This window comes from Bos mutus, chromosome 15 (assembly GCF_027580195.1).
Source record: "Bos mutus isolate GX-2022 chromosome 15, NWIPB_WYAK_1.1, whole genome shotgun sequence".
Classification (NCBI taxonomy): domain Eukaryota; kingdom Metazoa; phylum Chordata; class Mammalia; order Artiodactyla; family Bovidae; genus Bos; species Bos mutus.
Genome location: NC_091631.1, coordinates 3,878,800 through 3,950,888, shown reverse-complemented (window position 1 = coordinate 3,950,888; position 72,089 = coordinate 3,878,800). Strand labels below are relative to the sequence as shown.

The following is a 72,089-nucleotide window of genomic DNA, read 5'->3' as shown; positions in this document are numbered from 1 at the left end:
CTTTTGGTCCCTATTTGCATAGAAAGTCTTTTTCCAGCCCTTCACTTTCAGTCTGTATGTGTCCCCTGTTTTGATTTGGGTCTCTTGTAGACAGCATATGTAGGGGTCTTATTTTTGTATCCATTCAGCCAGTCTTTGTCTTTTGGTTGGGGCATTCAACCCATTTACGTTTAAGGTAATTATTGATAAGTATGATCCCGTTGCCATTTACTTTAGTGTTTTGGGTTCAAATTTATACACTGTTTTTGTGTTTCTTGTCTAGAGAATATCCTTTAGTATTTGTTGGAGAGCTGGTTTGGTGGTGCTGAATTCTCTCAGCTTTTGCTTGTCTGAGAAGCTTTTGATTTCTCCTTCATATTTGAATGAGATCCTTGCTGGGTACAATAATCTGGGCTGTAGGTTATTTTCTTTCATCACTTTAAGTATGTCTTGCCATTCCCTCCTGGCTTGAAGAGTTTCTATTGAAAGATCAGTGGTTATCCTTATGGGAATTCCCTTGTGTTTTATTTGTTCTTTTCCCCTTGCTGCTTTTCATATTTGTTCTTTGTGTTTGATCTTTGTTAATTTGATTAATATGTGTCTTGGGGTGTTTCTCCTTGGGTTTATCCTGTTTGGGACTCTCTGGGTTTCTTGGACTTGGGTGATTATTTCCTTCCCCATTTTAGGCAAGTTTTCAACTATTATCTCTTCAAGTATTTTCTCATGGTCTTTCTTTTTGTCTTCTTCTGGGACCCCTATGATTCGAATGTTGTAATGTCTAATATTGTCCTGGAGGTCTCTGAGATTGTCCTCATTTCTTTTAATTCGTTTTTCTTTTATCCTCTCTGATTCATTTATTTCTACCATTCTATTTTCTAATTTACTAATCCTATCTTCTGCCTCTGTTATTCTACTATTTGTTGCCTCCAGGGTGTTTTTAATTTCATTTATTACATTATTCATTATATATTGACTCTCTTTTATTTCTTCTAGGTCCTTGTTAAACCTTTCTTGCATCTTCTCAATCTTTGTCTCCAGGCTATTTATCTGTGATTCCATTTTAGTTTCAAGATTTTGGATCGATTTCACTATCATTATTCGGAATTCTTTATCAGGTAGATTCCCTATCTCTTCCTCTTTTGTTTGGTTTGGTGGGCATTTATCCTGTTCCTTTATCTGCTGGCTATTCCTCTGTCTCTTCATCTTTTTTAAATTGCTGAGTTTGGGGTGTCCTTTCTGTATTCTGGCAGTTTGTGGAGTTGTCTTTATTGTGGCATTTCCTCACTGTATCTGGGTTTGTACAGGTGGCTTGTCAAGGTTTCTTGGTTAGGGAAGCTTGTGTCGGTGTTCTGGTGGGTGGAGCTGCATTTCTTCTCTCTGGAGTGCACTGAAGTGTCCAGTAATGAGTTATGAGATGTCTATGGTTTTGGGGTGACTTTGGGCAGCCTGTGTCTTGGAGCTCAGGGCTGTGTTCCCGTGTTGCTGGAGAATTTGCTTGGTATGTCTTGCCCTGGAACTTGTTGGCTCTTGTGTGGTGCTTGGTTTCAGTGTAGGTATGGAGGCGTTTGATGAGCTCCTGTCAATTAATGATCCCTGGAGTCAGGTGTTCCCTGGTGTCAGGGTTTGGACTTAAGCCTCCTGCTTCCAGTTATCGGTCTTATTTTTACAGTAGTTTCAAAACTTCTCTTTGTGTACAGCACCATTGATAAAACATCTAGGTTAAAGATGAAAAGTTTTTCCACTGTGAGGGTCACCCACGGAGGTTCACAGCGTTACATGGAGAAGAGAAGAGGAGGAGGGAGTTAGAGGTGACCCGAATGAGATGAGGTGGAATCAATAGAGGAGAGAGTGGGCTAGCCAGTAATCACTTCCTTATGTGCACTCCACAACTGGACTGCTCAGAGTTGTTCATGGAGTTATACAGAGAAGAGAAGAAGGAGGAAGGAGACAGAGGTGGCCAGGAGTATAAATGGGGGGAATGAAAAGGAGGGAGACAGATCCAGCCAGTAATCAGTTCCCTAAGTGTTCTCTACCGTCTGGAACACAAAGAAATTCACAGAGTTGGGTAGAGTAGAGAGGGGTTAGGGAGGAGACACAGGCGACCTGGTGGAGAAAAAGGAGAGTCCAAAGGGAGACAGAGCTGTCAAGCCAGTAATCTCGCTCCCTAGTGAAAAATGGGTACTGAAGATTGGGTTCTTAAAGGTACAAAATTGGTAACAAATACATAAAAGCAAAAATTAAAAATCTAGAGTAGAGTTTCAAATTTCAAAAATACAATGTTAAAGAAAAGAAGAAGGAAAAGAAAGAGAGAAAAACAAGCAAACAAAAACAAACAAAGTCGCAAAAATTATAAAGAAAATATAGGTACAAAATTGTTAACAAATACCAAAAAGCAGAAGTTAAAAATCTAGAGTAGAGTTTGGAATTTCAGAAATACAATGTTAAAAAAAAAGAAGAAAAAGAAAGAGAGAAAAAAACCCCAAAATCTAACAAAGTTGCAAAAGTTATAAAAGAAAATATAGGTACAAAATTGATAACAAATACCAAAAAGCATAAATTAAAAATCTAGAATAGAGTTTGGAATTTCAGATATACAATGTTATATAAAAAAAGAAGAGAAAGAAAAAGAGGGGAAAAAAAAGTCACAAAAATTATAAACGAAAATATAGGTACAAAATTGATAACAAATACCAAAAAGCTAAAATTAAAAATCTAGAGTAGAGATTGGAATTTCAAAAATACAATGTTAAAGAAAAGAAGGAAAAAAAGGTCACAAAAATTATAAAAATTATATATATGAAGTTTGCTTTAAAAAAATAGGATCTTTTTTTTTTTTTTTTGGCAAAGTAAATGTAGATTATAAGAGTGAAAATTAAAGGAATAATAGAGGACCTAAATTTCTTTTAAAAATTAAAAAAAAAAAAGAAAGAAAGAATGATCGTAAAGATAGTAAAAATATATCTAGAACTTTCTCTGGTTTTGTTGAGAGTATTGTGGGATCAGTTCATTTTCGGCTAGTTCCTTGGTCCGACTTATATTTTTCAAGATCTATAGGCCCCTTCCTATGTAGTCGGTACTAACCACAGGGTTTAATCTATTGCCTGTAGCTTCCAAGGCGGTTCCTTCTGTTATAGTTTCTTCTGTTTGCTGGTCTCTTCAGTGTCTGGTTTCTGCCCTGACACAAAGGGGACGGTGGTGGACACTTTTTTTTTTTTTAGGCTCACTTGTTCAGTTGCGCTGTGGGGAGAGAGGGATGCTGCAAACAAATAACACTGGCGTGTGCTCGCAGTGCCTCAGCCACACTGGGTCTGCCCCCGCTCACGGCGCGAGTAGCCTCCCTGCCCACACTGCTCAGGCTCTAGGTTGCTCCAGCGGCATCTGTGGCCAGCCCTGGGCTGCTTGCACCTCCCAGGTCCTAGCTGCTCAGGTTCAGGCACTCGGGTAGTCCTCAGAGGTGCAGACTCGGTTGGGCCTGCGTTTTGTGCCCTTCCCAGGTCCGAGCAGCTCAGGTGATGAGGTGTCTGGCGAGCGCGATTGCTGCGACTTATCGCCTTCCCGCCGCTTGGTTATCTAGGTGTACAACTGGCACACCTTCTCAGGCAGATGTTGACCGTCCAGACCCCCAAGAAATCTTAGTTAGCAAAATACCCTGCTTACAGTTTTATAGATAATGTCTCCCTGGGCCTGCGATTGCCCTCTTCTGGCTCTGGCTGCCTGTCACTGGAGGGGGATGGTCTGCAGCCGGCTATCTGTGTTTAGTCCTTTGTTCCGTGTGTGGGCCTGGTGGTGTCTTAGGTTAGGGCTGGCTTTTTGCCTAGTAGATATCCCACAGTCTGGTTTGCTAGCCCAAATTATTTCACTCACATAGCGCTTGGGGTATTTAGGCCAGATCTTTACTCTAAGCGATGCAGCCCGCGCCGCACCTCCCTGCCCAGCCCCCGCTTGCTAGTGGCGTGTGCAGGCATCTGCCCTGCTTCTCCGCTGGGGGAGTTACCGTAGGGTTCGCAATCTGCAGGTTTTAATTGTTTATTTATTTTTTCTCCCTGTTATGTTGCCCTCTGTGCTTCCAAGGCTTGGCACAGATTCGCAGTGAGAAGGTTTCCTGGTGTTTGGAAACTTCTCTCTTTTTAAGACTCCCTTCCTGGGATGGAACTCCGTCCCTCCCTCTTGTCTCTTTTTTTGTCTTTTATATTTTTTCCTACCTCATTTCGAAGACTTGGGTTGCTTTTCTGGGTGCCTGATGTCCTCTGCTGGCATTCAGAAGTTGTTTTGTGGAATTTACTCAGCGTTTAAATGTTCTTTTGCTGAATTTGTGTGGGAGAAAGTGTTCTCCCCATCCTACTCCTCCACCATCTTAGCTCCTGCTCCTGATTAAAGTTATTTTTATACTTTGCTACCCTATTTATATAATTTAGCTCAGCATCATTCAATACATTTAACTTGAGTCATATTTATTTTTTGGTAGATATTTTATATGTATGTCTTTATTGCACTCAATTTTTGATTTTTATGAGATTATATATTAAAGAAATGATCTTTTACATTGTATATATAATTAATGTTTTCTGGTTATATGTTCTTAAATTTTATCCTATGTAGAGTGCTTTTTGCATGTAATATTTTTATACTTTATATTCAGGTTTTTTGTATATTGCTTATGAAGAATTTTTTCATTTCACTTGTGACAATTTTTTAATTCTTTTTTAGTATTTATTTTATTATTATTATTATTTTTACTTTACAATATTGTATTGGTTTTGTCATACATCAACATGCATCTGCCACTGAACCCCCTCCCACCTCCCTCCCCATACCATCCCTCTGGGTCATCCCAGTGCACCAGCCCCAAGCTTCCTGTATCCTGCATTGAACCTGGACTGGTGATTCATTTCTTATATGATATTATACATGTTTTAATGCCATTCTCCCAAATCATCCCACCCTCTCCCTCTCCCACAGAGTCCAAAAGACTGTTCTATACATCTGTGTCTCTTTTGCTGTCTCGCATACATGGTTGTCATTACCATGTTTCTAAATTCCATATATATGCATTAGTATACTGTATTGGTGTTTTTCTTTCTGGGTTACTTCACTCTGTATAATAGGCTCCAGTTTCATTCACCTCATTAGAACCGATTCAAATGTATTCTTTTTAATGGCTGAGTAATACTCCATTGTGTATATGTACCACAGCTTTCTTATCCATTCATCTGCTGATGGACATCTAGGTTGCTTCCATGTCCTGGCTATTATAAACAGTGGTGAGATGAACATTGGGGTAGACATGTCTCTTTCAATTCTGGTTTCCTCGGTGTGTATGCCCAGCATTGGGATTGCTGGGTCGTATGGCAGTTCTATTTCCAGTTTTTTAAGGAATCTCCACACTGTTCTCCATAGTGGCTGTAATAGTTTGCATTTCCACCAACAGTGTAAGAGGGTCCCCTTTTCTCCACACCCTCTCCTGCATTTATTGCCCATAGACTTTTGGATCGCAGCCATTCTGACTGGTGTGAAATGGTACCTCATTGTGGTTTGATTTGCATTTCTCTGATAATGAGTGATGTTGAGCATCTTTTCATGTGTTTGTTAGCCATATGTATGTCTTCTTTGGAGAAATGTCTATTTAGTGCTTTGGCCCATTTTTTGATTGGGTCGTTTATTTTTCTGGAATTGAGCTGCAGGGGTTGCTTGTATATTTTTGAGATTAGTTGTTTGTCAGTTGCTTCATTTGCTATTATTTTCTCCCATTCTGAATGCTGTCTTTTCACCTTGCTTATAGTTTCTTTTGTTGTGCAGAAGCTTTTAATTTTAATTAGACCCCATTTGTTTATTTTTGCTTTTATTTCCAGTATTCTGGGAGGTGGATCATAGAGGATTCTGCTATGATGTATTTCGGAGAGTGTTTTGCGTATGTTAATTTTTAAAACATTTTTGATGTCATATGGAAACTTTTGATTTGTATTGAATTAATTTTGCTATTGGAGGTAAATATGGATTGAATTTTTAGTTGTTTCTCTAAATTTTAGGTTTCTTTTAAATGGTCAAGTAAATATATTTTTGCCATTGATTTAAAATCCTGACTATTGTATCCTGAAGTCCAATGTATTTGGATCTAATTCAAGACTCTATTCTTTTTCATTGATCTCTTTATTCATGTGCAGATTGGCACATAATACGATTGCTATGATATATAACACATTTTGATGAGTAAAGAGACTAGCAGTCCCTCATTACTATTCTTTTTCAGAGGTATGCCTAGGCTTGTATATCTCTGTTCCAATTTATTACATACAAAATAATAAATTGAATATAAATAAGATAAATAATGTAGTTTAAAATGCTGCTGCTGCTAAGTCACTTCAGTCATGTCCGACTCTGTGCGACCCCATAGATGTCAGCCCACCAAGCTCCCCCGTCCCTGGGATTCTCCAGGCAAGAACACTGGAGTGGGGTGCCATTTCCTTCTCCAATGCATGAAAGTGAAAAGTGAAAGTGAAGTTGCTCAGTCGTGCCTGACTCTTCCCGACCCCATGGACTGCAGCCTACCAGGCTCCTTAGTCCATGGAATTTTCAAGCAAGAGTACTGGAGTGGGTTTCCATTGCCTCCTCTGAGTTTAAAATGAAGTTAAAATAAATTTAAAATGGTTTCTTCACAAAATAATATTCCATTGTTATTGTCAATAAAATTCTTTTTGCTGCTGCTGCTGCTAAGTCGCTTCAGTCGTGTCTGACTCTGTGCGACCCCGTAGACAGTAGGCCATCAGGGTCTATCCGTCCCTGGGGTTCTCCAGGCAAGAACACTGGAGTGGGTTGCCATTTCCTTCTCCGTTGCGTGAAAGTGAAAAGTGAAAGTGAAGTCGCTCAGTCGTGTCCGACTCTTCGCGACCCCATGGACTGCAGCCTACCAGGCTCCTCCGTCCATGCGATTTTGTAGGCAAGAGTACTGGAGTGGCTTGTCATTGCCTTCTCACAAGATTCTTTTTAAGAAGGGTAATTTTAGAGGAGTTGAGTCTTTAGAATATAAAACTGTGACCCAGGTATGAAAAGATGTTTTCAGTTAAAAGTCACCTTTTGTAAATTTGGGTAAAGCAGGAATTACAGTTCCTGCTTGTGTTTCTGTCCTTGTGGACATGTCCTGTTCTTCATCTATGATACCTGAAATACCAACTGACACCTGCTGTAAGAAAGGAATCATCTCCTTCAGTAAGTCCAGGACTCACGTCTTTGCTGAACACCTTTTGCTGCTGAGATCTTCCTGCCCATAGTGGTTGCCAATGAGCACTATGTGGCCATCTGCAAAGCCCCAGACTGTGAAACCATCATGAGTGACAGGATTGTGGCTTCCTCTTTCAAGTAATAGGAGCTGGAGGGTTGTACTTGCAAATACACAGATCTTCATAGTATGGCTGCCTGTCTGTGGTTCAATGTCAAAGACCATTCTTGTGTGTCTTAACCCTTTGTTGAAACTTGTCTGCATGGAATTCATATCCTTGGCCTCTGTTGCTGCCAATCATTGCTTCATTTATCCATTAAAATATTTTCCCTTGTTGGTCTCCTATGTGGTCATTGTCCTCCCTAGAGAGATAGCTTGGAGGGGAGATGCAAAATTCTTTCCACCTGTGTCTCTCACATCACTGTGGTCATCTTAGTTTTTGTGCCCTGCTTATTTGTGCATTTGTATCCAAGGCTTGGGTACATTTTATATCATGATAAGGCCCTTGTTAAACTTCTTAAACTTCAAGCTCAGAAATTTAAACTTGAAAATGCTATGAGGAAGTTCTGGGATGATAAAGTGTCTTTGGGAAATAATCATAACAATAAAAAGTGAGTTTGTTTTTAAAATGGAAAAGAGAAAATACAATTTTTATTTTATTTTTAATATATTTATTTATTTTAATTGATAGCTAACTACTTTACAATATAGTAAATTACTATATAATATAGAAGTGGTTTTTGCCATACTTTGACATGAATCAGCCAAGGGTGTACATGTGTTCCCCATCCTGAACCCCGCTGCCATTTCCCTTCCCATCCCATCCCTCAGGGTTCTCCCAGTGCACCAGCCCTGAGCACCCTGTCTCATGCATCGACACTGGACTGGCGATCTATTTCATATATGGTAATGTACATGTTTCAATGCTATTCTCTCAAATCATCCCACCCTCACCTTGTCTCACAGAGTCCAAAAGTCTGTTCTTTACATCTGTGCCTCTTTTGCAGTCTTGCATATAGGGTCATTGTTACCATCTTTCTAAATTCCATATATATATATCAATATCTTTTATTAGTGTTTTTCTTTCTGGCTTACTTCACTCTGTATAATAGCCTCCAGTTTCATCCACCCTCATTAGAACTGATTCAAATGCATTCTTTTTAATAGCTGAGTAATATTCCATTGTGTATATGTACCACAGCTTTCTTATCCATTTGTCTGCCAATGGACATCTAGGTTGCTTCTATGTCCTAGCTATTGTAAACAATGCTGTGATGAATACTGGTGTATATGCGTCTCTTTCAATTCTGATTTCCTCGGTGTGTATGCCCGGCAGTGGGGTTGCTGGGTCATATGGCAGTTCTATTTCCAGTTTTGTAAGGAATTTCCACACTGTTCTCCATAGTGGCTGTACTAGTTTGCATTCCCACCAACAGTGTAAGAGGGTTCCCTTTTCTCCACACTCTCTCCAGCATTTATTGTTTGTAGACATTTTGATAGCAGCCATTCTGACTGGTGTGAAATGGTACCTCACTGTGATTTAGGTTTGCATTTCTCTGACAGTAGTGATGCTGAACATCTTTTCACGTGTTTGTTAGCCCTCTGTATGTCTTCTTTGGAGAAATGTCTGCTTAGTTCTTTGGCCCATTTTTTGATAGGGCCATTTATTCTTCTGGTATGGAGCTGCATGAATTGCTTGTATGTTTTTGAGATTAGTTGTTTGTCAGTTGCTTCATTTGCTATTATTTTTTTCCCATTCTGAAGGCTGTCTTTTTAACTTGCTTATAGTTTCCTTCATTGTGCAAAAGCTTTTAAGTTTAATTAGGTCCCATTTGTTAATTTTTACCTTTATTTCCATTACTCTGGGAGGTGGGTCACAGAGGATCCTGCTGTGATTTATGTCAGAGAGTGTTTTGCCTATGTTTTCCTCTAGGAGTCTTAAAGTTTCTGGTCTTACATTTAGATCTTTAATCCATTTCGAGTTTATTTTTTTTGCATGGTGTTAGAAAGTGTTCTAGTTTCATTCTTTTACAAAAGGTTGACCAGTTTTCCCAGCATCACTTGTTAAAGAGATTGTCTTTTGTCCATTGCATAGTCTTGCCTCCTTTGTCAAAGATAATGTGTCCATAGGTCTGTGGATTTATCTCTGAGCTTTCTATTTTATTCCATTGATCTATATGAGAAAATAAAATTTTATGATTGAAGACAACTGTACACTACTTAACAAAAGCATGTTGTTTTTGACATATAGCCACACAGAGGCAAGTTCCAGGTAGAGAGTGATTTACCATTATAACATTATGTTTAGGTTTATGTATTACTCAGTTGGTAGTTAACTTTTATTTACTGTCAGAATTAGTTAGGACTTGGAAATTCCCTGCCAGTCCAGAGGTTGGGACTACACACTTTCATTGCCCAGGCCTATGTTCAGCCCCTGGTAGAAGGACTAGAATCCCACAAGGTATACCACACAGCCACACACATAAAAAAGCCACACCAAAACAGACAAACGGACAGACAAAAAACGTAGGCATGGAATATTGAAAAAAAGAGTTTGTTATAATACAGTTCGAAAGTTTTTTTGAAATGCAAATGTTTATTTTACTATGACTCATTGCAGTTTCTAGTTAAGTCATCATGTTTCCACATAGCATAATTTATTCCCTGTCACTCTGAGGGTAAACCCACCCCACTCAGTGTTTCATCAGTCACTTTGGTGTCTCTGCAGAGTGGAGTTGAAGTCCAATCTGTGGTGTGTAATTTGGGTGTATATTCCCACTGCTTTGTAGGGAGGAAGTTTCATATTATAAAATGCCCTCCTCCCCTGAATAACCAGGCAATCTGAGCTAGTCTGGAGGAGCACAAAATACTTCAAAAATGTTTGTTATCTTGTACCTAAAATCTGATTTTCAGACTCCAAACTTATTTCAGGTCTGCTTTGTTTATTGATGAATCCTGAGTACTTAGAACAATGCCTGGCCTATGGTAGATACTCAATGTTGGTTGAGTTGATTACATAATACTTGGGTATTGACAATACACCCTAGTATATTTAAAATTGATAACCAACCAGGATCTACCATATATAGCACAGGAAATTCTATTCAACATCCTATAATAACCTAAATGGGAAAAGAATTTGAAAAATAATAGGTACGTGTATATGTGCAACTCACTCACTTTGCTGAACACCTGAAGCTAATGTTGTTAGTCAGCTATAATCCAATATAAAATAAATATTTAATAGTAAAAAGTAGAAATTTTAATTTAGTAATTATGTCATTGGACTCCTAGATGTTCACTGGCAGATGAATGGTTAAGAACGTTGTAGTATATATACCCAATGGAATAATTACTCAGTTATAAAAAGGAACACATTTAAGTCAGTTCTAATGAGGTTGATTAAGCTAGAGCCTATTATAAGCATGAAGTAAGTCAGAAATAGATATTATGTATTAAAGTATATATATGGAATCTAGAAAGATAGTACTGATGATCCTATGTGAAGGGCAGCAAAGGAGACAGTTGTAAAGAACAGATGTTTGGACTCAGTGGAAGAAGGAGAGAGTGGGATGACTTGAGAGAGTAGCATTGAAACGCACACCTTTACCGTGTGTAAAACAGACAACCAGAGGGAGTTTGATGTAAGACACAGGGCACCCAATTCAGTGCTCTGTGCCAACCTGGAGGGGTGGATCAGCGGGGAAAGGGTGAGGGGTTCAGGAGGGAGGGGACACAAGTATGCAGCAGAGGCTATCATCCTCCAATTGAAGTAATAAATGAATTATTAAAAAATAGAAATATTAATTTAGTTTTTTTGTAATTAAATTGACACATTTACCTTTTAAACCCAGGTGTATCTAAAGCTAGACACGGTGGCTATCATGCTATAGTTCATGTTCATATCATAAACCAAACTAGGGGACAAACTTGCATCTTATGCATTGGCAAGTGAATTCTTCATAACTGAGCCACCAGGAAAGCCCCTATCAGTTCAGTTCCATTCAGTCACTCAGTCATGTCCGACTCCTGGAGACCCCATGAACTGCAGCACGCCAGGCCTCCCTGTCCATCACCAACTCCTGGAGTCCACCCAAAACCATGTCTGTGGAGTTGGCGATGCCATCCAGCCATCTTATCCTCTGTCGTCCCCTTCTCTCCTGCCCCAATCCCTCCCAGCATCAGAGCCTTTCCCAATGAGTCAGCTCTTCGCATCAGGTGGCCAAAGGACTGGAGTTTCAGCTTCAAATCACTCCTTCCAGGGAACACCCAGGACTGATCTCCTTTAGGATGGACTGGTTGGATCTCCTTGCAATCCAAGAGACTCTTAAGAGTCTTTCATAACACCACAATTCAAAAACATCAATTCTTTGGTGCTCAGCATTCTTTATAGTCCAACTCTCACATCCATACACAATTACTGGAAAAACCATAGCTTTGACTAGACAGACCTTTGTTAACAAAGTCATGTCTTTGCTTTTTAATATGCTGTTTAGGTTGATCATAACTTTCCTTCCAAGGAGTAAGCATCTTTTAATTTCATCGCTGCAATCACCATCTGCAGTGATTTTGGAGACCCAAAAAATAAAGTCTGACCCTGTTTCCACTGTTTCCCCATCTATTTGCCTTGAAGTGATGGGACCAGATGCCATGATCTTAGTTTTCTGAATGTTGAATTTTAAGCCAACTTGTTCACTCTCCTCTTTCACTTTCATCAAGAGGCTATTTAGTTCTTCTTCACTTTCTGCCATAAGGGTGGTGTCATCTGCATATCTGAGGTTATTGATATTTCTCTTGGCAATCTTGATTCCAGCTTGAGCTTCTTCCAGCCCAGCATTTCTTGTGATGTACTCTGCATATGTTAAATAAGCAGGGTGACAATATACAGCCTTGATGTACTCCTTTTCCTATTTGGAACCAGCCTGTTGTTTCATGTCCAGTTCTAACTGTTGCTTCCTGACCTGCATGCAGGTTTCTCAAGAGGCAGCTCAGGTGGTCTGATATTTCCATCTATTTAAGAGTTTTCCACAGTTTATTGTGATCACACAGTCAAAGGCTTTAGCATAGTCAATAAAGTGGAAATAGATGTTTTTCTGGAACTCTCTTGCTTTTTCGATGAACCCCCTATAGATGTTCTTTAAAACCTTTGAGGAAAATCCCACTGAATTAATTACACAAGAATCAGCCTTGGACACATTCCAAGACCCAGTGATAATTGCAGCTGGAAGGGGTGAAATAGCCTGTGATCTTCACCCCTAAAAGGAAGAAGATGCTATTCGCTTAGTAACTGCCATAAAATTTTAAGGTGGCTCGTTCTTAGATTTATAGCGTGACTTAAAAGGAATCACAGGAAAGTCTTTCAAGTACTCAACTAGTTTGGTCATGTTAATATGACAGAGTGAAAAGAAGTGGACAGTCAAATACTATTTATATTTTTGAAGTTAGGAATAAAGAAGTTACTTTTGAACAATTTCCCTGCCACATAACTAGTTGATTTCTTCTATGTGTATGTAGTATATGCTGGACATTTTGATATATTTCCCAAAGCAATAAACTTGTTTTTCAGTGTGTGCACTGTGGAATTGCCTTCAAATAATCTACACTGCATTTAAAATGACCTGAATAATCAGAAGACTCCATGAAGCAAATGGATGGACAGTCAAATAAACTATATGCTCAAGTAATAAAGTGGCCTCTTGTCCTCTTTATCAAACTGGATGAAAAATAATTCCAAGTGTTTCTGAGTAACTTCAAGTTATTCTTCAGGTTCTGAACAAGCCTCCAGAAGGTAAGACTAACATTAAATAGTGGGAACCAAGCTGACAGTTGTGAGACCTTATTTCTTATATAAGAAAATAAATTACTTTACATTCAATCAAACAAATTCAATTCTAGGTATATGACTTAAAAATGTGTACTTGAGAAAATGAATTAGATATTCTGAACCTTAAGTTCTTCACTTATGAAATAAGGATTACAGTTCTTGCTACTGTAAATATTAAGTGTGTTCTATTAAACTATGAGTGAGTGATTGGAATATACTGTAGGAGTTTGGAGAAGTAGAGTGATGTTATCAGAAGAAGGTTCAAAAGGACTGTTTAGTTTGCAGCAGGAGAACTGACTTTTGAGGCCAGTATAAATGTGGAGAGACTTAGCAGGAGGCTGTTACTGTGCAACAGGAAGAAATTAAGAAATAGTGAATGATCAAATTTGTGATATATTCTGAAAGTAGGGTTAGTACGATTTATTTAAGTTTCATGAGAGTGACAAATGAGTAAAGAGCACTGAAATTTTGTTTCTGAACACTAACATGAAAATTATAATATTTAGTGGGATAAATAAGGAATGCTCTTTAAATTATATTTAGAAAATGCTCATGTTTATTGTGGAGAATTTAGAAGTTATGTTTTATAAATATTAAATTGCTATTCAGTTGGATTTCAAAATTAGAGATGGTGCAAATAAACTTTTGAAATTTAGGGGAAAGGTAAGGCCTGGAGATACAAAATTAGACTGCTGCAGTCTAATTTATTGATCAAAAAAGGGAAATAACCACGTACAGACCAAAGAAGTGTCAGTGAGGTTAGAGACAATTCAGGATAAGGAATTCATCTATTCACACATTCATCTACCCACACTGATTATGTGTATTACCTTGAGTGTGTTTCATGTATTATACTTTGTGTCTTTATAAATGCTGCACCTTTTCATGGATTTATTTCTTTACACTTTCAATTATTTTTTACACTCATCTTAAGCATTACTTCCTCTTAAAAGACTTCTGTGACACTCACTTGATATACTCCTATATTCTGACTCCTCAGCCATGTGTGAATTTAATGCAACTTCATACATGTGTCAGGAATTTTTTTGTTGTTGTTGTTCCATGTCATATCACTGAGGTTAAACAACAAAAAAACAAAAAACAACTATGCCTTATTCCACTTGGTAATCAAAATTTCTATGACACATTAGACACAAATAGATGTTCTATTGACATTCTTCCAATGAATGAATAAATAAATAAAAATTCTTCTACATTTGATCATTTTCCCCCTTTAAGTGTTATCCCTCTTTTTTTTTTTTTTTTTAAAGTAAACTGCTTTAGTATGTGAAGTAATCTCCTGTCCAGATTGGATGGAATCAAGAAATAATGTAACGTACTTTGTCCTTCTGGGCCTCACACAGAATCCAAAGGAGCAGAAAGTCCTTTCTGTTTTGTTCCTGTTAATCTACCTTTTGACTCTGGTGGGCAACCTTCTTATTATAGTGACTATAGCTGTCAGTGAGACCCTGAACTCACCGATGTACTTTTTTCTTGCTAGCTTATCCTGTATGGATGTCACTTCACTTCTATCACCCCCAGATTGATTTCAGAGTTGTTATTTGGGGAAAAATACATATCCTTTGAATCTTGCATGACCCAACTGTTTGCAGAGCACCTTTTTGCTGGATCAGGCGTCTTCCTTCTGCTGGTGATGGCCTATGACCGCTATGTGGCCATCTGTAAGCCCTTGCACTACTTGGTGATCATGAGGCAGAGGGTGTGTGTTGTGTTGCTAGTGGTGTCCTGGGTTGGAGGTTTTCTGCACTCAGTAATTCAACTTAGCACTATTTATTGGCTCCCATTTTGTGGCCCAAATGTCATTGATCACTATATGTGTGACATGTACCCTTTATTGGAACTTATCTGTACTGACACCTATGTCACTGGCATCTTAGTGCTGGCCAATGGGGGACTGATCTGCACTATAGTGTTCCTGCTCTTACTCATCTCCTATGGAGTCATCCTGCACTCTCTGAAGAACCTGAGTCAGGAAGGGAGGCGGAAAGCCCTCCAGACCTGGGGTTCCCACATCACTGTGGTTGTCTGCTTCTTTGTATTTTCATAAATGCAAGACCTGCTAAGACCTTCCCCATTGACAAATTATTGAGTGTGTTATATACAGTCATAAGTCCCATGCTGAACCCATTAATCTACAGTCTAAGAAACTCTGAGTTAACTAATGCTATGAAGAAGCTCTGGAGAAGAAACATCATATCTCATATTAAATAAGTACATCATCCACCATGAAGGGAGTCTTTTGACATCAGGGTCCATTTCCTTAGAATGCAGAAGTCATTTTAAAATTTGATGCTGATTTCTCTTTTTTGCAAAAACTTTATTATAATTATAATTAAAGATAATTGTACAACTGTGCTGTTAAGACAGTTTCCCTCTCTATTAGAGTATAAAGCCTATAAATACCTATTTATCACTGTAGCTAGCAAGATTTAATGCCTATGCAGCAAGATAATAATACGTAATTAACTTGCAAGGTTACTATTATATAGTTACACTGATTTTTGATCATTTATGCTTTCATCTTTTTTACTCTTGTTCAGACACAGAGTAATATTTATTTAAATTCTTGTCATTTAAGTGAGCTTGTTTATTTATATAACTTAAAAATTGTAATTTTATATAGATTGTCTTCTTTGCTATATTTGCATCACATTATGCCCCAAAATTTTAACTGAAATATTTTACTGTTTACAAGAAAATTCAAAGTAAAATATGAATTAATTAACAGCATATATGGAAACCAAACAATATAGGATTGAAAGAAAGTGAAATTTGCTCAGTCATGACGGACTTTTTGCAACACCATGGACTGTATAGTCCATGGAATTCACCAGGCCAGAATACTGGAGTGGGTAGCCTTTCCCTTCTCCAGGGGATCTTCCCAACCCAGGAAACAAACCCAGCTCTCCCGCATTGCAGGCAGATTCTTTACCAGCTGAGACACAAGGATAGCCCAAGAATACTGGAGTAGGTAGCATATCCCTTCTCCAGTGGATCTTCCCACCCCAGAAATTGAACTGAGATCTCCTGCATTGCAGGCTGTTTCTTTACCAACTGAGCTATCAGGGAAGCCCAAACAATATAGGATTAAGTCTCAAATAAATTTCCAAATTTCTTATTTTTCTCCCAGCATTTTCTAGTCTTCATAAATGTAAACCCTAATTTTATTTATTAATTTTCATTTGGCAATAATCTTTGCAAATGCAAATGTGTTTAACATACGGATATTGTTACTTTCTTTGTATATAATCCTTGCTTTTACTATGCAATGTCTTGGAAAATGTTTTTGTAGGAGTTTTATATATATATATATCTTTATATATATATCTATAAAGGTTATAAATCTCATAACCTTTCTTATGATGCACAATACTCCTCATAATTTTTTATGATAAAATTAAAATTAATATGACCAGATCAGATCAGATCAGTCGCTCAGTCCTGTCCGACTCTTTGTGACCCCATGAATTGCAGCACGCCAGGCCTCCCTATCCATCACCAACTCCCGGAGTTCACTCAGACTCACGTCCATCGAGTCAGTGATGCCATCCAGCCATCTCATCCTCTGTCATCCCCTTGTCCTCCTGCTCCCAATCCCTCCCAGCATCAGAGTCTTTTCCAATGAGTCAACTCTTCGCATGAGGTGGCCAAAGTACTGGAGCTTCAGCCTCAGCATCATTCCCTCCAAAGAAATCCCAGGGCTGATCTCCTTCAGAAAGGACTGGTTGGATCTCCTTGCAGTCCAAGGGACTCTCAAGAGTCTTCTCCAATACCACATTTCAAAAGCATCAATTCTTTGGTGCTCAGCCTTCTTCACAGTCCAACTCTCATATCCATATATGACCACAGGAAAAACCATAGCCTTGACTAGACGAACCTTTGTTGGCAAAGTAATGTCTCTGCTTTTGAATATGCTATCTAGATTGGTCATAACATTGGCTGCTAAATTTTTCTATGACAAATAATTTTCCAATGAACATACGGTTTTGAGTATGTACAAATATAGTTCACAGGCATAGAATTGTAGCTATGGTATTTGAATTAGTGGTAAAGTAGTATATGCATTAAAAATATTGAAATTGATAGTTATTGCCAAACTACCATTCTTGAGGTTGTTCTAACAGCTACAGTCCTGTACACTGTCTGTGAGAAGTCTTTGTCCACATTCTCAAGACCAGTCACTGATAAATATTTATGATATCTGATTAAAGTTAATTTTACATTTTAACCACCACTCTTTTGATATAATTGAGTTTGGACTTTTTCCCATATGTTTAATTTGATTTGTATTTTTTTATTCTTTTGATGCTGAAGCTGAAGTTCCAATACTTTGGCCATTTGCTGTGAAGAACCCACTCACTAGAGTGTGTTATTAATTTTTGAGTTTTGATATTGAAATTCCAAATAACAATGTTAATTTATATACTTAAAAAATAATTCTAATATATAGTGGAACTATGAACTTCCCTAATGGCTCAGCAGATAAAGAACCCTGCCTGCAATGCAGGAGACACAGGAGATGTGGATTCTATTCCCGGGTTTGGAAGATCCCTTGGAGGAAGGCATGGCAACCCACTACAGTACTCTTGTCTGAAAAATCCCATGGACAGATGAGCTTCATGGGACACAGTCCATGAGGTCACAAAGAATTGGACATGACTGAGTGACTGAGCAGGAGAAGGCAATGGCACCCCACTCCAGTACTCTTGCCCGGAAAATCCCATGGACGGAGGAGCCTGGTAGGCTGCAGTCCATGGGGTCTTTAAGAGTTGGACATGACTGAGTGACTTCACTTTCACTTTTCACTTTCATGCATTGGAGAAGGAAATGGCAACCCACTCCAGTGTTCTTGCCTGGAGAATCCCAGGGATGGGGGAGCCTGGTGGGCTGCTGTCTATGGGGTGGCACAGAGTCGGACACGACTGAAGCGACTTAGCAGCAGCAGCAGCAGCAGCAGCAGCAGAGTGACTGAGCACACAGCGCACACACATTGGAACTATATGTAACTTTGTTCTGTATTTCCAAGTCTCCTGTAAATGTGTTATAATACTTTCCTAATTTTAAAAATAAAATAGAAGGAAGGAAAAAAAAAGATCTTTTTACCATTGCATATGTAACTAATATTTTCTGATTATATGTTTTTCTCTTTTTAAACTACTTGCAGCATCTTGATGAAAGTGAAAGAGAAGAGTGAAAAAGCCAATGCTATCTCAAAATGCATTTTGTGGCTGAGGGGCCTGGTGCAACTCTCTCTGTTTTCAGGCATTTCCTTTCTCTAATTAGGAACTTGCAAATAGGCATATAACTTCTGGCTAAAAACTAGCAAGGCGGCACTCTATCTGTCCCCTTCTGATGTCTATGTCAGATTTCACTGTCTCTTTTATATTGTAATAAAACCTTGCTACACAAAAAGCTCCGAGTGATCAAGCCTTGTCTCTGGCCCTGGATCTAATTCCTCTCCTCTGGAGGCCACAAATCCCAGCGTCGTTCCCTGCTTGTAGCAGCAACCTTTCAAAACCATCATACCATGAGTGACATGATGGTTTCACAGTACAGGAAGGAATGTGGCTTACTCTTCCAGGTATAGGAGCTATAGGATTGTCCTTGCAACCACCCAGATTCTCTTCATAGTGCTGCTGCCTGTCTGTGGCTCCCATGTCACAGACCATCCATGTGTAATCTAAACCCTTTATTGAAACTTGTCTGCATGGACTCTGTCACACCCTTGGCTTCTCTTGCTGCTAACAGTGGGTTCATTGATCTGTTGAATATTTTTGCCCTGGTGGTCTCCCATGTGGTCAGCCTGTGCTGCATAGAGGCTTATAGGTTGGAAGGGAGAGGCAAAGTCCTCTTCACCTGTGTCTTTCCCATCACTGTGGTCATTGTCATCTTTGTGCCCTGCTTATTTGCACTGAAGGCCTGGCTCATTTTATATCATGATAACTCCTTTGTTAAGCTTCTTAAACTTATTCATTCAGAAATTGAGAGGTGAAAAAAATGCTATGAGGAATTTTTGGACAGAAAATGTGAGCTTGGGAAATAATCATAACAATATGAAATGGCTTTCTATTTTAAATGGTGAATAGAAAATAAATACAATTTTATGGTTCAGGGCCAGCTGAACATTGCTTATCAAAAGTATGGTGATTTTGACATAAAAGTACTCAGGGGTAAGGTCCAGGCAGGAAATCACTAACCATTATGAAAATTGTATTTAAATTTACGTATTGCCCAGTTCAGAATTCATTATGGTTCTGAGATTCCCTGGGTTTCCAGTGGTTGGGACTACAGACTTTCATCGCCTAGGGCTTAGATTCAGTCCCTGGTAAAAGTAGGATCCCACAGTTCACATAGCATGACCAGAAACAAACAAGCAATAACAAGAAAAACATACAAATAAAAACTAGTTAAGAAATAATCAAAAAAAGAGAAGTTGTTAGGATACAGTTATAGAGATTTTACTTTTTGAAATGCAAACATGTTTATTTTATTAAATACAATTTCTACTTAAGCTGTCACTCTTCTACGTAGCACGGATTATTCCCTGTCACTCTGAGAGCAAACTCTTCCCAATCAGGGGTCCACCAGTCACTTTGGTGCCTTTCTTTGCAGCGTAGAGTTTAAGTTCAGTCTATGGTGTATAATCCGTGTTGTGTATATTTCCACTGCTTTGAAGAGAGGGATGTTCACTTTATAAAGTCCCCTCTTCGCCATTCATAACCAGGCCATCTGAACGCATCTGGAGGAGTACAACATCCTTCAAATATGTTTGCTAACTTACATCCAAAATCTGATTTTGAAACTTCAAAATAAAAAATTTGGATTTCATTTCTTTCTTTCTTGCCCAGGCTTGTTTGGGCCTCCTTTCTTTTTTGATGCATCCTGAGTACTTAGAACAGTGCCTAGTCCATAGTAGGTACTTAATATTTGCTTAATTGATTATAAAAAATTTGAAATTGACAAATATATGCTACTATATTTAAAGTACATAGTCAACAAGACATACTATATAACACAGGGAACTCTACTCACTATTTTGTAAAAACCTAAATGAAAAAAAATTGAGAAAAAATAGATACATAGATACAGGTGTGTGTGTATGTATACATATATACATACACACACACATATACATCTATCTAACTACCTATATTTATATATTTTGAATCACTTTGCAGTACACCTGCAACTAACACATTGTTAATCAACTATACTTAAATATAAACTAAAAATTTGAAACTAGAGGTTCTAACTTAATAGTTTGTCATTGGATTGACACGAAACCAAGTGTTAGTTGCTTAGTCATGTCCAACTTTGTGACTTCATAGACTATAGCCCACCACGCTGCTCTGTCCAGGGACTTTTCCAGGCAAGAATACTGGAGTGGGGTGCCACTTCCTTCTCTATTGGATTGACAGGTTTATCTCTTAAACAAATTACCCATGTGTATCTGAAGCCAATGATATTTGCATATATTGGGAGCTATTGGGTTATTTGCCTATTGTACTTTGGTCCAGATTCACATCATAAGTCAATTAATGAGGTGACTTTAGTTCTTAAATTTGTTTTTTAAATTACGTTCAACTATACATAATAAATTTATATTTTCCACAGGACTGGAAAAGGTGTTTTTATTCCAATCCCAAAGAAGGACAATACCAAAGAATGTTCAAATTACCACCCAATTGCACTCATCTCACATGCTAGCAAATTAATCCCCAAAATTCCCCAAGCCAGGCTTCAACAGTATGTGAACTGTGAAATTCCAGATGTTCAAGCTGGATTTAGAAAAGGCAGAGGAACCAGAGATCAAATTGCCAACATCCGCTGGATCATTGAAAAAGCAAGAGAGTTCCAGAAAAACACGTACTGCTGCTTTATTGACAATGCCAAAGCCTTTGGCTTTGTGGATCACAAGAAACTGTGGAAAATTCTTCAAGAGATGGGAATACCAGACCACCTTACTTGCTTCTGAGAAATCTGTATGCAGGTCAGGAAGCAACAGTTAGAACCAGACGTGGAACAAAGGATTGGTTCCTAATTGGGACAGGAGGACATCAAGGCTATATATTGTCACCCTGCTTATTTAACTTATATGCAGAGTACATCATGAGAAACATTGGGCTGGATGAAGCACAAGCTGGAATCAAGATTGCCAGGAGAAATATTAATAACCTCAGATATGCAGATGACACCACACTTATGGCAGAAAGTGAAGAAGAACTAAAGGGCCTCGATGAAAGTGAAAGACAGTAGTGAAAAAGTTGGCTTAAAGCTCAACATTAATTAGCCTCCAATTAAAACAAATAAATTAATTAAAAAATAAAAATAAAAATTAATGAAACAAAGAAAAAAAAGATGTTCACAGTTGTGCCACTTACAAGAGTTAAAACAGCAGAAAAAACCTACATATCTAATAAACAGAACTGCTTAAAGAAAAAAAAAGAAAAAAACCTCAACATTTGAAAAACTAACATCATGGGATCGAATCCCATCACTTCATGGCAAATAAATGGGGGAAAAAAAGGAACAGGGAGAGACTTAATTTTTTTGGCTCCGAAATCACTGCAGATGGTGACTGCAGCCATGAAATTAAAAGATGCTTATTCTTTGGAAGAAAATTATGACCAAGCCAGATAGCATATTAAAATGCAGAGACATTACTTGGCCAACAAAGGTCCATCTAGTCAAAGCTATAGTTTTACCAGTAGTCATGTATGGATGTGAGAGTTGGACAATAAAGAAAGCTGAGTGTTAACTATTGACGCTTTTGAACTATGGTATAGGAGAAGGCTCTTGAGAGTCCCTTGGACTGCAAGGAAACCCAACCAGTCCATCCTAACGGAAATCAATCCTGAATATTCATTGGAAGGACTAATGCTGAAGCTGAAACTCCAATACTTTGACCCCCTGATGCAAAGAACTGACTCACTGGAAAAGACCCTGATGCTGGGAAAGATTGAAGGCGGGAGGAGAAGGGGATGACAGAGGATGAGATGGTTGTATGGCATTATCAACTCAACAGACATGAGTTTGAGCAAGCTCTGGGAATAGTGAACGGACAGGAATTGGGTGAGGGACACTGAAGCCTGGTGTGGAGCATTTCATGAGATTGCAAAGAGTTGGACATGACTGTGTGACTGAACTGAACTAAACTGTTACATAATAAAATTTACAATTTTCACCATCTTAAGGTGGTATTAATTTAATTAATGGTGTTGTATAAATGTTACTAATGTTTATCTTGAGAACTGTCCAACTTCACACACTGAAAGTCCACAACTATTCAAGAAAATTTCCCATTTTCACTCACAGAGACCCAGGCAACCTCCCTTCTACTTTGTATTAATCTATTTTATTTGTCTCAGTCAGTTGGAATCATACAAAATCTGCTTTTGTGTGTGTGTGTGTGTGTGACTGCCTTTTTCAATTAAGGTCATATAAAACCCTTTTTCCATTAAATGTTCTTGACACCTTTGTTGAAATTTATTAAATATTAGAGATTATTATTTAGAGATTTATTTCTAGGCTGTCTATTATATTTCATTAATCTGTTATTCATCTTTGTTTCAATATGGGTGCTGTGATTACTATAGCTTTGTAGCTTGTTTTAGAATGTGGAAGTATGAGATCTCTAACTTCATTTTCAATATTGCTTTGGCAATTTGTAGTCCTTGAGATTCCATATGAATTTTAGCATGGATTTTTCTATTTTTTCTAAAAATATTTTTGGTGTTTTGATAGAGATTGCACTATATTTTATATCACTTGAGGTAGTATTAATTTCTTAATACTGTTAAATATTCCAGCTCATAAATGTCTTCCCATATATGTGTGTGTTCTATAATATCTCTGAGTAATGCTTATAGTTTTCAATTGACAAGACTATTGTCTCCTTGGTTAAGCTTACTCTTAACTATTTTATTCTTTCTGATGTTGTAGTGGAATTATTTCCTTAATTTCTCCTTGAGTTGTTTATGATCATATAAACTTTCACATCATTTCACAAAAATACTTTCAATAAGCTGCAAATAGGAGTGTAACTCAACATGATACTGTCCAAATATGAGAGATCCACAGCTAATACACTCACATTTAAAAGTTTATAGCTTCCCATTAAAATCTGGAACAGAATGAGCAGGCACACATTTTTTAATATAGTACTTACATATAATTTTATATGAACATTTTAGAGTTTTCCAAGTACAGCCCTTGTGAGGTACTTTTGTTTTTGTTTTGCTTTTAAGTTTTGGTGGTGATATTTATTGGGATTGAATTGAATACATAGATAATGTTGGGGAATAAATTGTTATCTTTTCAATTATTTTCCTATCCAAAAATATGCAGTATTCTTGAACTTCTTAAGTATATATTATACTTTAAATGTAAGTCTTGTGTGGTTCTAGTTTACTGTTAATTCTATGACACCACCCTTATGGCAGAAAGTGAAGAAGAACTAAAGAGCCTCTTGATGAAAGTGAAAGAAGAGAGTGAAAAAGTTGGCTTAAAGCTTAACATTCAGAAAATGAAGATCATGGCATCCGGTCCCATCACTTCATGGCAAATAGATGGGGAAACAGTGGCAACAGTGTCAGACTTTATTTTTCTGGGCACCAAATTCACTGCAGATGGTGATTGCAGCCATGAAATTAAAACATGCCTACTCCTTGGAAGGAAAGTTATGACCAACCTGGACAGCATATTAAAAGCAGAGACATTACTTTGTCAACAAAGGTCTGTCTAGTCAAGGCTATGGTTTTTCCAGTGGTCATGTGTGGTTGTGAGAGTTGGACTCTAAAGAAAGCTGAGTGCCGAAGAATTGATGCTTTTGAACTGTGGTGTGGAGAAGACTCTTGAGAGTCTCTTGGACTGCATGGAGATCCAACCAGTCCATCCTAAAGGAGACCAGTCCTGGGTGTTCACTGGAAGGACTGATGTTGAAGCTGAAACTCCAATCCTTTGGCCACCTCATGAGAAGAGCTGACTCAGTTGAAAAGACCCTGATGCTGGGAAAGATTGAGGGTAGGAGGATAAGGGGACGACAGAAGATGAGTTGGTTGGATGGCATCACCGACTCAATGGACATGGGTTTGGGTGGACTCTGGGAGTTGGTGATGGACAGGGAGGCCTGGTGTGTTGTGGTTCATGGGGTCACAAAGAGTCAGACTTGACTGAGTGACTGAACTGTACTGAACTAAGCATTTATATTTTTGTTGCTTTTGAGGAGGCAATCTCTTTTTTTTATATTTTCCTTTTTTAAATTTTTAAAAATGTGGATCATTTTTAAAGTCTTCATGAATTTCTTACAACATTTTTACAATATTGCATCTGTTGTATGTTTTGGTTTTTTGGCCGCGAGTCATGTGGGATCTTAACTCCCCAACCAGGGATTGAACTTGCATCCCATGCTTTGAAAGGTGAAGTTTCAACTACTGTACCACCTGGGAGGACCTTATACTAAATAGGATCTATTTACTTATTTCCTGTGTATGGATTGGCTGGGAGCTTCCCAGGTGACTCAGTAGAAAAGAATCTGCCTGCCCATGCAGGAGAAATAAGAGGAGTGGGTTCAATTTCTGGGTTGGGAAGATCCCCTGGAGAAGGGAATGGCAACTCACTCCAAAATTGTTGCCTGGAATATCACATGGGCAGATGAACATGGTGGGTTGCAGTCCATGTGGTCACGAAGAGTTGAACATGCCTGAACATACACACACAGGGACCGGATATGGATTTTTTATTTATCAGGTGGCTGAGGTACTCCTGACCTCTTTTAATAATTTAACAGTTTTTTTTTTAAATTGGAGGATAATTTCTTTACAATGTAGTGTTGGTTTCTGCCATACATCAGCATGAATCAGCCATAGGTATATGTACGTCCCCTCCCTCATGAACCTCCTTCCTACTGCCTGCCCCATTCTACCCCTCTAGGCTCTCACAGAGCACCAGGTTGAGCTCCCTGTATTACACAGCAGTTTTCCATTAGCAATCTATTTTATATATTGTAATGTATATGCTTCAATGTTACTCTCTCAATTCGTCCCACCCTCTTCATCCTCCACTGTATCCACCTCTATTGCAGTCTTGCAGATAGGTTCGACAGTACCATTTTTCTAGGTTCCATATATATGCATTATTATTATACAATATTTTTCTCTTTCTGACTTACTTCATGTTGTATAATGGGCTCTAGGTTAATCCACCTGAAGTGAGATAATTTTATCTATGAATTTTTATTTAGTTTTGCTTTCTGTAACAGTGCTTCTAATGGCAGCTTCTTCCTACCCTTTCAATCACAGCTCAAACATCACCTTTTCAGTTCATTTCAGTTCAGTCACTCAGTCATGTATGACTCTTTGTGATCCCATGGACTGCAGCATGCCAGGCTTCCCTGACCATCACCACCACCCAGAGCTTACTCAAACTCATGTCCATTGAGTCGGTAACGCCATCCAACCATCTCATCCTCTGTTGTCCCCTTCTCCTCCCACCTTCAATCTTTCCCAGCATCAGGGTCTTTTGAAGGTAGTCAATTTTTCCCATAAGGTGGCCAAAGTATTGGAGCTTCAGCTTCAGCATCAGTCCTTCCAATTATTCAGGACTGATTTCCTTTAGGATTGACTGGTTTGATCTCCTTGCAGTCCAGTAGACTCTCAAGAGTCTTCTCCAACACTACAGTTCAAAAGCATCAATTCTTTGGTGCTCAACTTTCTTTATACTCCAACTCTTACATCCATACATGACTACTGGAAAAACCATAGCTTTGACTAGATGGACTGGTTTGTTGGCAAAGTTATGTTTCTGCTTTTTAATGTGCTGTCTAGGTTGGCCATGGCTTTTCTTTTAAGGAGTAAGCATCTTTTAATTTCATGGCTGCAGTCACCATCTGCAGTGATTTTGGAGCACCCAAAATACAGCCTTGTCTAACTAAATGAAACCATGAGCCATGCTGTGTAGGGCTACCCAAGATGGACAGGTCATGGTGGAGAGTTCTGACAAACTGTGGTCTACTTGAGAAGGGAATGGCAAACCACTTCAGTATTCTTGCCTTGAGAACCCCATGAACAGTATGGAGTGTTAGGTCCACGAGTCAAGGTAAACTGGGTGTGGCCATGCAGGAGATGACAAGAGTGAACATTGACATCTTAGGAATCAGTGAACTAAAATGGATGAGAATGGGCACATTTACTTAAGATGACCATTATACCTGCTACGTTGGGCAAAAATTCCTTAGAAAAAATGGAGTAGCCTTCATAGTCATCAAGAGGGTCTGAAATGCAGTATTTTGGTGCAATCTCAAAAAAGACAGAATGATCTCAGTTCATTTCCAAGGCAAACCATTTAACATCACAGTAATCAAAACCTATGCGCCAACCACTAATGCTGAAGACATTGAGGTCAAATGGATCTGTGAAGACCTACAAGAACGTTTGGAATTAACACCAAAAAAAAAAAAAAAAAAAAGATTTCCTTTTTATTATAGGGCATTGGAATGCAAAGGTAGGAAGTCAAGAGATACCTGGAGAAACAGCAAAGTTTGGTCTTGGAGTACAAAATGAAGCAGGGCAAAGGCCAACAGAGTTTTGCCAAGAGAACCAACTGGTAATAGCAAACTCCCTCTTCAACAGCACAAGAGAAGACTCTACATATGGACATCACCAGATGGTCAATACCAAAATCAGATTGATTATATTCTTTGCAGCCAAAGATGGAAATGTTCTATACAGTCAGCAAATAGAGCAGGAGCTGACTGTGGCTCAGATTATAAGCTCCTTCTAGCAAAGTTCATACTTACATTGAAGAAAGTAGGGAAAACCACTAGACCATTCAGGTTTGACCTAATCAAATCACTTATGATTATACAGTGGAAGTGGCAAATACATTCAAGGGATTAAATCTCATAGACAGAATGTCTGAAGAACTATCAACAGAACTTTGTAACACTACCCAGGAGGTGGTGACCGAAACCACCCCCAAGAAAAAGAAATGCAACAATGCAAATTGGTTATCTGAGGAGGACTTACAAATAGCGGAGAGAAGAAGAAACATGAAAGTAAAAGGAGAAAGGGAAAGATACACCCAACTGAATACAAAGTTTGAAAGAATAGCAAGGAGACATAAGAAAGCTTTCTTAAGTGGACAATGCAAATCAATAGATTAAAACAATAGAGTAGGAAAGACTAGATATTTCTTCTAAAAAGTTGAAGATACCAAAGGAACTTTGCATGCAAGGACAGGCACAATAAAGGACAGAAATGGTATCGACCTAAAAGAAGCAGCAGATATTAAGAGATGGCAAAAATATGCAGAAAAACTGTACAAAAAAAGGTTTTCATGACCCAGATATCCATGATGGTCTGGTCACTCACCTGAAGCAGATATCCTGGAGTATGAATTCAAGTGGTCCTTAGGAAGCATTACTATGGACAGAGCTGAGGGGGAGGGGGTGAAAAAATTCCAGCTGAGCTACTTCAAATCCTAAAAGATGATGGTGTTTAAGTTGCTGTATTCAATAAGCCAACAAATCTGAAAAACTTAGCAATGGCCACAGGACTGGAAAAGGTCAGTTTTTGTACCATCAATCCCAAAGAATGTTCAAACTATTGTAAAACTGTGCTCATTTCACATGTTAGCAAGGTAGTGCTCAAAATCCTTCACTAGGCTTCAACAGTATGGGAACCAAGAAATTTCAGAAATACAGTGTGGATTTAGAAAAGCCTGAGGAAGTAGTGATCAAATTGCCAACATCCATTGGATCATAGAAAAGGCAAGAAATTCATAAAAACATCGGCTTCATTGACTACACTTGAGCCTTTCACTGCATAGATCACAATAAGCTGTGGAAAATTCTTAGAGTTGGGAATACCAGACCACCTTACACAGCTTCTGAGAAACTGTATGCAGGTCTAGAAGCAGCAGTTAGAATTCAACATGGAACAGTAGACTGGTTCCAAATGGGAAAGGAGTATGCCAAGGCTATATATTGTCACCCTGCAATTTAACTTCTTTGCAGAGTGTTGTGGTTTTCAGTCACCCAGTCATGTCCGACTCTTTGTGACTCCATGGAATGCAGCATGACAAGCCTCCCCTGTCCCTCACATTCTCTTGGAGTTTCCCCAAGTTAATGTTCATTGCATCTGTGATGCCATCCAGCCATCTCATCCTCTGACATCCTCTTCTACTTTTGCCCTCTGTCTTTCCAGCATCAGGGACTTTTCCAATGAGTCATCTGTTTGTGTCAGATGATGAAACTCCTGGAGCTTCAGCTTCAGCATTAGTCCTTATAGTGAATATTCAGGGTTTACCTTCCATAAGATAGACTGGTTTGATCTTCTTGCTGTTCAGAGGACTTTCAAGAGTCTTCTCCATCACCACACTTGGAAGGCATCAATTCTTTGGTGTTCTGCCTTGTTTATGGTCCAGCGGTCCAGCTCTCACAATGGTACATGACCACTGGAAAGACCATAGCCTTGACTATCTGGACCTTTGTCAGCAGAGTAATGTCTCTGCTCTTCAACACACTAGCTAGGTTTGTCATAGCTTTCCTGCCAAAAAGCAGTCATCGTTTGATTTCATGGCAGCAGTACTATCCACAATGATTTTGGAGCCCAAGAAGAGGAAATCTGTCACTGCTTCCACCTTCTACCCATCTATTTGCCATGCAGTAATGGAGCCAGATGACACAATCTTAGTTTTTTAATATTTAGTCTGAAGCTGACTCTTTCACTCTCCTGCTTCACTATGCAGAGTTCAGTTCAGTCGCTCAGGTGTGTCCGACTCTTTGCAACCCCATGGAATGCAGCATGCCAGGCTTCCCTGTCCATCACCAACTCCGGGAGCTTACTCAAACTCATGTCCATTGAGTTGGTGATGGCTTCAAACATCTTATCCTGTTTCATCCCCATCTGCTCCCATCTTCAATCTTTCCCAGCAACAGTGTCTTTTCCAATGAGTCAGTTCTTCACATCAGGTGGCCAAAGTATTGGAGTTTCAGCTTTAGCATCAGTCCTTCCAATGAATATTTAGGACTGATTTCCTTTAAGATCGACTGGTTGGATCTCCTTGCAGTCTAAGGGACTCTCAAGAGTTTTCTCCAACACCACAGTTCAAAAACATCAATTCTTTGGCTTGCAGCTTTCTTTATAGTTCAACTCTCACATCGATACATGACTACTGGAAAAACCATATCTTTGATTAGATGGACTTTTGTCTGCAAAATAATGTCTCTGCTTTTTAATTTGCTGTCTAGGTTGGTTATAGCTTCTTCCAAGGAGCAAGTGTCTTTTAATTTCATGGCTGCAGTCACCATCTGCAGTGATTTGTGAGACCAAGAAAATAAAGTCTCTCAATAATTCCATTGTTTCCCCATCTATTTGCCATGAATTGATGGTTTTATGGCCAGATCTCCTCTTTCACTTTCACAAATAAACATGATCTTAGTTTTATATTTCTCCTGGCAATCTTGATTCTACCTTGAATGTTTAGTCAATAAAAATAAGCAGAAGTATGTGTTTTTTGAAACTGGAACTCTTGGTTTTTGATGATCCAACAAATGTAGTAAATTTGATCTCTGGTTCCTCTGCCTTTTCTAAATCCAGATCCAACAAATGAACATCTGGTTCCTCTGTTCTAAATCCAGCTTGAACATCTGGAAGTTCACGGTTCACGTATTGTTGAAGCCTGGCTTGGAGAATTTCGAGCATTACTTTGTTAGCGTGTGAGATGAGTCCAAGTGTGTGGTAGTTTGGACATTCTTTGGTATTGCCTTTCTTTGGGATTGGAATGAAAACAGCTTTTCCAGTCCTGTGGCCACTGCCAAATATTCCAAATTTGCTGGCACATTGAGTGCAGCACTTTCACAGCTCTTTAACAGTCATCTTTTGGGTCTTGAAATAGCTCACCTGGCATTCCTTCACCTCCACTAGGTTTGTAGTGATGCTCTCTAAGGCCCACTTGACTTTGGACTCCAGGACGTTTGGCTATCGCTGAGTGATCACACCATTGTAATTATCTGGGTCATAAAAATCTTTTTTGTATAGTTCTTCTGTGTATTCTTGACATATTTCTTAATTCCAAAGGAAATAGCTAGTTCCAAAGAATAGCAAGGAGAGATGAGAAAGCCTTCCTAAGTGATCAATGCAAAGAAATAAAGGAAAATAGTAGTATGAAAATGACTAGAGATCTCTTAAAAAAATTAGAAATACCAAGGGAATATTTCTTGAAAAGGTGGGCACAATAAAGGACAGAAATGTTTTGGACCTAACAGAAGCAGAAGATATTAAGAAAATGTGGCAAGAATGCACATAAGATCTATACAAAAAAGATCTTAACAAACAAGATAACCACGATGGTGAATTTAAAATTAGCTACTATATGTTTTATTTTAAGGCATTTAACTGTGTTTTCTGATGTAACTTTCATACATCTAACCAAAATTTAAGGTGATTAAATTACATCTTAAATAAAAGGACAGAAAATCATGCTATGGCAGGTGGGGAAGTACATAACATGTCTGTTCACTGGAGTAAAATGACTGGGTTTTTATATTAATCTTGATTGTCTTTAGTCTCATGGTGATTCTTTTTTTCTCATGAAGTTCTCATTCTCATGAAGTTTTTTCCCATGTTGGACATTTCTGACATGAATTATGTGACTTGTCCTATTAAAATCTTTACATATAGATGATCTTTAAAAAGGAATCAGTCTTTGTTCCAAGACTCAATGATAATTGGCTGGAAAGAAATCCCAGTCTTCATTAATTAAATAATATCTTTGAATATCTTTCAAAATCTTAGGTCAACTAATCTGGCCATGCTAGCATGACAGAATGAGAAGGGCTAAACAACAAAATGCTACTTTTTTTTTTTTTCCAAGTTGGTCTAAAGAAGTACTTGTAAAAAATTTTCCCGGGAAATGGCTACTTGATATCTTCTATGTATATATAGGATTTCTTGGTCATTTTGATAAATTTCTAATCTGATAAACTTTTGTTTCTCTGTATGCACCCTGGAATTCCTTTCAAATAATCTACACTGCACATAAAAATGACTTGAATAATCATGCGACTCCATGAAGAAAATGGACAGACAGCCAAATGAAATCAGATTTATCCTCAAATAATAAGGAAGCCTTTTGCCCTCTGTTGTCAAACTGGATGAAAAATAATTCTTAGTGTATATGAGTAACTTAAAGGCATTGTTCAGATTCTGAAGAAGCCTCTAAAGGTAAGACTAATGGTAAATCATGGGAACAAGACTCACAAGTGTGGGATGTTCTTTATTGTAAAAAAAAGTATATTACTTTGGAATCAATCAAACCTAGATTCAGTTCTAGATGTAACCCTTAAAAATATGTGATTGTGGAAAATGAATGAGATATTCTGAGCATTAGTTTCTTCCATTATAAAATGGGAATTCCAGTTCTTGTTACTCTAAACATAAAATGTGATACATTAAACTATGAATCTGTGATTGGAATATACGGTTAAGACTTTTCAGGTGCAGGATGATGTCATCAGAATAAAATTTAAAAGGACAATTTGGGCTGCTTCAGGAGAATCATCTTTTGGAGGCCAGAATAAACATGGAGACATTTGGCTACTGCAGTAGACCAGGAAGAAATTAAGAAGTAGGGTATGATCAAACGTGATATATTTTGAAAATCAAATAAATAGGAATTATTAAATTTTTATGAGTGTATCAATGAGTGAAGAGTATTGAAATTTTTGTCTGAACAATAACATGGAAAATAATAAGATTTAATAGACAAATAGGGAGCACCTGTTTAAATTTTGTATAGGGAATTCTTATATTTATAGTAGAACTTTTAAAAGTTAGCTTTATTAGTACTACATTGCCATTAAACTATGCTAAAATTAGAGATGTTGCATATCAGTTCAGCCACTCAGTCATATCCCACACTGCGATCCCATGGACTGAAACATGCCAGGCCTCCCTGTCCATCACCAAATCCCAGAGTTTATTCAAACTGATGTCCATTCAGTTGGTGATACTAAGAAACCATCTCATCCTCTGTCATCCCCTTCTCCTCCACCTTCCATCTTTCCCAGCATCAGGGTCTTTTCCAATGAGTCAGTTCTTCACATCAGGTGGCGAAAGTATTGGAGTTTCAGCTTCAGCATCAGTCCTTCCAGTGAATATTCAGGACCAATTTCCTTTAGGATGGACTGGTTGGATCTCCTTGCAGTCCCATGGACTCTCAAGAGTCTTCTCCAACACCACAGTTCAAAAGCATCAATTCTTCAGTGCTCACCTTTCTTTATAGTCCAACTCTCACATCCATATATGACTAGTGGAAAAACCATACCTTTGACTAGACAGATCGGTTTGTTGGCAAATTTATGTCCCTACTTTTTAATATGCTGTCTAGGTTGGTCACAATTTTTCTTCCAAGGAGCAAATGTCTTTTAATTTCATGGCTGCCATCACCATCTACAGTGATTTGGGAGCCCCAAAATAAAGTTTGTCACTGTTTCCACTGTTTCCCCCTCTACTTGCCATGAAATTATGGGACTGGATGCCATGATCTTAGTTTTCTGAATGTTGAGTTTTAAGCCAACTTTTTCACTCTACTCTTTCATTTTCATCAGGAGGCTCTATAATTCTTCACTTTCTGCTTTAAGGGTGGTATCATCTGCATATCTGAGGTTATTGATATTTCTCCCAGCAATCTTGATTCCAGCTTGTGCTTCATTCAGTCTGGTGTTTCTCATGATGTACTGTGCATATAAGTTAAATAATCAGGGTGAATTCAGCCTCATTGCGTACACATGTTTGAAAATTAGGGGAGAAACAGGGGCTGACCCAAAATTAGACTGTTGCAGCATTGTCAGAAAAAGGGAAATATCCACCTAAAGACCTAAGTGTCAGTGAGGTTTGAGACAATTCAGGACAAGGATCTTCTGTCCACAGTTTGATCTACCTACATTGTAAATTACCTGAAATGGGTCTATTTTATTATACTTTCTGACTCTATAAATGATGCACTTTTTCATGGAATTCTCTCCCATCTATTTTATACTTTCAATTTTTTTTTTAAACTCAACCAAAGTGTTGCTTCCTCCAGGAAGCCTTCTTTGATTACAGTTTGATATACTCCTAAAGTGAAGGAAAGTGAAAGTGAAGTTTCAGTCGTGTCCGACTCTTTTCGACCCCATGGTCTGTAGCCTACAAGGCTCCTCCATCCATGGGGTTTTCCAGGGAAGAGTACTGGAGTGGGTTGCTATTTCTTTCTCCAGGGGATCTTCCTGACGCAGAGATCAAAGCCGGGTCTCCCTCACTGTAGACAGATGCTTTTACCATCTGAGGCACCTATGATCCTAAGCACTGTTTGATATTCATTAAAAAAAACACAAAAAACAAAACAGTTGCTCAGTCATGTCTGAGTCTTTGTGACTGCTTGGACTATACTTTGCCAGGCTCCTCTCTCCATGGAATTTTCCAGGCAAGATAATGGAGTGCATTGCCATTTCCTTCTCCAGTGGATGTTAACAATCCTGGAATCAAACCTAGGTCTCCTGCACTGTGAGCAGATTCTTTACCATCTGGGCACCAGAGAAGCCAAATATTGATGGCATATATAACTTGGGTCTGGAATTGTCTGATCCCTTGTTATGCACCATATCACTGGGGGAAAGAAACTATGCTGTACTCAACTTGTAATCAAAATGTCCATGACATATAGACACATAGATGTTCTATATACATTCTTCAAGAGAATGTGTAAATAAACAATTGTACATGTAAGTGTTTTCCCCTTTAAGTGCTTTTTTTCCCCCAGTATAAGTGTTTTTTTTTTTTCCATTGTCTTTTAGACCAACTGCTTCTAATACCTGAACTCAGCTTCTGTCCAGACTGGATGGAACCAAGGAACAATGTAACTTACTTTGTCCTCCTGGGCCTCACACAAAATCCAAAGGAACAGAAAGTACTTTCTGTTATGTTCTTGTTCTTCTATATTTTGACTCTGATGGGTGACCTGGTCATTATTATGAATATAACTGTCAGTAAGACCCTAAACTCACCAATGTACTTTTTTCTTGCTAGCTTATCATTTATTGATGTCACTTATTCTTCTTGTATTACCCCTAGAATGATTTCAGACTTGTTCTTAGGGGGAAAGATCATATCATTTGAATCTTGCATGACCCAGCTGTATACAGAGCACTTTTTTGGTGGATCAGAGATCATCCTGTTGGTGATGGCCTATGACTGCTATGAGGCCATCTGTAAGCCTTTGCATTCTTTGGTGATCATGAGGCAGAGGGTGTGTGCTGTGTTGCTGGTGGTGTCCTGGGTTGGGGGTTTTCTGCACTCAGCAACTCAACCGCACTGTTTGTGGGCCCCCTTTCTGTGGCCCAAATGTCATTGATCACTTTATGTGTGACATGTTCCCTTTACTTAGACTCGTGTGTACTGACACCTATCTCATTGGCATCTTAGTGCTGGCCAATGGAGGGCTGATCTGCACTCTTGGCTTTCTGCTCTTACTTGTCTCCTATGGAGTCATCCTGCACTCTCTGAAGAACCTGAGTCAGGAAGGGAGGCGGAAAGCCCTCCAGACCTGGGGTTCCCACATCACTGTGGTTATCTGCTCCTCTGTTCCCTCTATATTTGTAAAGGCAAGACCTGCTAAGACCTTCTCCTTTGACAAATCATTGAGCGTGTTTTATACAGTCATAAGTCCCAGGCTGAACCCATTAATCTACAGTCTAAGAAACTCTGAGTTAACTAATGCTATGAAGAAGGTCTGGAGAAGGAACATCATATCTCATTTTAACTAAGTGTATTAATTACTATGAAAGGAATCATTTGACATCAGGGGACATTTCCTTTGAATGCAGAAGTCATTTTGTGCTTAGTCACTCGGTCATGTCCAGCTGTTTGCAACTGCATGGACTGTAGCCTGCCAGGCTCCTCTGTCCATGGGGATTCTCTAGACAAGAATACTGGAGTGAATTGCCTTGCTCTCCTCCATGTGATCTTCTCAACCCAGCGATCGAACCCAGGTCTCCCCCATTGCAGGCAGATTCTTTACAATATTAGCCACCAGGGAAGCCATTTTACAATTTGATTCTGATTTCTCTTTCTTCAACAAGTTTATGATGATCATAATTAAAGATTGCAATTATACATCTGTGCTATTAATAACAGTTTTCCTCCTTACTAGAATGTAAGGTCTATAATTACTTGTATATAACTGTACCCAGAATGGTATAAAACCTATATAGCAAAAAAAAAAATGTATAATGAATTCATGAGAAAATTATTGCACTGATTTTTAACTAATTTATGTATGCTCAGTCGCTTCAGTCATGTCTGAATCTATGTGACCCTACAGACTGTAGCTCATCAGGCTTCTCTGTTCATGGAATTCTCCAGGCAAGAATACTGGAGTGGGTTGCCATGCCCTCCTCCATGCAATCTTCCTGACCCAGGGATTGAACTGGCATCTCTTATGCCTCCTGCATTGGCTGCTGAGTTCTTTACCACTAGAGCCACCTGGGAAGCCCAACCAATTTATGGACTTATATTTTTTACTCTTTTTCATGAAAAAAAAAAAAAAAAAAAGATATTGCAGTTCATGGAGTAGCAATGAGTTGGACTTGGTGATTGAACAACAATAACCACTCTTTTTCAGGACAGAATGATTTTTATTTAGATTCTTATCATTTAAATGAACTTTTTTATTGATAGAACTTAAAATATTTATTTATATATATATTGCCTTTTTTTAAACTATACTTCCATGGCATTATGCAAAAAATCTTTAACTTAATACTTTCCTATTTACAAGAAGATCTGAAGTAAAACAGATATCAATAAACAGCATAAATGGAAACCAAACAATATGGTATGCAGTGTCGCATGAAATTCCCACTTTTTTCTCAGCATTTTCCAGCCCTAATTGTTGGCCCTAATTTGTTTCTTTTCATCTGGTAATAATCTTTACAAATGCAAGTGTAATTAACATACACATATTTGCTTCTTTCTATATATGTAACTGTTGCTTCCTGACCTGCATACACATTTCTCAAGAGGCAGGTCAGGTGGTCTGGTATTCCCATCTCTTGAAGAATTTTCCACAGTTTATTGCGATCCACACAGTCAAAGGCTTTGGCATAGTCAATAAAGCAGAAACAGATGTTTTTCTGGAACTCTCTTGCTTTTTCGATGATCCAGCGGATGTTGGCAATTTGATCTCTGGTTACTCTGCCTTTTCTAAAACCAGCTTGAACATCAGGAAGTTCACGGTTCGCATATTGCTGAAGCCTGGCTTGGAGAATTTTGAGCATTACTTTACTAGCGTGTGAGATGAGTGCAATTGTGCAGTAGTTTGAGCATTCTTTGGCATTGCCTTTCTTTGGGATTGGAATGAAAACTGATCTTTTCCAGTCCTGTGGCCACTGCTGAGTTTTCCAAATGTGCTGGCATATTGAGTGCAGCACTTTCACAGCATCATCTTTCAGGATTTGCAATAGCTCAACTGGAATTCCATCACCTCCACTAGCTTTGTTCGTAGTGATGCTTTCTAAGGCCCACTTGACTTCACATTCCAGGATGTCTGGCTCTAGGTCAGTGATCACACCATTGTGATTATCTTGGTCGTGAAGATCTTTTTTTGTACAATTCTTCTGTGTATTCTTGCCATCTCTTCTTAATATCTTCTGCTTCTGTTAGGTCCATACCATTTCTGTCCTTTATCAAGCTTATCTTTGCATGAAATGTTCCCTTGATATCTCTGATTTTCTTGAAGAGATCCCTAGTCTTTTCCATTCTGTTGTTTTCCTCTATTTCTTTTCATTGATCACTGAAGAAGGCTTTCTTATCTCTTCTTGCTATTCTTTGGAACTCTGCATTCAGATGTTTATATCTTTCCTTTTCTCCTTTGCTTTTCGCTTCTTTTCTTTTCACAGCTATTTGTAAGTCCTCCCCAGACAGTCATTTTGCTTTTTTGCATTTCTTTTCTATGGTAATGGTCTTGCTCCCTGTCTCCTGTACAATGTCACGAACCTCATTCCATAGTTCATCAGGCACTCTATCTATCAGATCTATCAGATCTAGAACAACAGACTGGTTCCAAATAGGAAAAGGAGTTCATCAAGGCTGTATATTGTCACCCTGTTTATTTAACTTATATGGAGAGTACATCATGAGAAACGCTGGACTGGAAGAAACACAAACTGGAATCAAGATTGCTGGGAGAAATATCAATAACCTCAGATATGCAGATGACACCACCCTTATGGCAGAAAGTGAAGAGGAACTGAAAAGCCTCTTGATGAAAGTGCAAGTGGAGAGTGAAAAAGTTGGCTTAAAGCTCAACATTCAGAAAACGAAGATCATGGCATCCGGTCCCACCACTTCACGTGAAATAGATGGGGAAAGAGTGGAAACAGAGTCAGACTTTATTTTTCTGGGCTCCAAAATCACTGCAGATGGTGACTGCAGCCATGAAATTAAAAGACGCTTACTCCTTGGAAGGAAAGTTATGACCAACCTAGATAGCATATTCAAAAGCAGAGACATTACTTTGCCAACAAAGGTTCGTCTAGTCAAGACTATGGTTTTTCCTGTGGTCATGTATGGATGTGAGAGTTGGACTGTGAAGAAGGCTGAGCGCTGAAGAATTGATGCTTTTGAACTGTGGTGTTGGAGAAGACTCTTCTCCAACTGCAAGGAGATCCAACCAGTCCATTCTGAAGGAGATCAGCCCTGGGATTTCTTTGGAAGGAATGATGGTAAAGCGGAAACTCCAGTACTTTGGCCACCTCATGTGAAGAGTTGACTCCTTGGAAAAGCTGGGAGGGATTGGGGGCAGGAGGAGAAGGGGATGACAGAAGATGAGATGCCTGGATGACATCACTGACTCGATGGATGTGAGTCTGGGTGAACTCCGGGAGTTGGTGGTGGACAGGGAGGCCTGGCGTGCTGCGATTCATGGGTAGCAAAGAGTCGGACACGACTGAGCGACTGATCTGATCTGATATATGTAACACTTGCTTTTACTATACAACATCTTGAAGATGTTTCTATACAAGTCCATATATTTTGTACATGCATGATCAGTTGCTTGTAGTTTCTGACTCTTTGAGATCCCATGGAGTATAGCCTGCCAGTCCCTTCTGTCCATGAAATTTCCCAGGCAAGAATATTGGAGTGGGTTGCCATTTCATACTCCAGGGGATCTTCTTGACCCAGGATCGAGCTTGTGTCTTCTGCGTCTCCTGCACTGGCTGGCAGATTCTTTACTACTGGGCCACCTGGGAAGCCTAGTCATATATATATATACACACATATATATATAATTTTTCTTATGGTGCACAGTTCTCCTTATAAATTTATGGTAAAATTAATATGTAAATTTCTATTAATGTGGTTGCTAAACTTTTCTATGGTAAATAATATTCTAGTTAATGTAAGTTTTATGTATATGAAAATATAATTTTATAGGGATAGCATTGTTCCTATGATATTTGAATGAATGGTCAGGTAATATATGCATTTAAATGTTGATATTGATAGTTATTGTCAAATTACCATACTTGAGGTTAAGTAGTTACAGTCCTGTCCACTCTATGAGAATTCTTTTGTCCACATCTCAATCATCAGTACCTGATAAATATTTATGACATCTGATTAAAGTTACTCTTATTCTTTAACCACAACCCTTTTGATATAATTGAATTCAATCATCTTTCCACACATTTCATTTGATTTGTATTAATTTTCTGTGAGTTTATATGTATATATTTATATAAACACATTTATATGTATATATTCATTCAAATTTTACCTATTTAATTCAATGGTTACTCTTTTCTATACTGATTTTTATGAGATATTTATATGCTAAGAAATGATTACTTTTACCACTGCATGAGCAATTTGTATTTTCTGCTTGTGTGAAAGTGTCTCAGCTGTGTCCTACTTGTTGTGACCCCAAGGACTGTAACCTGCCATGCTCCTCTGTCCATGGAATTCTCCAGGCCAAAATATTGAGGTGGGTAGCTGTGCCCTTCTCCAGGGGATCTTCCCATCCCAGGGACTGAACCAAGGTCTCCTACATTGCAGGTGGATTCTTTACCGTCTGAGCCACCAGCTGCTAAACAAATAGAATAAAAACACTGAGGACTATGGTACCACTCACTGTTGTGAAAAGCAAAAACCTAAACAACCAAAAATATTTGACAAGTAAATGAATACAATCTGTTCATAAGATGGGTTATCATGCAGCTATTAAAAATTGTGTAGGAGGAGGGGAGGGTTCAGGATGGGGAACACATGTATACCTGTGGTGGATTCATTTTGATATTTGGCAAAACTAATACAATTATGTAAAGTTTAAAAATAAAATAAAATTTAAAAAAATTGTTTTCAAAGAAAATTTGAAGATGTGAGAAAAAGTGCATGATACGTTAGTTCAAAAGGGGTAATTAAAAATACATGCACAATATGTCATCAAATTAGGTTTAAAAATTAGATTTCTTGTTGTTTAGTTGCTAAGTTGTTTCTGACTCTTTTGCTACCCTATGGACTGTAGCCCACCAGGCTTCTCTGTCCATGGGATTTCCCAGACAAGAATCCTGGAGTGGGTTGACATTTCCTTCTCCATTTCCAGGTTCCATGTTTTTAACTTTTTAAACTATGTAGAATGATTTTTGCATGTACTTTTTTTTTTACATTTTATATTCAATTTTTTTCATTTGTGTATCTTGCTTAGAAAGATACATTTTCCCATTCCACTTGTGCCAAATAGTCTTCAATTCTTTTCCAGTGCTTATTTTTTTTAAAACATTTTTATATATTATAGTAAAACTTTTGATTAATCTTGAATTTATTTTGCTATAAGAGTTAAATAGGTATTGAAATTTTAGTGGTTTATCTATATTTTATGGTTTTTAAAAATAGTTGCATAACTATCTTTTTGCCATTAACTTGAAATCCTGAGTTTTGTTTCCTGAAATCCCAGTTTATTTTGACCCAATTCAAGACACTCTTCTGTTTCACTAATCTCTTTTTTCATGTACAGGCTGACACATAACTGCCATAATATGTAACACATTTTGATCTGTGAGGATACTAGCCGTGTCTCATTCCTATTGTCTCTCACAAATATACCTAGGCTTGAGGGTTGCCATGCCCTCCTCCAGGGATCTTCTCAACCCAGTGATGGAACCCAGGTCTCTGGTGTCTTCTGCATTACAGGTGGATTCTTTACCAGCGAACCACCAGAGAAGCCCCAGATACACACTAATATATTTAAAATAGATTATAGCAAGGCCTATTCTATAGCATAAGGAACTCTACTCAATATTTTGTAATAAACTAAATGGGAAAAGAATTTGAAAAAGAGTAGATACATGTATATGTATAGCTCAGTCACTTTGCTGTAGTCATTTTTTTTAGCAATGTAGATAATTGTAGCAATGTAGACATTGCTAACCACTATATCCTAATATGGGCTTTCCGGGTGTCTCTGTGGTAAAGAATCCGCCTGCAAAGCAAGAGCTAATGGAGATGTGGGCTGGATCCCTGGGTCAGGAAGATCTCGTGGAGGAGGGCATGGCACCCCTCTCCAGTATCCTTGCCAGGAAAATCCCATGGACAGAGGATCCTAGTGGGCTGCAGTCCATAGTATCGCAAGAGTCAGACATGACTTAAGACTAAACCACCACATATTTAACATAGATTATGACAAGTCCTACTGTATAGAACAGGGAACTCTACTCAATATTTTGTAATAAACTAAATGGGAAAATTGCTTCCAAATAGGAAAAGGAGTACGTCAGGGCTGTACATTGTCACCCTGCTTATTTAACTTATACGCAGAGTACATCATGAGAAACACTGGGATGGAGGAAGCACAAACTGGAATCAAGATTGCCGGGAGAAATATCAATAACCTCAGATATGCAGATGACACCACCCTTATGGTAGAAAGTAAAGAGGAACTAAAAAGCCTCTTGATGAAAGTGAAAGAGGAGAGTGAAAAAGTTGGCTCAAAGCTCAACATTCAGAAAACGAAGATCATGGCATCCGGTCCCATCACTTCATGGCAAATAGATGGGGAAACAGTGGAAACAGTGTCAGACTTTATTTTTTGGGGCTCCAAAATCACTGCAGATGGTGATTGCAGCCATGAAATTAAAAGACACTTACTCCTTGGAAGGAAAGTTATGACCAACCTAGATAGCATATTCAAAAGCAGAGACATTACTTTGCCAACAAAGGTGGTCATGTATGGATGTGAGAGTTGGACTGTGAAGAAAGCTGAGAGCCAAAGAATTGATGCTTTTGAACTGTGGTGTTGGAAAAGACTCTTGAGAGTCCCTTGGACTGCAAGGAGATCCAACCAGTCCATTCTGAAGGAGATCAGCCCTGAGATTTCTTTGGAAGGAATGATGCTAAAGCTGAAACTCCAGTACATTGGTCACCTCATGCAAAGAGTTGACTCATTGGAAAAGACTCTGATGCTGGGAGGGATTGGGGGCAGGAGGAGAAGGGGTCGACAGGATGAGATGGCTGGATAGCATCACTGACTCGATGGACGTGAGTCTGAGTGAACTGCGGGAGTTGGTGATGGACAGGGAGGCCTGGCGTGCTGCGATTCATGGAGTCGAAAAGAGTTGGACACGACTGAGTGACTGAACTGAACCGAACTGAATCCCTTGTTATGTACCATATCATTGAGGGAAAGAAACTATCGTATTCAACTTGGTAATCAAATGGCCACGACATATTAGACACAAATAGATGTTCTATATACATTCTTCTAATGAATGGTTAAATAAAAATTGTACATTGAACTGTTTTCCTCTTTAAGTGTTTTTTTTTTTTTTCAATTTAAGTGTTTTTTCCCCTTGTCTTTTTATTTTAAATATAAATTTATTTATTTTAATTGGAGTCTAATTACTTTACAATATTGTATTGGTTTTGCCATACAACAACATGAATCTGCCACGGGTGTACATGTGTTCCCCATCCTGAACACCCCTCCCACCTCCCACCCCATACCATCCCTCCCCTTGTCTTTTAGACCAACTGCTTCTAATACCTGAACTCAGCTTCTGTCCAGACTGGATGGAACCAAGGAACAATGTAACTTACTCTGTCCTCCTGAGCCTCACACAGAATCCAAAGCAACAGAAAGTACTTTCTGTTATGTTCTTGTTCTTCTACATTTTGATCCTGGTAGGCAACCTGGTCATTATCATGACTATACCTGTGAGCAAGACCCTGAACTCACTGATGTACTTTTTTGTTGCTAGCTTCTCTTTTATGGATGTCACTTATTCTTCTTGTGTTACCCCTAGAATGATTTCAGACTTGTTCGCAGGGAAAAAAAATCATATCATTTGAATCTTGCATGACCCAACTGTTTACAGAGCACTTTTTTGGTGGATCAGAGATCATCCTTCTGCTGGTGATGGCCCGTGACCGCTATGTGGCCATCTGTGAGCCCTGCATTACTTGGTGATCATGAGGCAGAGGGTGTGTGCTGTGTTGCTAATGGTGTCCTGGGTTGGGGGTTTTCTGCGCTCAGTTATTCAACTTAGCACTGTGTGTGGGCCCCCTTTCTGTGGCCCAAATGTCATTGATCACTTTATGTGTGACATGTTCCCTTTACTGAGACTCGTGTGTACTGACACCTATCTCATTGGCATCTTACTGCTGGCCAATGGAGGGCTGATCTGCACTGTCATGTTTCTGTTCTTGCTCGTCTCCTGTGGAGTCATCCTGCACTCTCTGAAGAACCTGACTCAGGAAGGGAGGCAGAAAGCCCTCCAGACCTGTGGTTCCCACATTACTGTGGTTGTCTGCTTCTTTGTTCCCTCTCTGTTTGTAAATGCAAGACCTGCTAAGACCTTCCCCATTGACAAATCATTGAGTGTGTGCAGGACCCATTAATAGACATTCTAATAAATTCTGAGTTAAGTAAGTCTATGAAGAAGGTCTGTAGAAGGAACATCATAGCTCATTTTAACTAAGTGCTTTAGTTTCTATGAAAGGAGTCATTTGACATCAGGTTCCATTTCCTTTGAATGCAAAAGTCATTTTGTGCTTAGTCCCTCAGTTGTGTCCAACTCTCTGTGACCCCGTGAACTGTAGCCCGCTAAGCTTCTCTGTCCATGGGGATTCTCCAGAGAAGAATACTAGAGTGGGCTTCCCTGTCCTCCTCCAGGAGATCTTCCCAACCCATGGATCAAATCCAGGTCTACGTCATTGCTGGCAGATTCTTTACCATCTGAGCCACCACTGAAGCCATTTTGCAATTTGATTCTTGTTTCTCTTTCTTCAACAAGTTTATGATAATTATAAATAAAGATTACAATTGTACAACTCTGGCATTAATAACAGCTTTCCTCCCTACTAGAATGTAAAGTCTACAATTAACTTGTTCAGCTCTGTACCCAGAATAGTATAATGCCTATATAGCAAAGAATTAATAATATATAATGAAATCATCTTTTTGGGCTCCAAAATCACTACAGATGGTGACTGCAGCCATGAAATTAAAACACACTTACTCCTTGGAAGGAAAGTTATGACCAAACTAGATAGCATATTCAAAAGCAGAGACATTACTTTGCCAACAAAGGTCCGTCTAGTCAAGGCTATGGTTTTTCCAGTAGTCATGTATGGATGTGAGAGTTGGACTGTGAAGAAGGCTGAGCGCTGAAGAATTGATGCTTTTGAACTGTGGTGTTGGAGAAAACTCTTGAGAGTCCCTTGGACTGCAAGGAGATCCAACCAGTCATTCTAAAGGAGATCAGCCCTGGGATTTCTTTGGAAGGAATGATGCTAAAGCTGAAACTCCAGTACTTTGGCCACCTCATGCGAAGAGTTGACTCATTGGAAAAGACTCTGATGCTGGGAGGGATTGGGGGCAGGAGGAGAAGGGGACAACAGAGGATGAGATGGTTGCATGGCATCACTGACTCAATGGACGTGAGTCTGGGTGAACTGTGGGAGTTGGTGATGGACAGGGAGGCCTGGTGTGCTGTGATTCATGGGGTTGCAAGGAGTCAGACACGACTGAGCGACTGAACTGAACTGAACTGAACTGAATGAAATCATGAGAAAGTACACTGATTTTATACCAGTTTATGTGTTCTAAGTCGCTTCAGTCATGTCTGACTCTGTGTGACCCCATGGATTGTAACTTGTCAGGCTCTTCTGCTCATGGGATTCTCCAGTCAAGAATACTGGAGTGGGTTGCCATGCCCTCCTCCGTGGGATCTTCCCAAACCATGGATCTAACTGGCATCTCTTATGTCTCCTGCATTGGCTACTGGGTTCTTTACCACTAGAGCCACCTGGGAAGCCCAACCAATTTATGGATTTATATTTTTTACTCTTTTTCATGAAAAAAAAGTAAATATGATGCTGCAGTTCATGGGGTAACAAAGAGTTGGACATGACTTAGAGACTGAAAGCAACAACATCTCTTTTTCAGGACAGATTCACTTTTATTTAGATTCTTATCATGTAAATGAACCTTTAATTTATACAATTTAAAGTATTTAATTCTATATATATTGCCTTCTTTACTATATTTCAGTTGCATTATACACAAGATTTTTAACTTAATGCTTTTCCTGTTTACAAGAAGTGAAGTAAAACAGATATTAGTAAACAGCAGTAATGGAAACCAGACAATATGGTATGAAGTGTCAAATGAATTTGCTATTTTTTTCTCAGCATTTTCCAGCCCTAATTGTTGGCCTTAAATTTGTTTCTTTTCATCTTGTAATAATCTTTGCAAATGCAAATGTAATTAACATACATGTATTTGTTTCTTTCAATATATATAACACTTGCTTTTACTATTCAATATCTTGAATATGTTTCCATACCAGTCCATATATTTTGTGCATGCATGCTCAGTCACTTATAGTTTCTGACTCTTTGAGATACCATGGACTGTAGACTGCCAGGTCCCTCTGTCCATGACGTTTCCCAGGCAAGAATACTGAAGTGGGTTGCCATTTCCTACTGCCGGTGATCTTCCCAATCCAGGATCAATCTTGTGTCTTCTCGTCTCCTGCATTGGCAGATGGACTCTTTACCACTGTGCCACCTGGGAAGCCCAAGTCCATATCTATCTATCTATCTATATATATCTTATCTTAAAATATATATATCTTAATTTTTCTTATGGTACAAAATTCTTATAAATTTATACAAAATTAATATGCACATTTCTCTTCATGTGGTTGCTAAACTTTTTTATAACAAATAATATTCCAATAAATACATATTTTATATATGTGCAAATATGAATTAATAAGCATAGGATTATTCCTATGATATTTAATCAGGTAATATAGGCATTAAAAATGTTGATTTTTTTTTGTAAAAATGTTGATTTTTGTAGCTATTGCCAAGCTACCATATTTGACGTTGTTTAAATAGTTACAGTCCTGTTCATTCTGTGAGAATTCTTTTGTCCACATCTCAATGACCAGTACCTGATAAGTATTTATGACATCTGATTAAAGTAACTCATACTTTAACCACAACTCTTTTGATATAATTGAATTTGATTATCTTTCCATATGTTTATTTATTTATTTATTTAAAATTTAAATTTATTTATTTTAATTAGAGGCTAAGATTCATGTTGATGTATGGCAAAACTAATAGAATATTGTAAAGTAATTAGCCATGTTTATTTTGATTTGTATTATTTTTGTGTGTATTTATGTGTATATAAATACAAAAATTATATACTTATATTCATTCAACTTTTTCTATTTAACTCAATGGTTAATCTTTTCCATACTGAATTTTATGAGATATTTATATACTAAAGAAAAGATCACTTTTACCACTGCATGTGTAGTGAATATTTTCTGGTTATATGTTTTAAAATTTTTAAACTATGTAGAATGCTTTTTGCATGTAATTGTTTTACATTTGGTATTCAAATTAAAAAAAATTTTTACCTTGCTTAGAAAGATTTTCCCATTCCACTTGTGTCAAATATTCTTAAATTTTTTCAATGTTTAATTTTTTAAAGCATTTTTATATCTTATATTAAAAATTTTGATTCATCTCAAATTTATTTTGGTATAGGAGTTGCAATTTCAATTTTGATTCATCTCAAATTTCAATTTTTAAAGCATTTTTAAATCATATTAAAATTTTTGATTCATCTCAAATTTATTTTGGTATAAGAGTTGCAATTTCAATCAAATTGGGATTGAAATTCTAGTGGTTTCTCAATATTTTATGATTTTTAAAAATAGTTACATGATTATCTTTGGCCATTATTTTGAAATGTTATGCTATGCTAAGTCACTTCAGTCGTGTCCGATTCTGTGCAACCCCATAAATGGCAGCCCACCAGGCTCCCCATCCCTGGGATTCTCCAGGCAAGAACACTGGAGTGGGTTGCCATTTCCTTCTCCAATGCATGAAAGTGAAAAGTGAAAGTGAAATCGCTCAGTCATGTCCCACTCCTAGCGACCCCATGGACTGCAGCCTACCAGGCTCCTCCGTCCATGGGATTTTCCAGGCAAGAGTACTGGAGTGGGGTGCCATTGCCTTAAATAATGATTATTATATCCTGAAATCCCAATGTATTTGGACCCAATTTGACACTCTTCTGTTTCACTAATCTCTTTATTCATGTGCAGGTTGACACATAAATGCCATAATATGTAACATATTTTGATCTGTGAGGAGACTAGCAGTCTCTCATTTCTATTGATTCTCACAAATATGCCTAGACTTACATATTTCTATTTCAAAATTATTAAAAATTAATGATAAATTTAATGTAAATAAAATAAATGATATAGTTTAAAACTAAAGTTAAAATTAAGTTAAATTTAAAAGAGGCTAGTCACAAAAAAATGTTCAGGCAGTTCTTTCAATAAGATTCACCATAGGAAGGTGAAATTAGGAAGAGTTTAAAAAGCTGTTATTTAGGTGCCATAATACGCATCTTCAGTGAACAAGTCACCTATTGTAAGCTTGGGTAGAGTTTAGAGTTCCTGTTTGTGTTTCTTGTAGATCGCTTTCTTATTCCTTGTAGATCGCTATTGTATTTCAGCTATGACACCTAAAATGCTGGCTGACACTGCTGTAAAAACAAAATAAAAACAAAAAGCAAAAAAACCCTTCTCTTTCTGTCAGTTCAGAACTCAAATCTTTGCTGAACATCTTTTGTCTCTGCTGAGATCATTCTGCCCATCGTGATTACAATAAGCACTGTGTGGCCATCTGCAAAACCCTGTGCTGTGAAACCATCGTGAGTGAAAGAGATGTGGCTTCCTCTTTCCAGTAACACGAGCTAGAGGGTTTGTCCTTGGAACCACCCAGATTCTCTTCACGGTGCAGCTGCCTGTCTGTGGTTAGGGTTAGGGTTAGGGTTAGGGTTAGGGTTAGGGACAGTTAATTTGTGACAAATTCTTTATTGAAACTTGTCTGCATGGACGCTCACACGCTTGGTCTCTGTTGCTACCAGCAGTGTGTTCATTTGCCTGTTAAATACTTTCCCTTGAAGGCCTCATGTGTGGTCATCTTGTGCTCCCTAGAGACGTATCTGTTGCAGGGGAGAGGCAAAGTCCTCTCTGCCTGTGTCTCTCACATCACTCTGGTCATCTTAATCTTTGTGTTTGCTTATTTGTGTACCTGTTCCCAAGTCCTGGCTACATTTCATATCATGATAACTTCTTTGCTAAATTTCTTAAGCTTGCATACTCAGTAATTTAGAGGTGAAATTGTTATAAGGAATTTCTGGAATGAGAAAGTGAGTCTATAACAATATACAATGAGTTTTTCTTTAAAATGGAAAAGAGAAAATCAAGTTTATGATTGGGGACAACTGAACACCACTTATCAAAATTATGTTGATTTTGAAATATAGGCACTCAGAGGAAAGATCCAGGCTGAGAATTACTTACCATTATAAAGACTATTTAGATTTCTGCATTGCTCAGCTGTCAGTTGAACTCTAATTTCTATCAGAATTAGTATTCGGGAATTTCCTGCAGTCCAGTGGTTGTGACTACCTGGTTTCATTGACAAAGGTCAGGGTTTCAGTCCCTGGTAAAGGAACTAGGATCCCATAAGCCACATGGCACAACCAGAAACAATAAACAAACAAACAAAACAACAAATAAAATCTAGTTAACAATCAAAAAAGAGAGAAGCCATTAAGATACAGTTCTAGAGATTTTGTTCTTTTGAAATGCAAATATATTTATTTATTTCAAGTCATTACAATGTCTATTTAAGTCATCACTCTTCCATGTAGCATAAATTATTCCCTGTTACTCGGAGGGTAAACTCATTCCAATCAGTGTTTCATCAGTCACTTTGGCATCTCTGTTTGCAGCATGGAATTGAAATACAATCTGTAGTGTGTATTCCCACTGCTTTGTAGGGAGGGAAGTTTCATGTCATAAAATCCTCTCTTTCCCTTGCAAAAGCGGGCAATCTGCACTACTCTGGAGGAGCACAAAAATCCTTGAAATATGTTTGCTAACTTGCATCTAAAATCTGATTTTGAAACTCCAAAATAGTTTGGATTTCGTTTCCTTCTTGCTCCCTGCCTTCTTCTTTTTTTGTCTTTGTTTTCTGATGCATCCTGAGTACTTAGAACAACGCCTAGCCTATGGTGAAACGGAAAGTGTTAGCTCATGTAGGTACTCCATATTTGTTGAATTGATTACAAAAAAATTTAAAGTTGACAAATCCACACTCCTGCTCATGCTCAGTCACGTCTGTCATGTCCGACTCTATGACCCTATGGACTGTAGCCCACAAGGCTCCTCTGTCCATAGGATTTTCCAGGCAAGAATATTAGAGTGAGTTGCCATGCGCTCCTCCAAGGGATCTTCTCAACTCAGTGATGGAACCCACGTCTCCTGTGTCTTCTGCATTGCAGGTGGTTTCTTTACCACTGAGCCACCAGAGATTCCCCAAATACATCTGGTAGCTCAGTCTGTAGAGACTCTACCTACAGTACAGGAGATCCAGGTTCCATCCCTGAGTTGGGAAGATCCTCTGGAGAAGGAAATGGCAAACCACTCCAGTATTCTTGCCTGGGAAATCCCAAGAACAGAGGAGCCTAGTGAGCTGCAGTCCGTGGTATCCCAAGAGTCGGACATGACTTAGCAACTAAATCACCACATATTTGACATAGATTATGACAAGTCCTACTGTATAGCCCAGGGAACTCTACTCAATATTTTGTAATAAACTAAATGGGAAAAGAAATTGAAAAAGAGTGCATACATGTATATGTGTAACTCTCACTTTGCTGTACACCTGAAACTAGCACATTGCCAAACACTGTACTCTAATATGGGCTTCCCCAGTGGCTCTGTGCTAAAGAATCCGCCTGCAGTGCAAGAGCTACAGGAGATGAGGGCTGGATCTCTGGAATGGGAACATCCCATGGAGGAGGGCACGGCACCCCCAGTCCAATATCCTTATCAGGAAAATCCCATGGACAGGAGTCTGGTGGGCAACAGTCCACAGGTTTACAAAGAGTGGGCACGACTGAAACCACCGAGCATGCAAGCATGATTGCTCCAAATTAAAATAAAAATTTAAAAATAACAATTTTCCTTCAGTAGTTTTGTCACTGTATTGACATATTTACCTCTTAAATTACCCAGATGTATCTGAGGCCAATGATATTTGCCTTTACTTTGGGCTATCATGCTATACTCTATGTTCATATCATAAATCAAGTAATGAGGTCACCTTAGTTCATAAATTTACTTTTTAAATTATGGCTGAATACACATAATCAAATTCATAACTTTAATCATTTTAAAGTGGCCATTAAGTTAGTTCTCATTGTTATGCAAATATTACCACTGTCTATATCCAGAACTTTTTCAACTACTCAAATGAAATTCTAAAACCATTAAACAAAATTCTCCATTTTCCATCACTGACCTGCGGGCCACCACCATTCTACTTTTGGTCTATGATTTGATTCTTTGGTGGCTCAGAGGTTAAAGTGTCTGCCTGCAATGTGGGAGATGTGGATTTGATCCCTGGGTCGGGAAGATCCCCTGGAGAAGGGAATGGCAACCCACCCCAGTATTCTTGCCTGGAGAATCCCATGGATGGAGGACCCTGGTGGGCTACAGTCCACGGGGTGGAAAAGAGTCAGACATGACTGAGAGACTTCACTTTCACTTTCATGTGGAATCATACAATATTTGTTTTTTTGTGACTGCCTCTTTTTTCACTCAATGTCATATTATATCCTTTTCCCATAAAATACTCTCGGCAATTGAAAATTATCTGGGACATATACAAAAGTTTATTTCTAGGCTCTTTTTACTCATTAGTCTGTTGTCCATCTTTATCCCGATACTAGTGCTGTGATTACTGTAGCTTTGTAGTATGTTTTAGAATCAGGAATTATGAGACCTCCAACTTTCTCCCTTTTCAAAACTGTTTTGGCAATTTTGAAGTCCTTAATATTCCATATGAATTTTGTCATGAATTTTTTTACTTCTGCAAAAAACATTTTTGGTTTTGATAGGGAGTGTCCTGAATCTTTAGATCTCTTGAAGTAATATTAACATCTAAATACTATTAATATTATAGATCATAAATGTTTTCCCATATATGTGTGTGTTCTACTAATACTTTGAGTAACATTTTGTGATTTTCAGTTTACAAGACTTTTGTCTCATTGGTTAAGTTTGCTCTTAATATTTTGTTCTTCTTGGTGCTTTGTAAGTGAAATTATTTTCTTAATTTCTCCTTGGTTTGATCATGATCATATAAAAATTAAACATCTCTTCATAAACAACTCTCACCAAGTCGGAAATAGAAGGAATGTCAGTTTAGTCCATTTCAGTTGCTCAGTCATGATCCCATGGACTGCAGTATGCCAGATTTCCCTGACCATCACCAACTCCCAGAGCTTACTCAAACTCATGTCCATTGAGTCGGTGATGCCATCCAACCATTTCATCCTCTGTTGTCTCCTTCTCCTCCTACCTTCAATCTTTCCCAGCATCAGGGTCTTCTCCAATGAGTCAGTTCTTCACATTAGGTGGCCAAAATATTGGAGTTTCAGCTTCAACATCAGTCCTTCCAATGAACACCCAGGACTTATCTCCTTTAGGATGGACTGGTTGGATCTCCTTGAAGTCCAAGAGACTCTCAAGAGTCTTCTCCAACACCAGAGTTCAAAAGTATCAATTTTTCAGCACTCAGCTTTCTTTATAGTCCAACACTCACATCCATACATGACTACTGGAAAAACCATAGCTTTGACTAGACGGAATTTGTTGGCAAAGTAATGTCTCTGCTTTTTAATATGCTTTCTAGGTTGGTCATAACTTTTCTTCCAAGGAGTAAGAGCCTTTTAATTTCACGGCTGCGGTCACCATCTGCAGTGATTTTGGAGCCCAAAACCTGAAGTCTTCCACTGTTTCCACTGTTTCCCCATCTATTTGCCGTGAAGTGATGGGATCAGATACTTAGTTTTCTGAATGTTGAGCTTTAAGCCAACTTTTTCACTCTCCTCTTTCACTTTCATCAAGAGGCTCCTTAGTTCTTCTTCTCTTTCTGCAATAAGAGTAGTGTAATCTGTGTATCTGAGGTTTTTTATATTTCCACTGGCAATCTTGATTCCAGCTTGTGCTTCATCCAGCCCAGCGTTTCTTATGATGTACTCTGCATATAAGTTAACTAAGCAGAGTGACAATATACAGCCTTGATGTACTCCTATCCCTTTTTGGAACCAGTCTGTTGTTCCATGTCCAGTTCTAACTGTTGATTCCTGACCTGCATACAGATTTCTCAAGAGGCAGGTCAGATGCTCTTGTATTCCCATCTCTTTCAGAATTTTCCCCAGTTTATTGTGATCCACACAGTCAAAGGCTTTGGCATAGTCGATAAGACAGAAATAGATGTTTTTCTGAAACTCTCTTGCTTTTTTGATGATCCAGCAAATGTTGACAATTTGATCTCTGGTTCGTCTACCCTTTCAAAAACCGGCTTGAACATCTGAAAGTTCACAGTTCACGTATTGTTAAAGCCTGGCTTGGAGAATTTTGAGCATTAGTTTACTAGCGTGTGAGATGAGTGCAATTGTGTCTTTTTTGCATAGTTCTTCTGTGTATTCTTGCCACCTCTTCTTAATATCTTCTGCTTCTCTTAGGTCCATACCATTTCTGTCCTTTATCGAGCTCATCTTCGCATGAAATGTTCCCTTGGTATCTCTAATTTTCTTGAAGAGATCTCTAGTCTTTCCCATTCTATTGTTTTCCTCTATTTATTTGCACTGATCACTGAGGAAGGCTTTAGTATCTCTCCTTGCTATTCTTTGGAACTCTGCATTGAGATGGGTATATTGTTCCTTTTCTCCTTTGCCTTTTGTTTCACTTCTTTTCACAGCTATTCGTAAGGCCTCCTCAGACAGCCATTTTGCTTTTTTGCATTTCTTTTTCTTGTGGATGATCCTTATCACTGTCTCCTGTGTGATGCCACCAGAAGGAATGTACCACGACATAGTAAGTCCACATGTGACAGATCCATCGTTAACATCTTCCTCAACATTAAAGCTTTAAAACTTCCACATTAAAATCTTGAAGAAGACAAATGGTCACAGTCTCACAAGTCCTTTCTAACATAGTACTGACATGGAAATTTTAGATTTTCCTAAGTATAGCTTCTGTTTTCTGAACTGAGATAATTTTGTTATTAATTTTTATTTAGTTTTGCTTTCTGTAACAGTGCTTCTAACGGTAGCCATTTCCTTTCCTTTTAATCTCAGTTTAAGCATCACTTTTTAAGAAAGACTGTCTCTGATTACATTACTCATAGTAGAATTCTTCCTCTTATTTTCTATGCAGTACTTTTATATTACCAGTATTTCTTATATTACAAACCATGAATACAACTATAATTCATGTCTCTTTCTTTGTCTAACTTTATTATGAGAAAATAAATAAAGGAATGCAGGAAAAAGAAACTTTTACTGATTTTAGCCCATTTTCATTAATTGCTGTGTCCTCTCTTATAGTACAGTTGCTGGCATTACAGAGGTGCCCTACTTTTTAAAAAAATTACTAATTGTTGAAATTATTAGCTTTATATCTACAATTTTAATATATTTGTGTCTTTTGATATAATTTTCACATTTGTAATCAAATTTTATGGTGATTAAATTGAGTATTAAACAAAAGTAAAGAAAATCTTGCTATTGCGGGTGGGGAAATACACAACAAGTAAGCTCACTGAAGCAAAATGACTGGGTTGATATTTTATTTTTGATTGGTAGCCATCTGATAGAGATCTTAAGCATTGTTTTTTTCCCCATGTTGCACTTTTCTGACATGAATTATGTGATTTGGCCTATTAATATCTTTACATATAGATGTTCTTTAAAAACTTTGTGGAAAATCCCACTAATTAATTAAGCAAGAATCAGTCTTGGACACATTCCAAATCTAAGATTCAATAATAATTGCAACTGGAAGGGATGGAATGTTTCACGGTCATCATTCTTAAGTCGAAGAAAAGGCTATCCACTTAGTAACTGGCATCAATTCTTCAGGAGGTCTTTTCTTAGATTTAAAAAAATACAATCTGGCCATGTCAATGTGACAGAGTGAGAAGGGCTAAACAATCAAATGCTATTTTTCTTTTTAATGTTATTAGGAAAGAGGTTACTTATGAAAAATTTCCCTAGGAAATGACTAGTTGCTATCTTCCTATGTTTATATAGGATTTGTTGGCCATTCTGATAAATTTCCTAATGTGATACACCTTTGTTTTTCTGTGTACTCATGGAATTCTTTTCAAACAATCTACACTGCATATAAAAATGACCCTCTGAATAAGGAGAAGAATCCATTTAGAAAATGAACAGTCAAATGACATAGTTTTATCCTCAAGTATAAAGACATCCTTTGCCCTCTACTGTCATACTGGATGAAAGAATTCCAGGGCTTACATTGAGTTAAAACTCATTCTTCAGATTGTGAACAAGCCTCCACAAGGTAAGACTAATGGAAAATACTGGGAGACAGCTTATCAATTGAGTGACAATTTATTATGAAATAAATTAACTTACTTTGAAATACATGAAACTTAGATTCAATTGCAGGTATAGCACTTAAAAATGTGTGACTTTGGGAAAATGAAATAAATGTTCTGAGCCTTAGTGTTTTCAGTTATGATGCAGGGATTGTAGTCTATGTTACTATAAATATTAAATGTGATATGTTAAACTATAACTGCATAATTGGGATATACTGCAACACTTTTGAGCAGCAGAGTGATATCAGCAGAAAAAGACTGAAAAGGACAATTTGGACTGCTTCAGGAGAACCAATTTTTGGAGGCCAGAATAAACATGGAGAGACTTGGTAGCAGGCTATCACAGTGGACCAGGAATAATAACAATAAAAAAAAGTATAGCAGAAAAAAATAGAAGGGATTGCAATTTGTGATATATTTTGAAAGGAGTCAATAGGATTTGTTTAATTTTTATGACAGTGAAAAATAAGTGAAGAGAACTGAAATTTTTTATCTGAGCAATAACATGGAAAATTATACCATTTAGCAAGATAAATAGGTAATAATTCTTCAAATTTTATATAGAAATGCCTACATTTATTGTGGAGAATAAAAAAGTTTGTATTATAAATATTAGTTCAGTTCAGTTCAGTTGCTCAGTCGTGTCTGACTCTTTGCGACCCCATGAACCTCAGCATGCCAGGCTTCCCTGTCCATCACCAACTCCCAGAGTTTACAAATATTAAATTGGATTAAATTGGATGTCCATAATTAGAGATATATAATTTGAAACTTAGGTGAAACACAGGGTCTGGAGGCACAAAATTAGGCTGTTGCAGTGTTTATTGGTCAGGAAAAGGGAAATATCCACTTAAAGACCTGAGAAGTATCAGTGAGATCTGGGACAATTCAGGACAGAAACCTTCTTTTCATGATTTGATCTACTCACATTGATTATGTTAATTACCTTAAGTGAGTCTCTCTTTTACACTTTGTGACTTCACTGAAGTCCATTCCTGTCCTCTCTTGCTAATTCACTTAAAAAAAAACTCAGCTAAAGCATTAATTCTTCTGGAAATTCTTCTCTGATTCTAATTTTGATTGATATATCCTTGTACCGTGACTCTTAACTTCTGTGAATATCCTTATAACTTAATACAGGGTCGGAATTATCTGATCCCTAGTCATGCATTATATCATGAGGGCAAGCAACTCTACATTATTCAACTTGGCAATTAAAATATCAACAACACATTGGATATGGAAAGATTGTCCACACACATTCTTTTAATTGTATTTATAACAAAGGATGAAAATTATAATGCATTTAAAAATTTCCCCTTGTTTTGTAGGCACACCGTTTCTAACATGTGAACACAGCACCTATACAGATTAGATGGAACCAAGGAACAATGTAACTTATTTCATCCTCTTGGGCCTCACACAGAATCCAAAGGAGCAGAAAGTCCTTTTTGTTATGTTCTTGTTCTTCTACGTTTTGACTGTAGTGGGCAACCTGCTTATTGTTGTGACTGTAGCTGTCAGTAAGACACTGAACTCACCAATGTACTTTTTTCTTGCTAGTTTATCATTTATAGATCTAGTTTATTCCTCTTCTGCTTCCCCCAGATTGATTTCAGACTTGTTCTCTGGGGAAAATACCATATCTTTTGAATCCTGTATGACCCAGCTGTTTACAGAGCACTTTTTTGGTGGATCTGAGATATCCCTTCTGCTGGTGATGGCCTATGACCGCTATGTGGCCATCTGTAAGCCCTTGCATTATCTGATTGTCATGAGGAAAAGGGTGTGTGTTGTGCTGCTGCTGGTGTCCTGTGTTGCAGGTTTTCTGCACTCAATTGTTCAAGTTGGCACTGTTTATGGGCTCCCATTCTGTGGTCCCAATATCATTGATCACTTTATGTGTGACATGTTCCCCTTATTGAAACTCGTCTGTACTGACACCTTTGTCATTGGCATTTTAGAGGTGGCCAATGGAGGACTGATGTGCACTCTTTTGTTTCTGCTCTTGCTCGTCTCCTATGGAGTCATCCTGCACTCTCTGAAGAACCTGAGTCAGGAAGGGAGGTGGAAAGCCCTCCAGACTTGTGGTTCTCACATCACTGTGGTTGTCTGCTTCTTTGTTCCCTGCATTTTCATGTATGCAAGACCTGCTAAGACCTTCCCCATTGACAAATCATTGAGCGTGTTTTATACAGTCATAAGCCCCATGCTGAACCCATTGATTTATAGTCTAAGAAGTTCTGAGATCATGAATGCTACAAAGAAGCTCTGGACCAAAAAAGTGAGGTCAAGTAGCAAATAAGTGCCTTATGCATTACAGAGAAAGTAGTTTAACACTAGGAATTTACTTCAATATCATTCTATTGCTTTGATGAAAACTTTTCTTTTCTCTGAAGAATTTATCATGAGTTTTTATTGAAGAATACAATATTTGTTTATGTTATTAATAGCAGGTTCCCTCCTTGAATGTAAGCATTAATGTCTAGTTTATCACTGCAACTGGAAAGTTGAAATTTATTTAAAAGAGAGTCAGTAAGTCATATGTAATTTGTTGGTCAGAATTACAAAAATAATTAACTAACATGCATTACTTATATTACTTTCTCATTTTTTGTAACCAGATTCTTACCTTTTATCCTCACTTTTTATTGTACTAATTAAAATATTTTATACTATATATGCTATCCTCTTCATTCACTTTTATTTGCTTACATATGAACATTTAGTGTAACATTTTCCATTTTATAAGAAATTGAAAGTATGATGTATAATAGTAAATGTTAAAAAATAGAATCCCTACAGAAATAGAATCATGTAAAATGTGCCTCCTGTCCAACCAATATCAGAATTCCCCAGTTTTCCCAGATGCAGTCACTATACTGTTTCTAAGATTATTCAAATAATGCTTTTTGCAAAGAGAAGCATATTTTCATGTGTGTTTGCCCATATGTATGTGTGTATAAATTCTGCATTTTGCAACTCAGTTTTCTGAAGATCTTTCCATACAGTCTTTACAGATCTAACTCATTCTAATTTTCTCATACTGCTCAGCTCCTTTAAAAGTCTCTAAAATTTAGGTATCCAGTTTTCTTCAAGTTTGTTCTCTTTTTCTACAATAAATAATTCTGCAAAGAAGTCTTTTAAAATTTTTCTAAGCATGAGTTTCTAGGATTGGAATTGTTGAGTTAAGTGGTATATGTATTAAAATGTCAATATTCACAGTTATTCCAAAAATGCCATTATGAGCTTGAACAAACTATTCTCCTCACTTCAGAAAATACATTTGACAGCATGCTGAACTACTAGTGCTTGATAAACATTTATGGTATATGAAAATGTGATTAAACAAATTGTTTCATTTGTATACTTTAATTGCTATTCAATAAACATAATTGAATTTGAGTATCATCCATGTTTAAGTGATTTGCAGTCCTTTTTCATGAATTGTCTCTTAATGAATTTTTGTATTTGATTGCCAACACTTTTCCATACTGATTTTAATGATTGAATGACACACTAATTATCCCTATTACTCTGTGTTTGGATTATCATTTTTCCTACTTGTGATTTCTTTTAAATTTTTTTTTAATACAGTGAAGAATATTTTTGGGCATGTACAAATATTTATAATTTACATAATTAATTCTATCAATATTTTTTACCTCTATATCTTAAATTTGTCTAACTCAATGTTGTCAAAATATTCTTAACATTTTCAACATTCAATTTTTTGTCTTTACATTTTATGCTTACACTTTCCTTTGATATAAGGAGGTAAGCAGGGATTATATTTTAATTATTTTTCTAGATTGTTATTATTATAGATGCATAATTATTTTTCCCCATGGCTTTGATATCTTAACTTTGTATTCCAAAATATGGCATGTGTTTGCATCAAATTCATTCCTCCACTAGCTTCCACTGATGTTTTTATTCATGTGCTATTTAACACACAATGTAAGTGTGTACATTTGATTTAGAATATACTTTACTATCTGAAAAGCCTAGGATTCCTTCATTGATAATTTTTTTATCAGAAGTATGTCTATTTTTGCATATTTGCATTTTAAAATTAAGTTTCAATAAGCTAGTCTGGTAAAAACTACATTGAGTTAGTATTTTGAGTAATATTTGATTGAGAAAGCATTTGTATCTTCAGAGAATTGAGAATTCCTATCCACAAACTAAATGGTATCAGATCCATCAGAGAAAGGTTGGAATGAATATTTATGCCACCTATTTGTGGTCATATTGCATACATCTTATTCAAGAATTCAGTTCAGTTCAGTCTCTCAGTTGTGTCCGACTCTTTGTGACCCCATGAATTGCAGCATGCCAGGCCTCCCTGTACATCACTATCTCCCAGAGTTCACTCAAACTCACGTCCATCGAGTCAGTGATGCCATCCAGCCATCTCATTCTCTGTCGTCCTCTTTTCCTCCTGCCCCCAATCCCACCCAGCATCAGAGTCTTTTCCAATGAGTCAGCTCTTCGCATGAGGTGGCCAAAGTACTGGAGTTTGAGCTTTAGCATCATTCCCTCCAAAGAACACCCAGGGCTGATCTCCTTTAGAATGGACTGGTTGGATCTCCTTGCAGTCCAAGGGACTCTCAAGAGTCTTCTCCAACACCACAGTTCAAAAGCATCAATTCTTCAGTGCTCAGCTTTGTTCACAGTCCAACTCTCACATCCATACATGACCACTGGAAAAACCATAGCCTTGACTAGATGGACCTTTGTTGGCAAAGTAATGTCTCCGCTTTTCAGTATGCTGTCTAGGTTGGTCATAACTTTCCTTCAAGAATATGTGAATTCAAAAATCTCTGGGTTTGAAAAATACTTGCATCTGGTAATTGGATGAAGGAACATGATTTTCCTGAGTTGAAATCTGGTTGTTCAGTTCAGGCCCCTGTTCACCAGACCTAGATTTTTTTTTTTTTTAATCATTATCATTGTCACCTTAGTCTGCATGTGTTGCCATAACAAAATACTACAGACTGCAGAGCTTAGACAACAGACATTTATTTTCCCATAGTTCTTCAGGCTGATATCCAAGGTCAAGGTGATTGCTAGGTTTGGTTTCTGGTGAATCCTCTCTTCCTACCTTGCATTGGGCACTTTCTCACTCTGTCTTTGGATGGCCTTTCTTCTGTGCACTTGTGCAAGAGAAAGCTCTTTGTCCCTTCTACTTTTTATAAGGATGCCAGTTCTATCAGATTAGGACCCACCTTTATGATCTCAAGGAGTAAGAGCTATTTCAATCCCCATTTCCAGGTTTCCAAGCGTCGGTACAAGATGTAGGAGTGAATAAAATTTTTAGATGACTTCAGTCTGACAATTTCTAACTGCAAAAATGAGAGAGGTGGAGACAGAAGTATTCAGCTCAATGGATCAAATTCTTGACTCACTGAAATACTCTAATATAATAGACTGAATATTGGTGCTTTATTATTTTTTATTTATTTTGATTGGAGGCTAATTACTTTACAATACTGTAGTGGTTTTTGCCATACATTGACATGAGCCAGCCATGGGTTTACATGTGTTCCCCATCCTGAATCCCCCTCCTACATCCCTCCCCGTCCCATCCCTCAGGGTCATCCCAGTGCACCAGCCCTGAGCACCCTGTCTCATGCATTGAACCTGGACTGGCGATCTGTTTCACATATGATAATATACATGTTTCAATGCTATTTTCTCAAATCTTCCCACTCTCGCCTTCTCCCACAGAGTCCAAAAGTCTGTTCTATACATTTGTGTCTTTTTTAGTGTCTCGCATATACGGTCATTGTTACCATCTTTCTAAATTCCATATATATGCATTAGTGTACTGTATTGGTGTTTTTCTTTCTGGCTTACTTCACTCTGTATAATAGGCTCCAGTTTCATCCACCTCATTAGAACTGATTCAAATGTATTCTTTTTAATTGATGAGTAATATTCCATTGTGTATATGTAACACAGCTTTCTTATCCATTTGTCTGCCAATGGACATCTAGGTTGCTTCCATGTCCTGGCTATTGTAAACAGTGCTGCGATGAACATTGGGGTACACATGTCTCTTTCAGTTCTGGTTTTTTCAGTGTGTATGCCCAGCATTGGGATTGCTGGGTCATATGGCAGTTCTATTTAGAGTTTTTTTTAAGGAATCTCCACAATGTTCTCCATAGTGGCTGTACTAATTTACATTCCCACCAACAGTGTAAGAGGGTTCCCTTTTTTCCACACTGTCTCCAGCATTTATTGTTTGTAGATTTTTGGATAGCAGCCATTCGGACTGGCGTGAGATGGTACCTCATTGTGGTTTTGATTTGCATTTCTCTGATAATGAGTGGTGTTGAGCATCTTTTCATGTGTTTGTTAGCCATCTGTGGTCATGTATGGATGTTAGAGTTGGACTATAAAGAAAGCTAAGCACTGAAGAATTGATGCTTTTGAACTGTGGTGTTGGATAAGACTCTTGAGAGTGCCTTGGACTGCAAGGAGATCCAACCAGTCTACCCTAAAACAGACCAGTCCTGGGTGTTCATTGGAAAGACTGATGTTGAAGCTGAAACTCCAATATTTTGGCCACCTGATGCAAAAAGCTGACTCATTTGAAAGGACCCTGATGCTAGGAAAGATTGAGGGAAGGAGGAGAAGGGGGCAACAGAGGATGAGATGGTTGGATGGCATCACCGACTCAATGGACATGGGTTTGGGTGGACTCCTGGAACTGGTGGTGGACAGGGAGGCCTGGCGTGCTGCAGTTCATGGGTTGCAAAGAGTTGGACATGACTGAATGACTGAACTAGCCATCTTCTTTGGAGAAATGTCTGTTTACTTCTTTGGCCCATTTTTTGACTGGGTCATTTATTTTTCTGGAATTGAGCTTCAGGAGTTGCTTGTATATTTTTGAGATTAATTCTTTGTCAGTTGCTTCATTTGCCATTATTTTCTCCCATTCTGAAGGCTGTCTTTTCACTTTGCTTATAGTTTCCTTCGTTGTGAAAAAGCTTTTAAGTTTAATTAGGTCCCACAGTGTCAGACTTTAACTTTTTTTTGGTTCAAAAATCACTGCAGATGGTGATTGCAGCCATGAAATTGAAAGACACTTACTCCTTGGAAGGAAAGTTATGACCAACCTAGATAGTATATTGAAAAGCAGAGATATTACTTTACCAACAAAGGACCATCTAGTCAAGGCTATGGTTTTTCAAGTGGTCATGTATGGATGTGAAATTTGGACTGTGAAGAAAGTTGAGTCCTGAAGAATTGATGCTTTTGAACTGTGGTGTTGGAGAAGACTCTTGAGAGTCCCTTGGACTGCAAGGAGATCCAACCAGTCCATCCTAAAAGAGACCAGTCCTGGGTGTTCATTGGAAGGACTGATGCTGAGGCTGAAACTCTAATACTTTGGCCACCTGATGCAAAGAGTTGACTCATTGGTAAAGACCCGGATGCTGGGGGGGGATTGGGGGCAGGAGGAGAAGGGGACGACAGAGGATGAGATGGCTGGATGGCATCACTGACTCGATGCACATGAGTTTGAGTGAACTCCGGGAGTTGGTGATGGATAGGGAGGCCTGGCGTGCTGTGATTCATGGGGTCGCAAAGAGTTGGACATGACTGAGCGACTGAAATGAGCTGAACTGAGGTCCCGTTTGTTTATTTTTGCTTTTATTTCTGTTACTCTGGGAGGTGGGTCATAGAGGATCCTGCTGTGATCTATGTCAGAGAGTGTTTTGCCTACATTTTCCTCTAGGAGTTTTATAGTTTCTGGCCTTACGTTTAGATCCTTAATCCATTAAAAAAAAATATGGAACGCTTCATGAATTTGTGTGTCATCCTTGCGCAGGGGCCATACTAATCTTCTCTCTATCATTCCAATTTTTGTGTATGTGCTGCCGAAGAGAGCACTATTGGTGATTTAAATAGTGAATTTTTTTCAGATATCACAATAGTACCTGAAACACTGTAGTAATTTGAACACTATGGTACTGGCTTATGGATATGTATACTGATTGAACAAAAGAGAAAGCTAAGAAATACAATAGTAAATATACAGATTTTTGTATCTGCAAATAATGCTGTTGCAGGGTATTGAGAGACAGAATTGTTATTCAATATATGTACCGGGAAAATCTCTTTATCTTTTTTTTATTAAAAAAAATCATGATTTAAAAATTTATTAATTTATTTTTTGCCTGTGCCACAAGGCACATGGGGTTTTAGTTCCTCACCCTGGGGTCGAACCTGCACCCCTGCATTGGAAGCACAGAGTCTTAACCACTAAACTGCCAGGGAAGTCCCTATTTATCCTTATGATAGGACAGTGTATTTTCATGTTACACTATACTTTAAAGAGTATAGTCCATGTGGGTTATATATGTAAATGTGAAATAAATAACTTTAAATGTTTAAAGATAATTATCTTTATAAACTTGAGGCTGGGAAGGACTTTGAGAAGTACATGCAGAGAACTTTCATCCTGAATCTAGTTTCCATATCCCTACATGATAGAACAGGTGCTTAATCCTTGATCCCAACCATGTTCACTGCAGTATCCAGGTGTGAGCTCCCCTATTTTCATAATTTGGAAGTGTGTAATACAGTGAATTTCAGACACTTTTGTTGAGCATGATGGCTACTCCATTTCTTCTAGGGACTCCTGCCCACAGTAGTAGATATAATGGTCATCTGAGTTAAATTCACCCAACCAGAACAATTTTAGTTCGCTGATTCCTAGAATGTCGACGTTCACTCTTGCCATCTTTTGATCACTTCCAATTTCCCTTGATTCATGGACCTAACATTCCAGGTTCCTATGCAATATTGCTTTTTACAGTATCGGACCTTGCTTCTAGCACCAGTCACACCCAGAACTGGGTATTGTTTTTGCTTTGATTCCATCCCCTCATTCTTTCTGGAGTTATTTCTCCACTGATCTCCAGTAGCATATTGGGCACCTACTGACCTGGGGAGTTCCCCTTTCAGTATCCTATCATTTTGCCTTTTCATACTGTGCATGGGGTTCTCAAGGCAAGAATGCTGAAGTGGTTTGCCATTCCCTTCTCCAGTGGACCACATTCTGTCAGACCTCTCCACCATGACCGCCTGTCTTGGGTGGCCCCACACAGCATAGCTTAGTTTCACTGAGTTAGACAAGGCTCTGGTCTATGTGATCAGATTGGCTGGTTTTCTGTGATTACAGTTTCTGTGTGTCTGCCTTCTGATGCCCTCTCACAACACCTACCATCTCACTTGGGTTTCTCTTACCTTGGATGTGGGGTATCTCTTCGTGGCTGCTCCAACAAAGTGCAGCCACTGCTCCTTACCTTGAATGACGTCGCCCCTCCTGACCTTGAACGTGGAGTAGCTTCTCTTGGCCCACCTGCGCCCTTGCAGCCACTGCTCCTTGAACGTGGGGTTTGCAGTACTTGGATGCAATCTCAAAAACGACAGAATGATCTCTGTTCGTTTCCAAGGCAAACCATTCAATATCACAGTGATCCAAGGCTATGCCCCAACCAGTCATGCTGAAGAAGCTGAAGTTGAATGGTTCTATGAAGACCTACAAGACCTTTTAGAACTAACACCCCAAAAATATGTCCTTGTCATTATAGGGGACTGGAATGCAAAAGTACGAAGTCAAGAAACACCTGGAGTAACAGGCAAATTTGGCCTTGGAGTACAGAATTAAGCAGGGCAAAGGCTAATAGAGTTTCACCAAGAGAACACACTGGTCATAGCAAACACCCTCTTCCAACAACAAAGAGAAGACTCTACACATGGACATCACCAGATGGTCAAAACCGAAATCAGGCTGATTATATTCTTTGCAGCCAAAGATGGAGAAGCTCTATACAGTCAGCAAAAACAAGACTGGGAGCTGACTGTGGCTCAGATCATGAACTCTTTATTGCCAAATTCAGACTTAAATTGAAGAAAGTAGGGAAATCCACCAGACCATTCAGGTATGACCTAAATCAAATTCCTTATGATTATACAGTGGAAGTGAGAAATAGATTTAAGGGACTAGATCTGATAGACAGAGTACCTGATGAACTGTGGGTGGAGGTTTGTGACATTGTACAGGAGACAGGGATCAAGACCATCTCCATGGAACATACTGCAAAAAAGCAAAATGGCTGTCTGGGGAGGCCTTACAAATAGCTGTGAAAAGAAGAGAAGTGAAAAGCAAAGGAGAAAAGGAAAGATATAAGCATCTGAATGCAGAGTTCCAAAGAATAGCAAGGAGAATTAAGAAAGCCTTCATCAGTGATCAATGCAAAGAAAAAGAGGAAAACAACAGAATGGGAAAGACTAGAGATCTCTTCAAGAAAATTAGAGATACCAAGGGAACATTTCATGCAAATTTGGGCTCGATAAAGGACAGAAATGGTATGGACCTAACAGAAGCAGAAGATATTAAGAAGAGGTGGCAAGAATACATAGAAGAACTGTACAAAAGAGATCTTCATGACCCAGATAATCATGATGGTGTGATCACTGACCTAGATCTAGACATCCTGGAATATGAAGTCAAGTGGGCCTTAGAAAGCATCATTACAAACAAAGCTAGTGGAGGTGATGGAATTCCAGTTGAGCTATTGCAAATCCTGAAAGATGATGCTGTGAAAGTGTTGCGCTCAATATGCCAGCAAATTTGGAAAACTCAGCAGTGGCCACAGGACTGGAAAAGGTCAGTTTTCATGCCAATCCCAAAGAAAGACAATGCCAAAGAATACTCAAGCTACCACACAATTGCACTCAGAGGAAGTAAAAGCTTTTCTCTTTCTTGATGAAAGTGAAAGAGGAGAATGAGAAAGTTGGCTTAAAGCTCAACATTCAGAAAATGAAGATCATGGCATCTGGTCCCATCACTTCATGGCAAGTAGATGGGAAAACAGTGGAAACAGTGTCACACTTTATTTTTTTGGGCTTCAAAATCACTGCAGATGGTGATTGTAGCCATGAAATTAAAGATGCTTACTCCTTAGAAGGAAAGTTATGATCAACCTAACTTCTGCTGCTGCTAAGTCGCTTCAGTCGTGTCTGACTCTGTGCCACCCCATAGACGGCAGCCCGCCAGGCTCCCCCATCCCTGGGATTCTCCAGGCAAGAACCCTGGGGTGGGTTGCCATTTCCTTCTCCAATGCATGAAAGTGAAAAAATAAAATGAAGTCCCTCAGTCGTGTCTGACTCCTAGCGACTCCATGGACTGCAGCCCACCAGGCCCCTCCGTCCATGGGATTTTCCAGGCAAGAGTACTGGAGTGGGTTGCCATTGCCTTCTCCCATGACCAACCTAGATAGCATATTAAAAAGCAGAGATATTACTTTGCCAACAAAAGTCCATCTAGTCAAGCCTATGGTTTTTCCAGTAGTCATGTACGAATGTGAGAGTTGGACTATAAAGAAAGCTAAGTGCTGAAGAATTGATGCTTTTGAACTGTGGTTCAAAAGAGAAGACTCTTGAGAAGTCCCTTGGACTGCAAGGAGATCCAATCAGTCTATCCTAAAGGAGACCAGTCCTGGGTGTTCATTGGAAGGACTGATGCTGAGGCTGAAACTCCAATACTTTGGCCACCTCATGAGAAGAGTAGACTCACTGGGAAAGACCCTGATGCTGGGAGGGACTGGGGGCAGAAGGATAAGGGGACCACAGAGGATGAGATGGCTGGATGGCATCACCGACTCGATGCACATGAGTTTGGGTGAACTCCGGGTGTTGGTGATGGACAGGGAGGCCTGGCATGCTGCGATTCATGGGATCGCAGAGAGTCAGACACGACTGAGCAACTGAACTGATCTGAACTGAACTGAATACAGTGAATTAAATGTTCCTTTCTCAGATCCTTCATAGAAAGGTTGGAATGAAGACTTACATCACCTATGTGTGGTCATATTGCAAACATCTTATTCCATAATACATGAAGACTCTTTCATTTAGAAGTCTCTAAATCTGGAAAGAAATTGTGTGTGTATGGTCAGTGTTATTGGGGAAGGAAATGGGAACCCACTCCAGTGTTCTTGCCTGGAGAATCCCAGGGACGGGGGAGCCTGGTGGGCTGCCATTGTGGGGTCACACAGAGTCGGACTCAACTGAAGCGACCTAGCAGCAGTAGCAGCATGGTCAGTGTTGTCTGCCTATTTGCAGTCCCACGGACTGCAGCTGCTCTGACCATGGAATTTCCAGGCAAGAATACTGGAATGCGTTTCAATTTTCTACTCCAGGGCATCTATCTGACTCAGGGATCAAGTTGGCCTCTCTTATGTCTCCTACATTGGCAGGTAGATTCTTTACCACTGCACCACCTGAGGAGTCCAAAAAGTCTTTACATCTGGTAATTAGATGAGGGGCCATGATTTTCCTCAACCAATTCAGGCTTCTGTTCACCAAACCCAGATTACTTTTTTTATCATCATCATTGCCACCTTAGTCTACCTGAGCCCTTTTCAAAATACTGTTTATCCTCTGGGTGCCAGAGCCTGTGTGACTTGCATGTGTGCTCTTTAATGTTGGAGTCTGGTTCTTACAGCTATCTTCTGGTTCTCCCCAAAGGAAGCCCCACTGGTCTTCAAAGCCAGAATATTTTGAGGGTCCCCCTTCCTGGTGCAGGACTCTTGGCTGCGGAGCTCGAAGTGAGGCTCAGACTCCTGACTTCTTGGGGAAAAAGCCTGCAACTGTTATTACCATCCTGTGTGGTTCACCCACTCGGAGTCATGGTCTTGACTATATTATGTCTTCACATTTCCTACCTGTTTGTTGAGGTTCCTTCTTTATATCATATCTTTTGCTGTAGGGGATTATCCTGCTAGTCTTCAGGTTGTTCTCTTTAGTAATTGTTCTATATTATTATTATTGTGTGTGTGCTCAGTCATGTCTGACTCTTTGAGACCCCATAGACTATAGCCCACCAGGCTCCTCTGCCCATGGGATTTTCCAGGTAATACTGAAGCAGGTTTCCATTTCCTACTCTAGGGATCTTCTTGACTTGGATACAACCTGCATCTCTTGCATTTCCTGCATTGACAGGTAGATTCTTTGCCACTTGAAAAGTGCTCTGTTAATAATTATAATTTTGGTATCCCCATGGAAAGAAGTAAGCTCAGGGTTTTCCTACCCTGCATGTTGGCAACTCTCTCCTATATGTCTGTCTTTATGCCAAAGCTACGCTGCTGTGATTACCATTGTTTTGTCATATGTTATAGAACCAGAAATAGGAAACCCACAAATTTGTTCTTTTTTCAAGATTGTTCTGCCGATTTAGATTCCCTTGAGATTTCATATGAATTTTAGGATGAAGTTTTCTGCCATCCTATCTCAAAAGTGCATATTGTGGGAGAAGGTGGGAGGGGAGTTCAGGATTGGGATCACATGTACACCTGTGGCGGATTCATGTTGATGTATGGCAAAACAATACAATATTGTAATTAGCCTCTAATTAAAATAAATAAATTTAATTAAAAAAACAATACATCAATAAAATTTTTTTAAAAATGAAAAATGGTTGCTAAATTAAAAAAAAAGAAATCAATGGACTCTATGTCATAACAATATTTAGCACATATTATTGTCATGAAAATGTGATGGAGAGTAAGGACATTAACTTCAAGATCAGGAGACATTAGTTTTCTTTCAGACTATGCCATCATCTTCTATAACCTTAAACAGCTTTCCCTTGTTTTACAAGTACTTTACTTTGGTAAATTGAAAGGTGTTTCCAAGTTCTGTAATTACACCCAGAACAATATATTTATTGCCATAAATATTGTTTATTTTACTTCTACTTCAATTAGAAGTAAAATTGGAGGAGTTTTGGGATGACAGTTCACCTCCCCAAAACATTTCCATTTCTGGTAAAAAAACCTTGGAGATGTCCTTGTCCTTCTGTGATGAAAGAGTCCTCGGATTGGACTAAATACTATCTCTGTTCCTTAGGGCTTTGTTATTTTGAGGATGTGTTTGTCTACCTATTTAAATGCATGAAGCTGCCCATAAGAATTCTTTAGCAGGTACCTTGTTTTTGTAAAATCAGTCCCTGACAACAAAAATCGGACCAACCTTCAACTAATTTATGATCAACTATAATAAGATCCATATATAATTTCTCTTGCTTTCCTTCTGATTTACGCTTCAGTTTTGAGACTATTAGTTGCTGATTCTCTGGAGTTTTAAATCACTATGTCCTTGATCTTGTATTCTGGAAACAGACTTTCCTGGTATAGTTCCAGGTGTTCCTCTTTTGAAGAACATTTTTATGGAAACCTTCTATGATTTGGACCTGATCCCACTCTCTTTCCTTTTTATGCTGTTTCCGGGCTTGGGGAGTTGAATAGACAGGTATAGGGGTTCTAAATCAATTTTTACCAAGCACTGTAGCTAATTAAGTAGAGACTGGATGGCCACTTAACAGACAATTCCGAATGGGTTTCAATCTTTTATGAAGTTGGGAATGATGGCTTTGTCGGTCCATGCTATTTCTCTGATCTGACTTTCATTCCAAATACAAAGACAAGTTCATGACATTTTCATGATGACACTTCAGGAAAATCCATACCCTTAATTATTGTTTAGATAGTTTCAAATTCTCATTCAAACTGTCTTTTTTTAAATTTAATTTAATTTTATTTTTAAACTTTACATAATTGTATTAGTTTTGCCAAATATCAAAATGAATCCATCACAGGTATACATGTGCTCCCCATCCTGAACCCTCCTCCCTCCTCCCTCCCCATACCATCCCTCTGGGTCGTCCCAGTGCACTAGCCCCAAGCATCCAGTATCGTGCATTGAACCTGGACTGGCATCTCGTTTCATACATGATATTTTACATGTTTTAATGCCTTTCCCCCAAATCTTCCCACCTTCTCCCTCTCCCACAGAGTCCATAAGACTGTTCCATACATCAGTGTCTCTTTTGCTGTCTCGTACACAGGGTTATTGTTACCATCTTTCTAAATTCCATATATATGCGTTAGTATACTGTATTGGTGTTTTTTCTTCTGGCTTACTTCACTCTGTATAATAGGCTCCAGTTTCATCCACCTCATTAGAACTGATTCAAATGAATTCTTTTTAATGGCTGAGTAATACTCCATTGTGTATATGTACCACAGCTTTCTTATCCATTCATCTGCTGATGGACATCTAGGTTGCTTCCATGTCCTGGCTATTATAAACAGTGCTGCGATGAACATTGGGGTACACGTGTCTCTTTCCCTTCTGGTTTCCTCAGTGTGTATGCCCAGCAGTGGGATTGCTGAGTCATAAGGCAGTTCTATTTCCAGTTTTGTAAGGAATCTCCACACTGTTCTCCATAGTGGCTGTACTAGTTTGCATGCCCACCAACAGTGTAAGAGGCTTCCCTTTCCTCCACACCCTCTCCAACATTTATTATTTGTAGACTTTTGGATCGCAGCCATTCTGACTGGTGTGAAATGGTACCTCATAGTGGTCTTGATTTGCATTTCTCTGATAATGAGTGATGTTTAGGCATCTGACACCACAAATAGTGCTCAATATGCCCACAAATTTGGAAAACTCAGCAGTGGCCACAAGACTGGAAAAGGTCAGTTTTCATTCCAATCCCAAAGAAAGGCAATGCCAAAGAATGCTCAAACTACTGCACAATTGCACTCATCTCACATACTAGTAAAGTAATGCTCAAAATGCTTCAAGCCAGGCTTCAGCAATACGTGAACTGTGAACTTCCTGATGTTCAAGCTGGTTTTAGAAAAGGCAGAGGAACCAGAGACCAAATTGCCAACATCTGCTGGATCATGGAAAAAGCAAGAGAGTTCCAGAAAAACATCTATTTCTGCTTTATTGACTATGCCAAAGCCTTTGATTGTGTGAATCACAATAAACTGTGGAAAATTCTTCAAGAGATGGGAATACCAGACCACCTGACCTGCCTCTTGAGAAATTTGTATGCAGGTCAGGAAGCAACAGTTAGAAGTGGACATGGAACAACAGACTGGTTCCAAATATGAAAAAGAGTATGTCAAGGCTGTATATTGTCACCCTGATTATTTAACTTACATGCAGAGTACATCATGAGAAATGCTGGGCTGGAAGAAAACACAAGCTGGAATCAAGATTGCTGGGAGAAACATCAATAACCTCAGATATGCAGATGACACCACCCTTATGGCAGAAAGTGAAGAGGAACTGAAAAGCCTCTTGATGAAAGTGAAAGAGGAGAGTGGAAAAGTTGGCTTAAAGCTCAACATTCAGAAACGAAGATCATGGCATCCGGTCCCATCACTTCATGGGGAATAGATGGGGAAACAGTGGAAACAGTGTCAGACTTTATTTTTCTGGGCTCCAAAATCACTACACGTGGTGACTGCAGCCATGAAATAAAAAGACGCTTACTCCTTGGAAGGAAAGTTATGACCAACCTAGATAGCATATTCAAAAGCAGAGACATTACTTTGTCAACAAAGGTCCGTCTAGTCAAGGCTATGGTTTCTCCTGTGGTCATGCATGGATTGAGAGTTGGACTGTGAAGAAGGCTGAGCACCAAAGAATTGATGGTTTTGAACTCTGGTGCTGGAGAAGACTCTTGAGAGTCCTTTGGACTGCAAGGAGGTCCAACCAGTCCATTCTGAAGGAGATCAGCCCTGGGATGTCTTTGGAAGGAATGATGCTAAAGCTGAAACTCCAGTACTTTGGCCACCTCATGCAAAGGGTTGACTCATTGGAAAAGACTCTGATGCTGAGAGGGATTGGGGGCAGGATGAGAAGGGGACCACAGAGGATGAGATGGCTGGATGGCATCACTGACTCGATGGACTTGAGTCTGAGTGAACTCCGGGAGTTGGTGATGGACAGGGAGGCCTGGCATGCTGCAATTCATGGGGTGGCAAAGAGTTGGACACGACTGAGCGACTGAACTGAACTGTCCAGTGAATATAAGTTTGATCAAGTGGTTTCACTTTTCTTAAACTTTTTTCTTTTATAATACATGCTGCACTCAGTGATTACATTCTCTGGAGCCAGTTGATTTTTACTAAACCACCAGTTAGTTACTCAGTTGTGTCAGACTGCAACTACATGAACGGTAGCCTGCCAGGCTCCTCTGTTGATAGGATTCTCCAGGCAAGAATACTGGAGTGGGTAGACATTTCCCTCTCCAGGGGATCTTCCAGACCCAGGGATTAAACCCAGGTCTCCTGCATTGCAAGCAAATTCTTTACCATCTGAGCCACCAAGAAAGTGAAAGTATTAGTCGCTCAGTAGTATCCCACTGTGCAACCCCATGGACTGTAGCCCACCAGTTTCTTCCGTCCATGGGATTTCCCAGGCAAGAATACTAAAGCGGGTAGCCATTCCCTTCTCCAGGGGATCTTCCCAATCCATGGATCAAATCGAGGTCTTCCTCATTGTAGGCAGTTCTTAACTGTGTGAGCCACCTGGGGAACCCCTATAATTGAGTGTTAGGTACAATGTATTTTTCTTCCTAGTAATGCAAGCATAATCAAACATGCTGAATGAGTGTTGGTCTATACAGAAATATTTCTGAGTTGAACTTATTTAAATTTATTTATAAAATGTTTTCAAATATCACATCAGTATTTATTTATTTACATAGACAATTGTAATGGGCCTTACAGTAGGTGGCAGCCTAAATGTGTCATGTCACTTCAGTTGTAAACAATAATTTGGATAAGGATGTTGGTCCAAGATTTGGTCTCCTGGCTTCTTATTTCTCCTTGGCAAATGACATTCTCCTTTCCTGTCTTATATTTTCCTGTTATAAATTGTGGATATTATTGCCCATTTTTTGTGGTGGTGGTTTAGTCGCTAAGTTGTGTCTGACTGTTGAGATCCCATGGACTATAGCCTGCCAGGCTCTTCTGTCCATGGGATTCTCCAGGCAGGAATACTGGAGTGGGTTGCCATTTCCTACTCCAGGGGATCTTCCCAACCCAGGGATTGAACCCTGGTCTCCTGCATTGCAGGCAGATATTTTTACCAACTGATCTCTGAGGGAAGCCCA

At 38.6% G+C, this 72,089-nt stretch overlaps 2 protein-coding genes, 1 non-coding gene and 2 pseudogenes across 3 annotated transcripts; 4 read left to right on the top strand and 1 right to left on the bottom strand.

Moving 5' to 3' along the window:
• Positions 1-14,329: 14,329 nt before the first annotated feature.
• LOC102281826 (olfactory receptor 4A47-like) lies at positions 14,330-15,248 on the top strand (annotated as a pseudogene).
• An 18,666-nt stretch (positions 15,249-33,914) lies between these two features.
• LOC102282096 (olfactory receptor 4A47) lies at positions 33,915-34,839 on the top strand. Its single transcript, XM_005900634.2, is given in 2 exon segments — positions 33,915-34,381; positions 34,383-34,839. Coding segments are annotated over 2 exon segments (924 nt in total).
• A 7,432-nt stretch (positions 34,840-42,271) lies between these two features.
• On the top strand, positions 42,272-42,967 carry LOC102282372 (olfactory receptor 4A47-like; annotated as a pseudogene).
• A 12,502-nt stretch (positions 42,968-55,469) lies between these two features.
• Positions 55,470-56,399, top strand: LOC102281555 (olfactory receptor 4A47-like). Its single transcript, XM_070383142.1, has one exon. The coding sequence runs from the start codon at positions 55,470-55,472 to the stop codon at positions 56,397-56,399; it is 930 nt and encodes a 309-aa protein (XP_070239243.1).
• A 5,490-nt stretch (positions 56,400-61,889) lies between these two features.
• LOC138991041 (U6 spliceosomal RNA) lies at positions 61,890-61,996 on the bottom strand. The gene has a single exon (XR_011467089.1). It is a non-coding gene; the product is annotated as a U6 spliceosomal RNA (small nuclear RNA).
• Between the last annotated feature and the right edge of the window lie 10,093 nt (positions 61,997-72,089).

Excerpts from the sequence above, each read along its gene's own strand:
- LOC102281555 (XM_070383142.1), top strand. The coding sequence starts at position 55,470 with ATGGAACCAAGGAACAATGTAACTTATTTCATCCTCTTGGGCCTCACA.